This window comes from Phragmites australis, chromosome 18 (assembly GCF_958298935.1).
Source record: "Phragmites australis chromosome 18, lpPhrAust1.1, whole genome shotgun sequence".
NCBI classification, from domain to species: Eukaryota; Viridiplantae; Streptophyta; class Magnoliopsida; order Poales; family Poaceae; genus Phragmites; species Phragmites australis.
The window spans coordinates 13959746-14031834 of NC_084938.1; the positions used below are offsets into that span (position 1 = coordinate 13959746).

The window sequence follows — 72089 nt, forward strand, 5'->3', positions numbered from 1 at the left end:
TGATGGAAGGGGAGGAGATAGCGGTGACTGGGTGCTGCTCCTCGACGAAGGCCTCGGGGAGAGGGACGAGGCTGATGTCGGGGTGGAGCACAGGGTTGGTGTCAGGGAAGAGGACAGGGCCAGTGTCGGGGAGGTTGACAGGAACGACGTCGGGGAGCAGGATGACGACTATGTCGGGGATGAGGATGGGGCCGATGTTTGGGAGGAGGATGGTGGGATCAGTGTCATTGGTGCAGGCTCGTGGTCCTCCAGCAGCATGAGCAAGGACAAGACGGAGGCGGCAACATGAGAGGACAGTGTGGGAGGCAATTTGGTGGAAGGGAAAAAAATTTTTAAGTCCGGAGGGAGAACGTGGTGCATCGGTTATATAGGGGCACCCTTCACTACCGGCACACCCTGTGTGTCCGTAGTGAAGGGGGATCCACTGCTGGTCCATAAAGTTAGCCAGCAGTGAAACCCCCACCTTCACTGCGAGCACACATTTGAGCTGGCAATGAAGGTTCTTCACTACCAGCTCAAATGTGTGCTGGCTGTGAAATTAATATATATAGCTAATGAAGGAGCGCTACGAAGAAAAAAAAAATGGTTCTGAGCACAAGCCCTGGTATCAAAACTGGCATCATAATGTACTTCCACTTCATACACAACCAAGCAGAAATGTTGTAGATACATAGAGTCACAAGCCATGTTCTATGACCACAACTCATGTCACCAAATGGATTTATCCCATCCGTACTGAACCCAAATCTTATATTCCTGAGATCTTCTGCAAAGGACTCCTTGTATTTCCTATTGATGTTTCTCCACTGTGAAGAAATCAGCGAGGTGTCTCAGCATTCCATCATCTTTGCGCTCCTCGGCATGCCATTGCATCAGTTTGGCATGCCTTTTGTTCACAAATAAATGCGCCTAACGGGGGACTATAGGAAAAATACCATATCGCCTTGATGGAAGGCCTTTTGTTCTTTCCTTCACCATTGATATCATCATTGTCACGCTTGTACCATGCTGCACCACATATGAGACATGCTTCCAAGTCTGTATGCTCTCCATGATACAACATGCAATCGTTTGGACATGCATGTATTTTCTGCACCCCAATGCACACACAACCTTCTTGGCCTGGTACATGCTTTCTAGCAACACATTTCCCTTTGGAAGTAATTTCTTCAAGAACATAAACAACTCTGTGAAGCTTATATTAGACCACCCATTGCTTACCTTCAATTGTAGCAGTGAAAGCATGGTACGTAACTTTGTGTGATCCTCCTTGTAGACCAAGAACAATGGTGTTTTAGAGTCCTCTACCATAAGCTGAAACTTTTTAACTCTCTTTCATTGGTGAAGTTTCCCTCCCCATCGCGCAACATCTGCTCTAGATCATTGGTGTCGGTGTCGGCCAACATCTCCTCAAGATCATCATCGACCAACGTATCTCTGGTAGGCGGTATATTGGTGTATTCGTTAGCCGGCATTGGTGCACAAGTCTTCATCTTCTCTGCCAATGTATTGCCCTTCCTATACGATCTCAGCTTTACCGTGCTTGATCCAATGGGTATAGCTAGGCATAAAGCCCCTTGGCATCAAGTGGAAATGTATCTGCTGGGTGGTGAAAAACTTCTTCTTGTTCTCACAATCGACGTATGGACAACACATATATTGAGACTATGTATTTGACTTGTGTGCCACGGCTGCTACCAAGAAATACTCCACGCTGTTCTTGTACTCTGAGCTCACATGGCTCGTATCATACATTTATCTTCTATCCATCAACAATTATATTATTATTGTAAATCCAAATTCATAACATCTAGAAGCTTTTGCAATCACCAACAAATAAATTACTTCGCCATCTCCTAACGACAATTAACCCGGATTGGAGGAGCCGCATTTTGTATGCTTTCACGTTCGTTTTCGATGAGTGTTTGTTGGTGCCATTCCAAGAAATTTTCATTATTATTCAACCCTTACATCTAACACATTCACCCTCGGGATCAACCTCTAGACACTCCGCGACGTCATTCTCTAAATAGCGATAAAGTGCATTGCAATGACAATGAATGAAATGTCATGAGATGTAATCCAAACAACATGAAATTTGGTAGAGATGTAGTGCATGAGGTTATAAATTCAGTAGAGGAAGAATCACATGAATTGGAGTTCATTTGCCTACTTAATTAACCAAATTACATGCTTGCTATTTTTTAAATCCAAAATTAAATGAGGTAGTTAAAACAAACTCACATGAGGGAAGTACTCAACATGGAAAAAGGTATTTTTATTGTGTAAGGTATACATAGAGAAGACCTAAAAGAATTAGATTCACTCTTTATGATTTTTATTAATTTATGTAGAAATTAATCAAGTTTAAAAGGCTTAATCTAGATTAACAAAGAATTAGTGCTAAACAAGCATTTCATGCTTAAAATATATTTTTCCTGTATAGAGCATGACAAAAGAAGATTAACAAAGTTTGATTGACCAATTTTGGATATTTCAAGATTCGATTATGGATTAACAAGTTCCAACATATTTAATAAAATAGAGGTATTTTAGTGAACATTTCATGCATGCATGTAATTTTATCATGTAGTTCATGAAAAAATAGAAGTAACAAACTTTGGTTCATATTTTTCTGAGCTCTAGATATTGTTCTATAAATTGTAGATTATTTCAGTCGATTTATCAATATAACTAATATTTCTTTTGGAATTTTCTAGATTTTCCGATCGTTGTTGACCAACCTTGACTGATCGGTGGCAGCAAACAGCGGTGGAGCTTTGCCGGGAGGGGTACTAATATGCTCAATGCACTGTGGCGAACTCATTTGGGGGGTCAGCGGCGGCATGTATGGCGGCAAGCACAGCCAGCGGTGACCATGGCGGGCGATAGAGCTAGGCCAACGGCGGTGGCACACTGCAGAGGGAGAGAGTGGAAGGGAAGGGGCGCTAAGGTTCCTTGGACCGCGCTAAAGTTCACCATGCGTTCGGCTCGGGCAGAGGCAGCTCATGGCCTGAAGTTCATCGGGGAGGTGGGCGAGCTCACGGTGGCGGCTGGCCGGCTTGGGTGTGGCACCGTGAAGCTCACCAAGCAATAGAATTGGACATAGAGAGCTCAGAAGCGCCGGTGCATCGGTGAGGACGAGGAAGCTCACGGAGCAATGAAATTGTAGTAATTAATATATTTCTTAGGTTTCTCACTGATGAATGTAAATTCTTTTTCTTTTTATTGGCAACAAGATGCAAGTTATTAGTTTACACATAGAAAACTGTTGGTTATAATGCAACCGTGGATTCACACCCCTGGAAGATTACATTTTTCAACACAACTAATTGAATGTTTCAATAGCACTATAGCAGTACGCTATTTTTCCCAAAAAAAAAGAAAGAAAAAGAGAAGAATGGCATGTTTGTCTATGACGGGAAAGCACATATTTTAGTACTTATGATAATACAATGAGCTGACTTGTCTATTAATTTGGTTCCTGTTAGGATGCCCTTTTTGGTTGTTCCCTAAACATGAAGTACCTCTTTCTCATTCTTTTTCTTCACCAAGAATCATGCATTTTTCTCATTCACTTAATTGGCCATTCCTTTTTTGCTTCAGATTTGGGTTGTATTACTGGATTGGTCACACTAGAAGCAGAAGATAGCGGTGCTCTCCTTGATGCTCTCAAGAGAATTGGGTTGTCTACTGCGAGGCCAAATCTGTGAATTACTGATAACTCAGGTACTTCATTTTGTTAAATATTACTTTTCCTTCAGAATGCTTGGTTAATAAGGAAACTTTGACACACTGAAGTTAAGAATATCTGACTTTCTTAGGCACTGTTTGGTTCGCTGCCACAATTGTAGGGTGCTGTAGACTCATTTTGTTGCCCAAAGTTTGCCACAGTTGCGGTGGTTGATTTTTTTCCCACAAAAATGTGGCTAGCAACCAAACATCACAATGCATTTCCAGGTGATCTATTCATGCCCCCAGCCGCACAGGATTGCTTTACTCCAGCTTAGAGATGTTTTTCAAAGGGATAGGTTGTTCTTTGGTAACCCACACATCATCAATGGAACCGCTATCAGATTCATCAAGCATGATCAAGCCATCAATTTCAAGAACTCAATCTTTTCTAGAATTGGTTGGTTCATGATTTTGGGGTGTCCTCTGGACTACATGATTTTGGCCTACCTTGATCAGGCATGTGCCTCATTTGGGAAGCTGGTACACTGGCACTCCAGTGCAAGAAGGCCTATCTCCTGGTCAAGTGTCTCTTTGATAACATTGAGTCCGTGCCTCGTAGCCTGGTCACCAAACATGGAGTCAGAATGGGAGGCATGGGGAGATCTTGGACTTGCCTAGTTTACACTGAACAATGAGTTTGCAGACCCTCTGCTGGCAGATGAAGATGATGTTCCCCCCAACAATGGAAATCCTCATCATTTCCAGCCACCGGTCATCGTGGAAGTCCCTAAAGTGGATGGTTACCAACCTCAGCTTCCTGAACCATATCCTGACCCAGCATGGGACAATGTAGTCGTGGAGATGGAGCAGCAACAAAATGAGTGGCCGACTTGGCAACTGGGGTGGGGGGCTCCTCAACTGATTCCGCAGCACCCGCTTCATCCTCAGATTGAGATTGACTCTGATGGGAACACCAATGCATCAAGCTCTTCATCAAGTAGTGGACAGGACTGGAACCTATGTTTTCAAAATCAGCCAGTCATCACTCAACACCAGGATGATTGACAGCTGATCATATTAGACCAAATTGATGTGCAACCTAGCTGGGTTGAACCATTCTTGTTGAAAGAGCTTATTAGGCTTCTTGCTTCATCAACAGCTTGCTGGCATTAGCAACATCCAAATCTCATGTCCAAAAACTGTTCCTTACGCCTAGTGGTAGACCTCTCCCTCGAGGATGGCACAAGAAGTGTTTAGGTCAGCTTCCATGCTCCCCACAAGCTGCTCTTCACAATGTTGCTAGCTCAACCGCGTAGTTTCTTGCATTGGAGGGCCACTCTCAAGACTCCGCAGAGGCTGCTAGTTAGAAGGACAAATATGAGATCAAGGCTAGTCTACCCATTGTGCAAACCTACAAGAGAAAGAAGGTGGCCAACAACTATCTCCTTGTCAAACAGACTGCACTCAAGCCCAACTGGGTTATCGGCAAAACTCGGTTTACTTCCGCTCACTTTCTATTATCCTAGGAAAATTCGCAGAAGCAAGAGGTTGGAGGCCAAACTTCAAGGTTCCATGATCACCTCTGCTTGCACCCATAGGAAGAAGAATAGCTAGAAGATGCCCAATCCTCCCACTATTCCAACTCTTCAAGATGGTATTCTCCCCAGCCCCTCTTCTTTCATGGGGGTCCTTCTAAATTTCCATCTCTCGATGACCTTGATAGCTCTCTTGACCTTTTCCCTGAAAATCCGGTGGAGGCCATCTAGTTGAGGGCAGTGGAGAGTTGCGGCATCACTCCTGAGGAGGTGATGCCTGAAGTGTTGCTGAACTTTGCTCGGGAGGAAGGAGAACTCCAAGACAGCAGCAATCCTTCTCAGAACTAGTTTTCTATGGATAGCCTTATTCTTAGTGATCTGTGGGTCCCTTTGTTTGTAAGAACCTGAATTGTGCTGTCCTCTGTTGGTTGGCCCTGAGCTGGGGTGGCTATGACAACTTTTTTCTTTTGCTATTTTGTATCCTCCACTTCACTAGTCAGACACTTCCTTCGTTTGGCCTCTGATGTCTTGGGTATTCCGTACTCTGTTTGAGATTAAGCATGCTTTGTCTTTCTTGTTGTCCCGCTATCCCTCTTCTTTCCCTGGGATCGGCTATAATAGCAGTATGCTCTCAATATTTTCTCACATGTATGCCCTAGGTTGAAATGGTATGTCTATGCCTATGCTTATTTTCTAACAATAGGAATGGTTCGTTGTACTTTATTTTTTCAGAGGCCTTGTCTGCATTTTATTGGAGCTTTATGGGAAGAGAGCGGTGGTACGTTGGGACCATTGTTTCCCTATTCTACGAATGGGGGAGATCCTCTCCACCTCTAAGTCTAACTAATGAATAATCACAACAAAAGTTGGAAGATCCTAACCTGGAACATTAGAGGTATCAATGGGGAAGATAAATGGAGGGTTGTGAGGTCCAAGGTTGAGGAAAGTGTCTGCTTGGTATTCTGTCTCTAGGAGACAAAGAGAAATTACTTTGACAATTCTTACATCAGGAAGTTAGCCCCCAAAAGATATAACAAATTTGTGTTTGCTCCTTGTGATGGAAATTCTGGTGGCATTCTTGTGGTTTGGGTTGGAGTGCTTCTTTCTGGTCAGGTGCTTAGTGTTTCTAGCTTTGAGATTACTATTACTTTCACATCAAGGCTTGATGCATTGACCTGGAAGTTCTCGGCCATCTACAGTCCTTGTCATGGGGATCCAAAGAATAGTTTCGTTGATTGGCTCTATAGTTTGGAGCCTCATAATGAAGAAAAGTGGATGCTGTTAGGGGACCTCAACTTATACAGAAGAGCTCCGGTGACAGAAATAAGCCAGGGGGTAACTACAATGACATGATCATCTTCAATGACATTATTAGTCAGATTGGGCTACTGGAAATTCCTCTTAAAGGCAGAAATTTTACCTGGAGTAATATGGAAGAGGATTCCCTCTTGGAACAATTTGATTGGTGCTTTACTTTAGTGCATTGGACTTTAGCCTTACCTGGCACACTTCTCATTATCATATCCAAGCCAATTTCAAATCATATCCTTTGTTTTTTCCAAATAAGAACCAACATCCCCAAGGCAAAAATCTTCAAATTTTAAAATTTCTGAGTTGAGCAACCTGGGTTCTTTGAAGTGGTCCAAAACTCTTGGAATGTCAACCGAAAGGCCTCCGATCTTCCCTCCAAAATGGTTGACAAGATGAAAATCCTCATAACGAACCTAAAGAAGTGGAGTAAGTCCATCTCTTTCATAAATAGGATCCTCAAGGAAAGTAATAATTCTCTTTTGGTCTTGGACAAACTAGAAGAGATCAAGCCTCTCTTCACTGAAGAAGTTAATTCCAGGAACATCCACAAAGCTCATATTGCAAAGCTTCTCAAAGCCCAGAATACTATTGGAGAAAGAGATTCACCATAAGATGGGTTAAGTTTGGAGATTAAGACACCAATTTTTCCCACAAGGTAGCAACAGAAAGATATAGAATTAAAACTATCACAAGCCTAGAATCTTTGGATGGGCGTATAGTCACCGATCACAACCAGAAAGCTACCATTCTTTGGCAAGTTTATAGTGACAAAATAGGTGTGTAGGGGGATACTTCTATGGTTTTCGATCTGGATTCCCTGGTTTCACCCAGAACATGCTTGGATACTCTTGCGGCCCCCTTTTACATTGAGGAAATTGATGACATTTTTAGGAGAATTTCACTGGACAAAGCTCTAGGGCTTGATGGCTTCAAGGAGGAATTTTGTAGCTTGTGCAAGCAATTTGAAGAGGGTACTCTCTCTCTCAGATCACTTAACACCTCTCACATCATCTTGATCCCCAAGGTCAACAGCCCAATGATGGCCAATGAATTCACGCCCATTTTCCTTCTTAAATTCACAATTAAGCTTATCACCAAACTTCTGGATAATATATTATAGTCTAAGATACTAGACTTAGTCCATGAAAATCACTATGGCTTCATTAGGGGGAGAGCCATTCAATATTGTTTGGGATGGGCCTTTGAATAGCTTCACAAATGTCACCATTCGAGAGAAGAAACAATTATCCTCAAGCTAGACTTTGAGAAAGCTTTTCGGTGAAGTGGACCACAAGCTCATTCTTAATATGCTTAACTGCCTTGGTTTCAGTAGAAAGTGGTTTGATTGGATTGAGGAAATCCTATCTTCTGGATCTTCCTCCATTCTCCTGAATGGGGTCCCTGGCAAGAACTTCACTTGCAAAAGAGGGGTGCAGAAAGGGGATCCCCTTTCCCTCTCTTATTTGTCATTGTTGCTGACCTTCTTTAACTCCTTCTTAATGAAGCTAGAGTCAGGGACATCATGTCCTTACTTCTGAACCTACCACATACTAATAATTTGCTACTCATCTAGTATGCTGACGACACGATCATCATTATGAAAGTGAATCAGAAGAAACTTTTTTGTCTCAAAGGGCCGCTTCATCATCCTTACCAACCTATGCCATGTGTTCGATCAAGTTGCCCAAAGACTATTGAAGTCATCGACAGGGCTAGGAGGAACTGTCTATGGAGAGGCCCAAATGGATTTACTAAAGGGAAGCCCTTGGTTGCATGAAAGCAAGTTTGTATTCCCAGAAATAAAGGAGGAATGGGGGTCATCAACCTGACAATGCACAATGAAGTGCTCCTCGTGAAACATCTTCACAAGTTCTACAATAAACTGGACACACCATGGGACAACTTGGTTTGTAATACCTTATATTCAAATGGCAGGGTTCCTCACGCTACTAGGCCCAAAGGATCTTTTTGGTAGCGGGACATCCTTTCGTTTTCAGATCATTTCAAAGGTGTGGCCTCAGGTTCGCCAGGAGTAGGTTCAGCCATTCTTCTTTGGCAAGATATGTGGGATGGAAACTATCTTAAGGATCTCTTGCCCCACCTTTATTCCTTTGCCAGGGACAAAAATGTTTCCATTGCTACTTTCAGAGAACGTGACTTACCTCTCAGAAATTTTCACACTCTCCTCTCTGACATCACTTTCCAAGAGCTAGGGGTCCTGCAACATAAGATGGAAAACATCCTAAGTCAGAGCTGGCAGAAGGACCACTAGATTTATTGCTGGGGTGGTGATGGATATTCTTCAACGAAGTTCTATGCTTTGCCTTTTAAGGCCATTCTTCCTCCTTTTCCCATTGTTAAGGTCTGGAAGACCAAATGCTCCAAAAGGATCAAAGTCTTTATTTGGCTCTTGTTCAGAGACAGAGTTAACACTCACAATATCCTCAAAAGAATAGGGCTAATATTCAAGATAATGATTACAATTGTGTGTTATGTAGCCAGAACACAGAGGAAACAACCTTCCATCTCTTCTTCGCTTGCCCATTTAGTGCTGCTTGTTGGTCGAACATTGGAATTGTTTGGAATCAAGAGAAAGCCTTCTTTGACATGATGGAGGAGCTGCAAGAGTCTTCCAGCATGGCTTTTCTAGGAAGTCTTCGCGGTGGCAGCTTGGGAATTTGGAAATAAAAGAATCCGAAAATCTTCCAACATAGCAACCCAACTCTTAGAAGATTGAAGCAGTCTGCCTTCTTTGATACTGTGAGCTTGCAGCTGCACAGAATGTCAGGCCATTTCTCAATGCTTCACTCTCTTGCCTAGTGTGCTTCCTCTCATTTTTCTGTTCTTGTTTGAGGCTGCCACCTTTTGGCGTTGTACAGTTCGTTATTCAATTTTAATATATGTTCAGTAGGGGCCTCCTTACTGGAGTTATTAAAAAAAAGAGCGTAATTGGTGTGTTGCTATCTTGACAAAACAAACCTGTTGATTAAGAAATAATAGAGTGACACTAACAGCGACAATAAATACAGAAGAATCAAATGCATTGCTGTAATTCTTTATGATTGTAAGAAACCGGAGGCATTTGGATCTTCCTTAAAAGAGAAATGGGGTTGCTATCATGAGATTGTTCAATGATGAAGAAACATGAGATGATGAATAATAAATATGAAGAAAATGCATGCATTCTCCTAAGTTATTTGGATTGAAAGAAATAGTAGACATGTGGATCTGCTACAGTACATCATATTTATCATCTGTAACCAAGGCTTTGTCAGGTTTCAGAGATTAGAGATAATGGAGTGGAAGGCAGCATGATCCTGATATGATAATTTTAGCTTGTAGATCAATCAATATCTGAAAACACTGCATGCTCCAGTTTTAGATAGAATTGGCACTGATTATTTTCCATGAGTTATTTTTATGGTTCAATTTCTTCTAAGCACATAGAGTACATATATCCTGCATATGAAAGTCACCTTCTTTGTGTCAAGTTACTTTCTATATGAAATGGCATGACATCTAGTAACATGTCAGGCTGAAAGTTCAGGGAAATCCCAAATGGCTATGGATAAAATGGTGGAAGGTCGATTGAGGAAGTACTTCGAAGAAGTTGTGCTCATGGAGCAAAAACATGTTATCAATGGCAGCACAAACATGAAGGTAAAGCGATAGAATCTTTTTCTTTTTTATGATGTACTGCTCCGAATTGTTTGTCTCTAATAGCTTTATTTCTTGGTGTCATTCTTTTCATACCGTGCTGAATGATCTGTCAAAGGAGGTTGGTTCTAAAGTGACAATTGATAATTTTATCAGAATGGAAGTTGGTGAAGGAATTGAGAGGTAATATTTGTTCCATGTCATCTCTACTGATTAGTGGTTTTTGTTAGATTGATCTGTAGTTGTTGGTGGATAGGATGGTGATTTTGGTTGTTTAACCTCTCTCTGTTGTGCATATCGGCAATGTCTTTAGCAGCATATGCACTATATGAAATGTTGTTTATCATTTATGGAAAAATATATTTTATTTGAAGAATCAATTGTTTCTTATAAATTTTTCCATATGAATTTATTAAATAGCTCATTCTCAAACCTTTATTGCATTTTGTATTCTCATATAATCGACTATTTTTTTTTTTGGAAAAGGGAAGCTTTATTAACTCTCATAGTCACATCAAGATGATATAATGCAAAAGAGTTCATCCCCGGCTTCTGCATAAGAATGCACACAGCCAAACAAAAGAAACAAAGAGAATAAGAGCAAAGCTAAAACAAAAGAGAACATGTCTTCAATGAGTCGATTATGGTAGTGGAGCTTTAATGCAAAGATTAGAGCGCCACCCAAACCGGATAAAGAGCTCCCTAGCCACTAGCACCAAGTGTGCACATCCAGAGCATTCCCGGATGTGTACTGGTTATCTTCATTAGGGTCATCGAGGCTATGTCTTTTGTCAGGTTGATGGTGTGTGGTCATATCGATACTTCGTTTGTCACAACGTAGGCTTGCTTTCAAGAAGCCCCGGATGGTGATGACTTCCTTAGGCCCCGGGATCTTCACGCACCGATAAGCGTAATGTGTGGCAGCCATGAATTTGCGAGGGTAGATCTTCCCAAGATGGTATTGTATGACATCTCAAAGTCGACCATGTTGAACATAATATTTTCTATCTAGAAGTTGTCATGCTTTCCGAAGGTAACGGGGAGCGATATCTAACCATAGGGGTGGCACAAAATTTGGGTACTATACCGTGGAAAGCTTGAGTAACCCGCTTGATAACAGTCTGGGAGATCTGCCATTTGAGCATGTTAGCAAAGAGGATGTTCGAGGACCTCCCTGCATCGATAAGAACTCAGGTAACCCTGCAGTATTTATCGTATGGTCAACCACTATTGGGTAGTCCTGCAGTTATTTATTATAAGCTCGACCACTATTGGGAAACAGCCTGGCCATACAAAGTTATCAGGGCAATTTTCTTGGCCAAAGGAGACCTCAATATTTGACCACTTAACGGCGTGAAGACCCTTGGGGATGGCAACTAAGACTTCTTGGGCCACCATCTTATACTTCCTTTTGGACTCGTAGGATGCAGAACCACCGAACATGTGGTCAATCGTCTTCTCGTCTGGTTGAAAAGACATTGGATCTGTCTCGTCCTCACTGCTGATAAAGCTAGAATCCCTACTTTGGGTCGCGACCTAAGTCTTCTTTCCTTTGGCCACTTTCTTGACCTCTGCTTTGACCATCTTCTTCCAGAGGTGGCACTCATGCATCGGGCAGGTTGGTCTAGCACAGAAAGACCCTTCTATGTTAAGCAAATATATTTAATTCAAGCTTTGAGCATTCAGCTTAACACTATTTCAAAGCAAACATACTGTTGGGTGTTACTCTCACTATCAAGCCATCTTTCGCTTATCTATTGCCTGTTTTTCTTTCGATCAGGTCCATCGGGCTGTTTTGAAGGATGGATCAGATGTTGTCATGAAAATACAATACCCAAGGGTTGCAGATAGTATAGAAAGTGACATCGAGAATGTTAGGCTACTCTTAACTTACACAAATCTCATCCCTAAAGGTCTTTTTCTTGATAGAGCTGTGCAGGTAAATCTTGTTATTCATTATTTAGGTTATGGATCGTTCACTCTGTTTCTTTCTCATTGCACGTGCTTTATCCCTTCTCTGTCAAAATGATATTTTTTGTGCAAATAATGTAGATAAGCTTTCATATGGAGTTATGCACATATGAGTATGTTATGCTCTTTTCTGTTTGAGAAATGATGAACCAATGCCAATCTTTACTTAATTTACAAACGAAATAAAAAGGCAAAAATGATTTTTGGAATTTTTAAGAGTCTCATCCAGCAAGTTGCTATTTTTTTCTTACAATCTTTATTCATAGATTTCATGATCTTACAAGTTATGACACAACTACACATACCGATCACACATTGATGTTTTGTAGTCCCTTTCATAATATATGGTGTAGTTTGACTCGGTGTGGTCTCTAAAACTAAACTTTGACTATTAATTTCTGTTATATATTGTTCTTAGCAACAAAATCATAATAAGAAGGTACTTTCTCTTATAAATCCAATGATACCAATTTTGTATTACAAAATCTACATATTGTAAAGCTAATTGTCAGTCACAGATCACAAAGTTTAACTCCTGTATGCGTGCCCTTATAAATACATGGGGGACTATATCATAACTTCTATTTGAGTCAAATGCAGTTGTCAGTTGTAGCACTGATGCAGATCTATACAGAACATAAGTTCTTCAATATTCCTGTTATACAGGTGGCAAAGCAGGAGCTGGCAAGGGAATGTGACTATGTGTTAGAAGCAAGTAACCAGAAGCGTTAAAAAGAATTGCTATGTGACACTGATGGATTTTATGTCCCTAAGGTCATTGATGAATTGTCTAGTAAGAAAGTGCTGACATCAGAGTTTGTTCGAGGTATTTGTAGTTCTCTTTGTGCAATGATCACTACCAGAAACGATGTGTATGCCGAGTGCCTACGTGTATGCCGAGTGCATTATATTGGGCACTTGGCAAACAACCACCTACGCCGAGTGCCCGACTAAAGCACTCGGCAAACAACTAAGAACTCGGTAAATACCTCAACAAACACTCGGCAAACAACAGCACTCGGCAAAATAGAAAAAAAACACTCGGCGAATTCGGGCACTCGGCAAACAACGCGCCACGTGTCCCTCCGTTTGGCGGCTGACGGCGAGTCGCCTCTTTGCCGAGTGTCGTCTACATAAAGATTTTTTTGAAGCACTCGGCAAAAGATTTTTTTGAAGCACTCGGCTGATGGATTTTATGAAGCACTCGGCAAAAGATTTTTTTTCTTTGTTTTCTTTTTGGTTTCCTTTTGTTCTCTTTTCTTTCTCGTAATAACAACCAACCAAAGGCTGCCACACATCGATTCCGGTACTACTACAATATGGTTTAAGGATGATATTGTTATGAACTTGGAGTTAGAATTCAGTCGTGCTTCAAGATTGAGATGCAGCAGATGTGGACTCCTGGGAGCGGCCCTTGGAATCAGTTGTGCTCTGAAGGAGAATGACAATTCTTCTTCCTTGCCTTAAAAAAGTAATTTCTCTGCTATATACTATCATTCCAGCTGTCATCCAGACAAAGAAGTTATTTTCAATGCTTGCCAAGTGGAAGAAGCAAAAGCATATCAGCTTGACACACCAAGCTGCCCTTCTGATCTATGGGTTTTGCTTGGTTCATCGTTAAGTGCATCAGAGGAGGTAGCTGGTAGCATAGTGAGAAGTGGTGGAACAAAAAAGCGACTTCATTTGGCGATTCTTGGATGGATAACATGTTTGCTATGCTCCATCAAAATCTAAATTTATGGACAACTCTTTTTCATAAGAAATTATTTGATGGATATAAGTCAAATTTGATCTGCAAGTACATAAAATAACGAACAAAAATGGGTAGAAAAATATGAGACTTGCCATAGTGTCATGATATGATACGTAGAGGCTGAGATAAAAAAATTGAGAAGGTTTCACAAAAGTTGTCACGTACGATGCTTAGAAACCGAAGCATCTCCGAGGAAGAATTGTGGTTTCGAGAGGGAACGGATCAGGTTTGAACCCGAAGTGACGTTTAAATCGTCGTTTGACCTTGAAACTTTTTGTACACTCAACATACAACATAGCATATTCGATGTTAAAATTTGGCATTTTTCTGGGTCCGTTTGCTATTTTTAATTCATTAAGTGTATTTCTAGGCTTTTAATGGATATAAGTCAAATTTGATCTGCAAGTACATGAAATAATGAAAAAAAATGGGTAGAAAAATCATATTCATGTTGTTGAGTCTATTTTTAGGCCTTACCCAAGAAATGAAAAGAAATTTGAAACATCTGGGCGGCAACATGTAGCTTATTGGTTTTTTAATTCTAAAAAAAGCAAACGAAGTCAGAAAAATATGAGACTTGCCATAGTGTCATGATATGATACGTAGAGGCTGAGATAAAAAATTGAGAAGGTTTCGCAAAAGTTGTCACGTACGATGCTTAGAAACCGAAGTATCTCCGAGGAAGAATCGTGGTTTCGAGAGGGAACGGATCAGGTTTGAACCCAAAGTGACATTTGAATCGTCGTTTGACCTTGAAACTTTTTCTACACTCAACATACAATATAGCATATTCGATGTTAAAATTTGGCATTTTTCTGGGTCCGTTTGCTATTTCTAATTCATTAAGTGAATATGTAGTAAAAAAAAATTTCAGGTGTTTGCCGAGTGTCTTTCTTTTATACTCGGCAAACCAGTTGTTTGCCGAGTGTCTTGCATTCACACTCGGCAAACAAGTTGTTCGCCGAGTGTTCTAGATTTGACACTCGGCAAAGTAGACACTCGGCAATGCAGCGAATATAGGGTTTCCCCACCCCTCGCACGGGGACAGATCGAAAACTGTCCCGCGCGCGACTCCCCTCCTGCCGCCGCCGCCTCGGCCCGCCCCGCCCCCAATTCGCCGCCGCCTCGGCCCGCCGCCGCCGCCAGCGCCCCCGCGCCCCTGCGGGCCGCCGCCGCCTCGGCCCGCGCCCCTACGCCGCCAGCGCCGTGCCCCCCCTCCGCCGCCGCGCCCCTCCGCCGCCAGCGCCCTTGCGCCCCTCCGCCGCCAGCGCCGTGCCCCCCCTCCGCCGCCGCGCCCCTCCGCCGCCAGCGCCCTCGCGCCCCTCCGCCGGCAGCGCCCCCGCCGCCCCTCCGCCGCCGCCTCGGCCCTCCACCGCCGCCGCGCGCTGCCCGACGCCGCCTCCCCCGCGCCGGCCAGTGCCACCCCGCGCCGCCCCCCCCCCCCTCCGACGCCCGGGTATAAGTTACCGCCACACGCCATGCGCCGTTGAAACCATGTGCTCCTCCCTCCTCCAGCCAACCCCTCCTCCGGAGAGTATTGCCATGAGGACTTCATATGTGACTCATGTAATTGTGAGCATGTGTTGCTGGTAGCACATGAAGTAGAGCATATGGGGTCCTCGTGGCAATACTATCCGGGGAATGGGTTGTGAAAGTTGATTCATATTTCAGTCTGGGTTGTCCTCTAATTAGTCTTTAGATGGTTGTATCATCCATATTTGTCATGCCTGTGTTGTTATGTTGGTATGCCTGTGTTGTTATGCCAGTTTTGCTATTTATTACAAAGGAGGTGCCGCCAAAATTTTGAATTTTGGCTAATTTAGGCTTTAGGATGTGCATGTCGCGCAACCTATGCGTCTCCCGTTTGAAAGAGTTATGGTTATAAATATGCAAGTCTTTGCATATCTATAACCGTAACTGTTTCGAATTGTCCATATTTTTTGGACAGCCCGAGGATGTGTAGATTGGGTTTGTTTCAATGCTCTACTCCGATCCGAGACAGAGTTTCGGCAGCGTCTCCCCGTTGTTCTCCGGATACACATTCTCTTGGCTTTGTTGCCGAGACGTGTATTTGGAGAACACCAGGGAGGTGCTGCCGAAATTCTGTCTCGGATCGGAGTAGAGCATGGAAACGGCCCAATCTACACATCGTCGGGTGGGATTAGGACCTATCTTTACCTATTAGATAGTTTGATGCATGCCGATTCCCTCTTATGGTAAAACACAAATATTTGATGGAAATAATTAATTGTATAGGTAGATGAAATTGATTTTTATATTACTTGCTCAATAAAAAATATTATATGTGTATGTTTCCCAATATGTTAGAAGATGGATGATCGTGAGTGGATGTACACTGGCCGCTCTAGTCAGAGTTTTTTGACCGATGAATGGATCCAGAAGACCGATGCATTCTTGGAATTAGCATTTGCTAGGCCTAAGGGACCTCGTGGAACTTGGTGCCCCTGCAGTATTTGTGCAAACGCGCGTCAACAAACAAAGGAGGTCATGGGTCAACACCTTTGTAAGAATGGGTTTATGCCACACTATACCCGGTGGACCTACCATGGTGAGTCCGAACGTGCCAGAGAGGAGGTCGTGCGTCAACGCACCAACGACTATGATGTCGGGGTCGGAGACATGCTAGATGACTTTCATGACGCACATTTTAATGAAGCACGTATGGAGGAAGTGCCGGAGTCAACCGCAAAGGCCTTTTATGATATGTTGTCTACGGCGCAGCAACCCCTTCACGGGCATTCCAAGGTTTCTCAACTGGATGCCATCGGACGCCTAATGGCTATCAAGTCCCAGTTTAGCTGCAGCCGAGAAACCTTCGATGCAATGCTGACAGTTGTTGGTAGCCTTCTCCCGGAAGGTCACATTCTGCCAAAGAGCATGTACGAGTCGAAGAAAGTCCTCCGTGCACTTAAGATGCCATATGAGCAGATACATGCTTGTCCAAAGGGATGCATCTTATTTAGGAAAGAACACGCGGACGCAAAGTACTGTGTGAAGTGCAATTCCTCTAGGTATCTTGAGGTAGACTCTGGTGATGGTCAGAAGAGGCAGCTCGCAATCCCCGTGAAGATCCTTTGGTATCTTCCATTCGTACCGAGAATCCAACGGCTGTATATGACTGTGGAATCTGCTAAACAGATGACATGGCACAAAGATGGGCGTCGATACAATCCTGACAAGCTGGTACATCCATCGGATGGTGAAGCATGGAAGAGGTTTGATCTGATTCATCGTGAAAAAGCTCTAGAGGCTCGTAATGTACGAATTGCGCTCGCAACTGATGGGTTCAATCCATATGGTATGACTTGTGCCTCATACAGCTGTTGGCCCATGTTTGTTATTCCCCTCAATCTCCCCCCCGGCATCATCTTTCAACGACAGAACATATTCTTGTCGCTGATAATTTCGGGGCCTGAATACCCGGGGAAGAATATGAGTGTGTACATGGAGCCGCTGATGGATGATTTGGTCCGTGCTTGGGAGGATGGGGTCTGGACATACGACCGAGCTACAAAGACAAACTTCAAAATGCATGTTTGGTACCAGTACTCCCTGCATGACCTACCGGCGTATGGGATATTCTGTGGCTGGTGTGTGCATGGGAAGTTCCCATGCCCAGTATGCAGGGCGGCTCTGATGTTCATTTGGTTGACAAAGGGTGGCAAATATTCTTCCTTCGACAAGCATCGACAATTCCTTCCTCTTGACCATCCATTCAGACAAGACGTGCAGAACTTTACGAAAGATGTAGTTGTCGAAGGCTCAACACCACCTAAGATGACCGGTGCTACGGTTCGTGCTCAGTTAGACGCTCTCGAGGCCAATGCCCAAGGAGATGGATTTCTGGGATATGGTGAGCAACACGCCTGGACTCACAAGCCATGCTTGTGGAATCTCTCCTACTTTGATGATCTTCTTCTTCCACATAACATTGATGTAATGCACATTGAAAAGAATGTCGCTGAGGCCATTTTTGGCACAATCATGGATATTCCTGAGAAGATGAAGGATAACGTTAAGGCTAGAGTCGATCAAACGAGATTATGCAATAGACCAAAGCTAGACATGGCTCCTCCAAGAGGCGGGAAATCGTGGACGAAGCCAAAGGCCAATTTCGTTCTTACAAGGGCCCAAAGGAGGGAAGTACTTGAGTGGTTCCAAACCTTGATGTTACCTGATGGGTATGCAGCGAATTTGAAGAGGGGAGTGAATTTAGCTACTTTGCGAATCAACGGGCTCAAGAGTCATGACTATCACTTATGGCTTGAGCGGCTACTGCCAGTGATGATTCGAGGCTATGTCCCCGAGGATGTTTGGCTAGTGCTTGCGGAGTTGAGCAATTTCTTCCAGCAGCTTTGTGCTAAAGAGCTATCTCATACCGTGGTAGCAGACATGGAAAGACTGGCGCCTGTGTTGCTCTGCAAGTTGGAGAAGATCTTTCCACCCGGCTTCTTTAATCCGATGCAACATATGATTTTGCACCTCCCGTATGAGGCACGAATGGGGGGCCCGTGCAGGGCCGTTGGTGCTACTCAATTGAGAGATTCTAAAAGATTCTTTGAAATAAATGTAAAAATAAATGCAAAATTGAAGCATCCATAGCCGAGGCATACATCCTGGAGGAGGTGTCAAACTTCACAACAAAATACTATGCTGACAATCTTCCTAGTGTGCATAATCCACCCCCTCGTTACAATGCTAGAAACCCCGAAGATGAATCAAAGCTTAGCATCTTTAGAGGGCAACTTGGCAGTGCAAGTGGTGCGACTAACAAGACCTTGCAACATGAAGAGTGGCGCACTATTATGTTGTATGTCTTGACCAACCTATCCGAAGTGGAGCCATACATGCAGTAAGTGCTCAATACATTATTTCTCAACTAGTCACAAGTTTGTGTGCAACTCCGCTTCTTCTCATTGCTATAGGGAATTCAATGAGCAATTCTGGCATGAATCAAGGGAACCTACCCTCGAGGAAGATTCGGCCCTTCTTAGAGATGGTGTGGGAAATGACATGCCCGATTTCATTTCTTGGTTCAAACAGAAAGTACTTTCTAACTTGACTATTACACCAACTTGATTTCATTTCTAACTTGATTTCATTTCTTACATGCGACTAATACACCAAGCTATCTCGCTTAAACTTGTAGGAAACAACCGACGAGTCTATGAGTGCCGACTTGAGACAAGTTGCTGATGGTTGTGCCTATAGGGTCAGGTCATTTAAGGCTTACGACGTGAATGGATATCGCTTCCACACAGCAAGCCACGAGCAGAGTCGGCCCAATCGTAGAACAACAAATACCGGAGTTTTTACTCCAGGCTTAGATGGGGCTGAGTACTATGGAAGAATTGAAGAAATATACGAACTAAATTTTGATGGGAGCAAACCTTTGAATCCCGTCATATTCAAATGCCATTGGTTCGATCCAGAAGTAGTGAGACGGACCCCTAATCTTGGGCTAGTCAAAATTCGACAATCAACCGTCTTACCAGGAGACGATGTCTATATTGTGGCTCAACAGGCCACGTAAGTTTATTATCTCTCGTACCCGTGCAAAACCGTTGAGCGTCTTAAGGGTTGGGATGTTGTGTACAAGGTACCGCCACATGGTAAACTACCAGTCCCAAACAATGAAGATTACAACATAGACCCCAACACATATGATGGAGAATTCTTTCAAGAAGATGGGCTCGCAGGGAATTTTGAGATCGACTTGACGGAAGCTCAGGGCATGGAAGTAGACAATGAAACTGGTGCTGACAAGGACGAAGAAGACGAGGTTGAGAATGCGAGGGACTTGGAATTACTTGAGCGGTTACATTTAGGCAATGACAGTGATGACGACATTCCTCCTCCTGAGCATCAGGATGATTATTTCAACACGCGTGATAGTGATGATGAGACTTATGATCCAGCTGATCCTGATGATGATGATTATTTCTAATAATTGTATGTTTATTTCTAATAACTGTATGATTTATTCTTTCTCATAGCATGTTTTTTTTAGTATGCTTCATTTATTTACATCAAGTTGTAACATCCGTACTAATTGGTTTACTCGTTCTCATAGCATGGTGGGCGGTATGAGGAAGTTAACGTCGCTATATAAAAAGGCAACGGGGAAAGCCACGGATGCAGGTGACGGGTCCGGAAAGAGACCCCGGAGAAGACCTCCAGGAAGGCCGAGAGGCGGAGGCAGGGGTGGAGGAGGTGCTTCTATACCTGCTGTTGAGGAGGAGACTGAGTCGCCTCTAGGTGTGGCTGAGTCTGAGTCTGACTCGCCTATACCTACGGCTGCGACTCAGTCTGGGGATGAGGAGGAGCAGGTTGACCAGGGGGTAGCTCTAGCTCTACTTCTTCTCGTGTGTGGCTGCGTGGTCCTTCTAGCCTCCCGAGGCGACCGGTGCCAATGGCTAGACGCCCACTCATTCGACCAGATGGAGAGAAGTAAATGGCTCTCTCTACTCTCACTATTTTTTTTGCCTTTGTATCTTCAATATTTCAACACATACTAATAAATTGCCTTTACACTTGTGCAGGAACTGGCTGAGGGTTGGAGAGGGTGACCACTCACGCCATGTAAACGGCATCCTTGGACTTTTGATCAAGGAGAAGTTCCCTGGCATGGTTACTTTGGGCGGAGTAACCGAGCCGGCATACACATGGGCCCACTATGCAGCCGCGCCGGACGCTCATGACCGGGAGGGAAGGGTGTTTCCCAATAGAGCCGAGCGGGTGAAGGCCGAGCTGTGGGTAAGTTTCGTTCGCACTACATTAGTCAATACTAATCGCATGGAAATTATTTAACTAATGACTGGATCCGTCGCGTCTCTATGCAGGATTTTTTTAGATGCGAGCCAGGCTTGGAGGCTAGGGCACCTGCTATCGTCGAGAAAGCTGCCAAGAAGCTTGTTAAGGATATGCACTATGAGGCGCGTGTCCAGGCCGTGATCAAATTTCACGCGGAACACCTTGGACGAAGGTGACAAAAAAAGACGCTAGGACCATATCTCTGACCTGGCAGCAGTACCTGCAGGTAAAGTACATTAAAGCTTATTATTCCTTAGATTACTAACACTTAATTTCTTCTTCTTATATATCATGTACTTGATTATTTAGGTGCCTCTGGGGTGGTGCGCCGGAGACCTTCCGTGCTAGACGGTGATCGTGGACAAGTGGTGCGCTCCCGAGTGGGAGGAGAGTCACAATGCTTGCCGGGAAAGGCGATTGTTGATGCCTGGCATGCCACACCATCAAGGCAACCTCAGCCTGACTGGTTTCGCGGCTAGATGGGTATGCAATAGCATCTGTTGTTCCCAAGCTCAGTTCTCCTTAATTTCTGTGCGGGCGTCCCCTTTATGAATGTTATTGCTTTTCTGTTGCAGTCGGCAAAAAATGATGGTCCGCCTCTCTCCCATTTCAAGGCTTATGCTTTGGCCCATAAGTCAAAGGCGATGCACGGGGTTGCTTATGACCCGAATGACCCGGCCTCAGCGTACACCAACGAGAACGTCAAGGCTCGCCTGGATGGATACACATCGATGGCAAAGGAGGTCCACGGCCTAGACTTTGATCCGAGCGAGCATGATCTTGATGGGGAAGTGGTTATGAGGGCGGGAGGAGGCAAGAAAAATGGCCGGTTCTGGATTGGCGACGGCACACTCGATACGGTCACCACTCCCTCTCTCTCTCAGCTTAAAGCTCAAAGCACGAGCTCAGGTCCGGGTATACGCCCTCGCCCAGAGCCTACACGGATTGCGATGAACGAAATCCAGGTTAGCCTGTTTCATTCATCCTCCACAATCTTTACATGCTTTGCATTGGAACGATGATGAGATTGCGATGACATACTGTAGGCCCAGCTGGATGAAGAAAGGAGGCTCCAGCACGAATTAGAGAGATCATTCGAGGAGAGGATGGCGGCAGAACGATCCCAGTGGTATGCGATGATGACGCCCCTTTATGCTGCAATGGGTCAAACTCCGCCACCGATGCCAACCCCTTCTCGTCCACTTGCTCCACAGGCTCCACACACTCCTGTGAGTTAGTTTATAACCTTGTAATCACCATTATTGCCATTCCTACAACCATAGAGTGTTGTGCTAACTATCTCCTCCTTTGTGCAGTATCCATCAGAGGGATCAAATACGCCTGGAGCTGGAGGTTCGCACTTTGGTACTCCACCTCACTTTGGTTTGTTCTTCTCACTTTGAAAACTTACTTTTGTAACCCCATATCCATACTTAGCATTTCTGTTTACTTTCAAATGCATACTTCTTACTTAGTGTTTATGCTCCTTGATTGATGCAGGTTAAGGTGGTAATCAAGTGTGGAGTCCGTTACGGCCTGCAACATTTTCTTTTTGTTTGGACTATGTTTTGCTATCTTGTCACGACAGTTTGTGATGTTTGTGTCACTTGCGATGTTTATGCGACGGTTTATGTGATGTTTGTGTAATATGCGATGTTTATGTGAAGGTGGTAATCTGTGAAATATGTATAAATTGTTTTGAATTGCAGCGACAGTTTTGAATCTGGTATGGATCAATTGTTGATCTGGTAAATAACAGTTTGCCGAGTGTTACACTCGGCAAACAAGGCTATGCCGAGTGTTACACTCGGCAAACCGGACACGTGTCGCAAGGCTTTTCAATCTGGCATTTTGGATGCCAGTTTGCCTAGTGTGCTCCAATACACTTGGCAAAGAGTGGCACGTGTCGCCAAACTGTGCTATTTGGGCGCTATTCTGTGCTCACTTTGCCGAGTACCCTCCAATACACTCGGCAAACATGCCGTGATTTACCGAGTGTATTCCACGGACACTCGGCAAAGTGTCCTCGTGTTTGCCGAGTGTATCCCTGAGACACTCGGCAAAGAGGCCGTTAACGCCTTGGCACCGTTAGGTCGCTTTTTTTTTGCCTAGTGTCGTATTTGGCTCTCGGCAAATATGTTTGCCGAGTGCGCGATATAAAACACTCGGCAAACAGTGGTTTGCCGGCACTGTGTATGCCGACAGTGGTATGCCGAGTGTTACACTCGGCAAACACGTTGCCGAGTGTTTTTAGGCCTTTGCCGTGTGTCTCGAAATCCGGTAGTGGATTTTTCAGTGTTTCAAGTTATTAATGATAACACTATTTTGAGAAATGGATATTTCAGTTCCATGTAATCGCAGAAATTGACATGGGATTCCTCTACTTATATGAATTCCATTTCTATCTTACGTTACTATGTAAATTTTAAGCATGAAATGTAGTTGACACACTGATAATTTAAAGTTACCTTAAATCCCATATCATTAAATAACCGTGCAAAAAAGAAGAAGGGACATCGGCGAAAATAATTGTTGTGGCATCTATCATAAAGCTTGAATCCTTTATTCCATATGGATTTCAATAGATAGTTTGTAATGCATAATACCTTTAACAGATATTTTGGATAAAAGGAATGTGTTCCTTGTTCACTAGTTTGTTGCTGTGAACGATGTGATTGGTGTTATACTTCAATAGATTTTTATGTTGATAAAAATGGAAACACTACGTTTCAGCTATGTGGCATTGAGTTCAGTAACCATTGAGGGATAAAACTAGCTTGTTTATGCAGATTAATTGCGACCTTCATTTTCATTGGAAAACTTTACTAAGTACTGCAGCTGCAAGTTCTCATTCACATTTTTCTGAATGGACTGAAATTTAATCCATATACTTTAGTATGGAAATGATTCTTATGTTCAATGGATCTGTAAGAAAGCTACTCCCTCCGGTCAAAAATACATTACGTTTTTGACTTTTCACGGTCTTTGAAATGCAACTTTGACCATTATTTTTTATTAGAATATAGTTATAACATCTAATAAAAATATAATATTATGAAAGTATTTTTTAAGACAAATCTATACGCGTGATTTTTATGTTTCCAAACTAATTATTTTGGAAGCTATTGGCGGTCAAAGTTTTAAAAGTTTGACTAGATCGTGGTCAAAATAACAAGTATTTATGACAAGAGGGAGTATTGAGTAACTATGGCCTGATAAATATATTCTTGATATTAGCATAGAACTATGTAACCATATCATATCTTCCGCTGCTTCTTTTTTTTTTCATGACATTGAGAACCATTATTGTTTGAGGTTCTAACATCTGCATCTACTTGTTGGTTCTGTACAGGAGGAGTTCCTATTGATAAGGTTGCACTGTTAAGCCAGGAAACCCGCAACTATGTTGGCTGTAAATTGCTTGAGCTTACAATAAAAGAGTTGTTTGTCTTCCGATTTATGCAGGCATGTGTTGCTTCCCAAACCTTCTGCTAAATTCCTAAATAATAAATATGCCAGAGCTTGTATAATCTGCATCCACGCTAAAAGTCCGTCAATTGAACATGTGTGGTGTACATGGTGAATGAACCTCCACAATGTAAACTGCTCTTTTTTTGTGGATACTAATTCTTATCCTTTATCACTCTTTTGACGCAGACTGATCCAAATTGGAGTAATTTCCTCTATCATGATGCTAGGAGGCAATTTAATCTGATTGACTTTGGGGCAGCCCGTGATTTTCCAAAGCGTTTTGTAGACGATTACCTACACATGGTGAGTAATGACAGTTAATGCACACTCTCATTACAGAGTTTAATATCAGAATTTTGCTATATTTACTATTTTTTAGATGATTTTTATCTTATTTATTGCATTGCCGCACAGGTACTTGCCTGTGCAAATAGAGATCGGTCTGGTGTGTTAGATATGTCCCGCAGACTTGGATTCCTTACAGGCGAGGAATCAGAAGTCATGCAGGATGCTCACGTCCAAGCGGCCTTCATTGTTGGAGTGCCATTCTCAAAACCAGGCGGCCACGATTTCCATGCAAACAATATCACACATAGTGTTTCAAAATCTCGGGGCTACCATGTTGAAGCACAGGCTGACCCCACCACAAGATGAAGTTTACAGCCTCCACAGAAAGTTGTCAGGTGCATTCCTGGCTTGCATTAAGATTGGGGCAGTTGTCCCTTGCAGAGAAATGTTGTTTGAGATTTATGAGCAATACAATTTCTGTGATGACTGTTCAGAAGTATTGTCCAGTGCCAGATAATAGCAAGAAAGCAGTACTCCTTTTTACCTTTCCTCTGGGAATTCCTCAAATAGTTACAGGTTGGTTTCAACTCAGTTTTTCGAGAGCTTGACGACACCTTTCATTCAAATTTTGTACCGGAAAATGTGAAAAATCGTATTCTTGGTGTGGAAAGTGGTTGGATTCTGTTTGGATGAGCTCTGCAGATATTTCTCCAATGTACTCAGTTAGCTTTCAGCGTTTCACTAGAGACCATTTTAGTTGAAAGAATAAAGACATCAGAACGATATTTCTGTTTGTTAGCTCATCACTGATAAACCTTTGGTGTGTACCGCTCACATGATTTAAGTTGTAACTGCGTATTCCATTTGCATTACCTGAGCAATGAGATTATGGTTGATGATGTATTATTCTAAGCCAACGAAATTGGTTGGTTGTCATTACCTGGTAAAAAGTAGAACATACATAGAACTGATGTCAGTTTTGCACATATTGGTGCATGTCTACCTTGAAAGCTGCATCTCCAAGACTCTAATAATTGGCCATATGCTTTTCTTCAAGAAACAATACAAATGGCCACACCGCATTGTTTTCGTTCTGTACGTATGGAAGAACTGTATCTTGAGGTTAGTATATAAGCTCAATCAGGGTCTTACCAGCTCTGCTGTCATCCGCTAATCATGTTTATATATAAATATCATGGAATGAATGAAGACAAAAATTGTGGCGGTAATTTTGTGGTGAGAATTCCGCGTTTTGGCCGTGGAGACTAGGGCTCGAATCCCAGAAGCCACAAATTGTTCTTTTTGTCTTCTGTTTTCCTTTTTCTTTCAAAGGAAATACCAATCCACTTTTACCATTTCATCAGCTCCTAGCGTCGACGAGTTTGCGGCAATTGATGCTTCACCAACTTTTATTTTGCAAGTTAATTACTCCAATCGATCATAAATACATGACATTTTGAATAAAGTACGTTCGAATTTTTAAAACTTCAACCATCGATAACTTTTAAAATATTTAGTTTCAAAATATGGAAATTATATGTGTGGACTAATCTTCAAGAATATGTTATAATATTATAAACTTATTAGATTAAATAAATATATTATAGTTGAAAATAATAGTCAAATATACGCATAGAAGATTGCACTATTTCCAAAACGTCAAGTATTTTTGATGGAGGGAGTATGTTATTTATTTTTCATGACTATTGGATTGACATGATACTTGTGTTATTGTGTATATAATTCAGATTTTTGCAACTAGTGGTTCTGAAATGTGAATTAAGAAAATACCATCCTAAAGATGCATGAGCCGAATACCATGATGTGTGAGAATGACAGGTTGGCTCTAGGCCCACTTGTCAGTGACACTGATGGTATATTCAACTCCGTAACCTTTGCGATGGTGCTCACTTTTAAGCCACACATCCTGATCGAATAAAACAATTCCTTAGTTAATTCAAATAAATGTCCTCCAAAAATTAATCCAACTAAGGAGGGCGTGATTGATTAGAGATGAAAATGATTCGTGAAGTAATATTCTCCTTAATCAGTTTCACTAGTTTCAATATTTTATCTTTTGCTTCGAAAAATAAAGTGATTAATAAAATCTCTGGCTTCACGAACTTAGTTGTGGCAACCTCTAACCTTCGAAAAGTAAACTATCAGACTCCTGAATCCATGCCGTTTCAGGAACTATAGCTCATTTTTAGGCAAAATATAATTTTGCACCATGTGCCTCATCAACTTGTTATATCTATCCTATACTTGGGGTAGAGAGACCGATTATACAACTAACATATTCGGGTTGCCTTAAGTAATATAGGATCTGTTTGTCAGAGCTCTCAAAGCGGCTTTCTGGCTGGAATTAGGAGAGCTCTACTAAATAACAGTTTTCAGTTTTTAGCTTTCTGAGTAAAATCCGTGAGAGTGATTCTCTGAAATAAACTAGAAACTAGAGAGTTAAAAAAAACAGCTTCTCCTGATTCACTTTCTGCATAGAATCACTTCCTCTATATGGTTTATTCTAGAGAATCACTTTCATTCTCAAAATTATTTTCTCCAGAAAATCACTCTCCGAAAAAAATTTGAATCAGAGAGAACTCTACCAAATAGATCCTTAGATAGAAGCAATATTAATTATTAATAAGAGCATGCTGGTACGTAGTGCAGCATGCATGCATGCACTTAACGACGAAGGCTATATGCTGGTGAGTCGGAAGTCGAAATCGACCAGCGCCCACGCACGGATAGCCGTCTATACACGACGACCGATATGAATACTTTCGCTTGTCTCCTCCAAGAGAAACTCTCTCTTGGAGTTGTGTTGTGCTTGCGCTCTCTCTCAGCTGTGCTTTCTTCTATCAGTTGGAGACTTGCAGGCATGTTCAATTTCGTCAGCAAAAATCTAAAAATAGATAACAGATATTATCATATTTGTCAAAATAGATAATATATTGATGTATTTGCAAATCTAGCACATGTATTTGACACTCAAATACCAAAAAATCGATTCTAGTACCTGAGGCACTGAAAACTTCTATATTCGGAGGTGCCGAATACAACACTGTTCATCGTATTCGGCACCTCAGGTGCCGAAAACTCTCCGTATTTAACCTCAGGTGCCAAATACAGGCCATCTACTCATGTCACATCGGATCGATGCTTTCGGTGTGAAGGTCACGTCGTTTCGCTTTTGTCGCTTTTCTGAACCCACGTGCTGCCGTGTTTCACTATAAAATGTGAGCGAGCTAGTTTTGTAGCATAATTTATTTTTACCAGGGCATGAGTGAATAAATAAAAAATGAAACTGGATGATTGAGTGTGTAAATTTATTTCAAGTAATTTTATCGATATTATTCATTTAATGTATTTGTGTAGGTAACTTTTTAGGGAAGTAACGTCGGGAGGATATAAAATCTAATTTAATTTATCGAATAATAATAGTTGTGAAGTATAATTATCATATAACCCGATATATATGTTACGTACATTGATAAACATTACATGCGATATGAGGTTTTTCGTCGCTGCGCGAATGGACCCTAACCATAAAGAGATGACAACAACAAACGTTGGACATGTACAGTATGCCTAAAGACTAACTTAATAGTGTGCCACTACTAAACCAAACATGTCTTAGGGAATGAAAATAGACCGGATTATAATAGATGGTCTCTACTGAGTGCACCTAGGATATTTGCCCTTTCGTAGGGCATCGGGACCCCTTTGCTTTAGCGCGACGGGCCCTCTCCCGTTTCCTTTCCCTCTCTACTTCGCGTGCCTCAGCCATGACGCGCTCCTTGACTGTCTTCCTCATACTCTCCTCCTCCTGACGCTTGAGCTGTAGTTCCTCCTACTATTGCTCATACACTCGGCGTTCGTACACTTCCCTCCTTCACCGCATGCTTATGTCAACCCACCACTTCTGGTGCGTATCTTGCTTCATATCCAACCATTCCATGAAGTCATAGATAGGTGGAGGAGACTGAACAAATGAAATAAGAGGGTAGATTAGTAAGACAGTGCATGAAATCATACGGAGAGTGCCACATTAGTGATATATGTCGCTATACCGTGGGTACTCGTACTGTCTATGTCGAGGCTTGTCGTACTGGTAGTTAGCACACATGAAGAAACGTAGGCCATAGGTGTAGGAGATGTCCTGGCACTCGCGAAGCCTACAAGGGTCGCCATAGAAGCACATCGGCAGTTCGACCCCCTAGGGATGAAAATACTTCAATGTTTCTTGGGTGGGCTTGGTGGAGTTGAGGAAGATGTTGCAGTTAAGAGAGCTGAGAAAGGAGTGGTCTATCTATGGATGAGGGTGGGGTTATTTATGGTGGCTGCTGGCTTGTGCATGGACTGAGTGCATGAGCTTGGTTGGGGGCTGGAGTATAGGATTATCTGTGATAGCTAGAAAAGTTGTGGCATTGATGCTTGGCAGAGATTCCCTATGAAAACTATTGTTTAGTGTAGTCATTTCATTCTGCAAAAGTTCATCAATGAGTTATTATTGCCTCTACATGAGGTATAGAATCCTATGAAAACATTCCATGTAAAAGCTGTTGATTTTGAGTGGGTGTATAAGTAATATTTATCCCTTTGATCTTAATCTAAAGTCGAAGCTTGTTTTAAGCATTCATCCTAAAGCAAGCACAGCCCGAGGTTCAACGGTTCATACAATCACATTATTGATTTCAGAGTTGCAATTAATGTTAGTCCCTGAGGTGCTGGTGATACATTAGCATGTCTAAAGCCTGGCTTGGCGTTGGGGCGAAGGTGCGTGAGGTAGAGATGTTGGGCACAGGGGCTGCCATGACATTGGCGATTGTGACTGTTGATGGCTGAAGATGATATCCTGTCTGGGCCACAGAATGAAATTGCCAACAACCACATCGAGAATCTCGATACCCTCAGATGTGCTGATGTCTAGCTTGTATTTCATGAAAAGTGGATGTATTGAGTCCATTTGTACTTTGGTGTAACCGACCGGAATGTCTTTATTGTGAAACATATGGCCTGGAATGTCCTTGCCTGTGGCTGTGTCGATAGTGTAGTCTCCCTTGCTGACTAGAACATGTAGCATGCAAGGGGTAGCCTCTTTGATATCATCCACATGATATTTCTGGTTGTCAGCTTACGTGGATCTGACGCTGCTCTGAAAGCCTGGGCTGGTTGGTTGCTCTATTATCATTAATGTCGCTCTTTCTTTCTCCTTTTCATTTCACATTTTTATGAACTAGACCTTAACCTATTCTTGTATCTCTTTCGCTAGGGTCTTCTTATATCTATTCTGGGTCTTGTACTGGCCCACGGTGTCATGGAACCCATACTTCTAGCCCACTTTTGATTCGATGTCCCAAGTGCAACTCAGGTGTTCCTAGTTCCCCAGGTCTATGGTAAGCAGGTCATTCTCCCTGTCGGGCTCTAAAAACCTTTCGTTAGAAATCTCTTGAATGGTCTGGTTCACTTCCATGGTCTCGGCGCTTTTAAAGGCTAAGTCCCCAGACTTGGTTCGTTCTGACCGAGCGTAGACCCAATTCTTGCTTTACTCATCAAAATTTTCCGATGGGTTCGGTTTCCCAGCCCGGGTAGCCTCTCCTTCTTACCTCCTCCATTTAGAAATTTTAGGGGCATACCCAGATAAACCCAGGTGATGGTGGTATTTGTTTTTCTTCGCAAGGTGCTTGAACGACTCACCCAGTTTGATGACGTGGATCGGCTCATCTTTTTAGCTCGGCTCAGATTTATTTTTTTGTCACGACTGGGGCCATGCTTGGGTGGATAAGGGCGGTGGCGATGGTTTGGGTGGTTCTGAACAAAAACAGATCGAGAGAGAGAGAGGGAGACATAGGCTAGGGAAGGCGCTGGCATCAGTGTTGGAGGGTGGCGGTGGGCTCTGGCGATTAGCAAAATGGGGTGGCGGCATGGATCTGAACCGGGTGGTGGCAATTTGCGAAGGACGAGGTCCAGGTATGAGGTGTTCTCTTGGGTTGGGGTTCTCGGGTGAGGAAGAAAGGAAAAATGGATCTGTACTGACAGTGATGGGCTTTGCGACGGCGAGCTCATCAGGGTTGGTGGCAGGTGGTGTTTAGTTGAGGTGGGAAGAGGTAGTGATACTCTTAAAGATATCCAAATGGGTTGTGCCTACTAGGTCGACCTGAAGCACGACACTGTAGGCATGACCCAAGCACGGCCTGGCCTAAGACTAGATGGGCCAGGCTAGCACGACATGAGGTCCCGGGCCGTGCCAGGGGCAAGCGTGCAGCACGACGAGCCGACATAGGCACAGTCCAGCCCGGGTAGGCATGAGCACGGCCCAAACCAGCCCGGGCACACCGCGACCCAGGAGGCACGACCGGCTTGGCACGGCACGGCACGCGGTGGCCCAAGCGGCATGGCCAGCCCGATCGGCCTGGCTTGGCACGGTCCGGCCCAGGCGGCACGACTAGCATAGGCGGCACAGCCTAGCGGGCACGCCTGGGCCAGCTGTAGCCATTGTGCATGGGCCCGACACGTGGAGGCACGCGGGGGCACGGACGGCATGCGGGTGTAACAAATTAAATGGGCCTGAAACGGCCCGTTTTACATGTTAACCCGGTATTTTTGAATTTTATGGTCGTTTTGTGACCATTTGAGCTAAAAAAATTCAAAAAAATTGCAAAAATCACTATTTTTCACCTATAAATAGAGGATCACCCTGCCCTTCCATTGCACACCAGCAACACCATTTTCTCTCTTGTTTTGTCCTCTCATTCTTGTCTCAAAGTTCTTGAGAATTAGCGATAATTTGGCAAAATTAGTTTGAACTATTGCCAAAAATCCGAGCAATTCCAAAACCGTCATTCTGTTGTCTTGACGTTGATGAAATCTTGGTGATTTTTTTGCATCGTTGTTCATTCGTGTTTTGTTATTAATGTTATTAATTGATTATTTCTAACTTTGAATATTTGCATTTTTCAGTGCCATTTCAAATTGAACATGGATGCCGATGATCATGATTATAATATATCCATCGATCATGATTTTTTTCTCCAAGGTCTCATAGGGAATTACGACCCCTTTGATACCAGTACTGCAGGTGATGATGGACCCGTCGGTGAACCTCCGGTTGGTTCACATGCAGGTGATGCAGCAGCACCTCCATCGTCAGGCTCTACAAATGCATACATATCAGCAAGCACCGGCTCTAAAAGATGAAGAGCTGGTACTTCCGAAGTTTGGTAAGACTTTGAAAGGTTCTACAGAGAGGAAGATGGGGTAAGTGTCAGGTATGCTAGGTGTTATATTTGCAAACATGAATTATCTATAAAGCTCTCTGGTGGAATGAGACATTTGAAAAGGCACACCACAACTTGCAAGTGAAAGAGTGGAGCAGCTATGAAGCAGACAATACTAAAGTAAACCCCCGACGGCTCTGTTCGTCATTGGGAGGATGACTCTGCCAATGCGCGAAAAGAGTTATACCGCTTCATTGCAAGAGCGGATCTACCACTCGACATCGGTGAGTCTCCTGCATTTTAAGATTACATTAAGCAAGCTCATAACCCTAAGTTCACGCATGTTTCTAGACAGACAACTAGTAGGGATATGGTAAAATACTACAATGCGTGTCGTAGCAAGCTTAAAAAATATTGCAAACATGTACATTTTCAGTTGCTTTGACCTCGGACATATGGGCAGGTAGGGCTAGAGAGGATTATCTTAGTGGTGTTGCTCATTTTGTTAATAATGATTGGGAATTATAAAAGAGAATAATAGGTTTCAAGCTTATTGATAACACGTATACCAGTGAAAATATTGATGAAAAATATCTCAAGTAGTTGAAGACTTTGGTCTGACAAATAAAATATTTTGTATCAATTCAGATAATGTCGGTGCAAACTCTAGAGCCATGGATATTCTTACTCCATTGTTTATGCTGAATCTTTCTTGTTACATCAAAGATGTGCTTGTCATATTATCAATCTTATAGTAAAATCTGGTTTGAAGAGGTTGTCGTAATACCTAGACGATTTTTATACTGCAATATCTTTTGTAAACTCCTCTAACCAACGAATTGCAGCATATAAGTAATATTGTGTTGCAATAGGTGTGCGTCCACGTAAGTTTGCTCTGGACATGCCGGTAAGATAGAACTCTACTTTCTTGATGCTAAAAAATATTGTACCATATAAGAGCATATTTGGTGTGTTTATTCATACACACTATCATTAGCATAGGGGTCAAACTTTACTCACGGTAGCGCATTGGTATGTTGCTGAAAGGATATTAGAGTTTTTTTGAAAATTTTATGATTCAACTGTAAGTTTATCAAGAGTTTATTATCCAACATCTTGTTTAGCAGTGCATAATATTGTTGAAATTGCTACTCATTTAAACATGTATGAAAATGATAATCTTCTAAGAGATTGTGTAGTTCCTATGAAATCTAAATTTTTAAAATATTGGAAAGAAATTCCTTTATTGTATGCATTTGCCTTTATTTTAGATCCTAGAGCTAAAATCGCAGGATTTTTTTAGAGTTCTCACAATTCTAGGTGATGCTCTTGGCTATGATTATTCTACTTATTATACTAATGTTCGTTTTAAGTTATTCGATATTTATAGTAAGTATGAAACAAAGTATGTCGGAGTTCACTTGTAACGACCTCCATTAGCACCCACAACCAGTAAGAAGACGACAACATGGGGAAAAATATTTGGTGGAGGTTCTTCATCAAGAAGTTCAGAATCTTCGTCACGATCGTCTACGACTACAAGTGCTGGAATTCCAACATCGGATGGGAGCTAACTACCTTCATCGACAGCGACGCTATCAGCCATGAACAAGAAAATTTCAACATACTGCAATGCTGGCATAAGCACAAGACGAATTATCTAGTGCTTTCACTGTTAGTACGATATTTATTAATGGTTCTAGTATCTACAATTTCTTTTGAGGATTCCTTCAGTCTTATTGGAAGGATAATCGAAGAGAGAAGAACAAATCTCCCAAGTGAGATAGTGGAAATACTTACCATAGTCAAAGACTGGGAACAAGCTGAAGCGCAAATGCAACACACTGCAGAGAACACTAAGCTTGAAGCTTCATTCAAAAATTTGTATCTGTTGAGAACGTGTAATTTCCAATTTTTTAGCTAGGTTGTACTCTTTTTTCCTTTGCTAGAAAGGTTTTTAATGAGGCAACATATCAATAAAGCTCATTTTTAGAATTAATTATGTCTTCCTATTATTTCTGAATTTTTTATGATTTTTCTTTATTTTTATTTTTTTCCTATTTTTGAAGTATTGCTGAGCTGGTGTAGCCCAACCATGCCGTTCGGGCCACCCGTGCCTTCGTCAGGCCGCTCGTGCCTTTGGGCCCGTTGGGCCGCCCATGCCACCTGGCCACAATCATGCCCGAGCCAGCCCGGCACAACACAATGACCGACAGGCCATGCCGTGGGCCAAGGGGAGGCACGTGGGCTAGCACGGCACAGCCCGTTACAGTAGTCGGGCCGTTTGAGCCGCGTCGTAGCCGGGCTGTGCTGAGCCAGACCCGTGCCGGGCCGGCCCGAATAGCCCAATTGGCCTGGCTGCTCTGGGTGTGCCGGGCCGGCCCAAACGACCCAATTGGCCATCTCTGGCTGCTCTGGGTGTGGAGAGGAACGAGGAGCTTGGCCCCTTTTTGTAGGCGGATGGGGGCGAGCGAGAGGCGGCGGCCACTGTGGCCGGGATGGCCACAATGCAGGGGCGGTGGCCACTGTGCTGAGATTCACGACGGTGGCACCATGCATGAGCGAAGCAGCAGGGCGTGATTCACGGGTTGATGGCGCAAGGCACGAGGCGACGCATGAAGCGCAAGGGGATAGCGCGGGGCGCGAGGAGGGTGGTGCACACGAGCGGAGGCATTGACGGAGATGGGTGGTACAACGTTGTGCCATGCCCATCGACGACGGAATCATGTCGGAGAGAGTGAAGGTGAAAGAGAAAAAAAGAGGCCGGGAAAATAAGGGATTTATTTTTATTTTTATTTGTTTGATTTTATTTCATTGAATTTCTTTTCTCCGTTCTTGGATTTCATGGGTGTGAAATTAAGTTCGTCGTGGATGTTGGAGCTGGTATGTATATATGTTGCTGGTGCTTCTTCTGCTTCCTTTCTATTTGGGTTGTGGCAAATTCGACTGTGGCGCTGTTGGAAACACCGGCGCGGCTTCAAAGTTGAAGCATCAAGGCAAAATTGTCAAAATATCATTAGTGAAATTCTAGTTTGCCAAAATGCTATTGAGCTATGTTAATAACAAATAGGGTCTGGTCTCATATGTCATTGACATATTTAGTGGTATTTTGGAAAAGTTCAATTTCACTAATAGTATGGTGACAATGCATGGTAGAGGTTTCCGCTTTTTGACTGAATTTGGATTTATGCTTGTTGAAAATCATGCGGATCCAGGACAGTTGAAAGTTGTTTCATGCTAATTCAAAGTTGCTCAAAGCTTGAAGTCTTCCATTGGAATTTGAAATCAAAGTTCAACTGATAGCTATGGGTCCAATCTTTCTGTTTCCGTGAAGCATGGGAGTAGTTGCCCTGTTTTTAGCATCGGCAAAATTACAAAGAGTGCTACATCATCAACTCGTTACTTGTTATATATTGGATCGCTCGGAGCTATGCATCGAGAGGCCAATGTTAGAAAATGCCGGCTAGCTAGTAGGGTGCCAGGAAGGTTTTGCCCACAAATTATCATGTGACTCGTATACCTTGGCCGTAATGATCCTAATTAAAGGGCACGATCATCTTGAAAAGTATTCGTAGGAACAAATCTAATGGATGTTCCCCTGTGCCCCTATATTCTATTCTATGCCTCATTGTGCCCTTTCTTCTATTCTAGTTGCATATTCCACGATGAGAGATCAGACCTTTAGAAAGAGACAAAATAACATCTTTTCCAAATCAAAACATATTAACTTTTTCGTACAAAAGTTCCGAGCCTTTCCCAAAACTCAAACAAATTTTAAGCCAGTTTGATAAAATTTCTGCTAGAAAATCCAAGTTTACATAGGATTTCCTACATAAATCACTATAAGCGCGGGTTCAAAACTGTCGTTAGTACCATTTTTAAACTGGCACTATGCAATCTACAGTAATAATAAGGAACTATCACTGCCGGTTGCTAGGGACAATGATAGATAATAAGTTATTATTGTCGGTTTTAGCCACCAACCGACAATGATATCTCCACTATTACTGTCGACTTTAGACATGAATCGGCAGCAATAGCTTATTTTCACTAACTGTTCATGACCTTAACTGGTACCGATAGTGGTGATATCACTGTTGGTTCATGGATCAAACCGGTAATAATAATTTCACACAAAAAATTCTCATTCACATAAGATTTCATCGTTTATTTATATAAAAATTAAAAATTATACATTAATATGTAAAATTATATACCTTAGCATCATTTAGTAGGACTACGTGTTCGTCGTCGCGGAATGCGTGCGGGTAGGTGAAAGTAGCTCTCTCTAATGGCTAATCCTATGTATGACAGAGAAAATTTCATGGAGGCAGGGGAGGAAGATGGCTCTAATAATCCTAGGATAAGCACCCTAGAAAAACCTATTGCACCTTCCACTACCCTTGCTCTAGTGAAATCTACCCTGCTATGATCTCTTAAAGTTTGGTGGCTATTCCTAGCAGAAGAAATTTCACCAAGGCAGAGGGAGAAGGAAGGTGGCACCAAACCTAATGCTCCTTCCTCTCTCCCTGCAAGGTGAAGTCTGCCCTGATATGATCTCAACGGTGATCGACAAATCAACTACATAACATCAGTAACCAAACCCTGTATCAGATAAAAACAACTTAAAATACAACACCTCGTTGGCAATTATCATCATTGGCAACTGTTACCCTCGTTAGCTCATGTAAAAAGGGACTCAGCTCAGGGGCACAAGTCATAAAATCATCAACATGTAGATTGTCATAATTACACATCTTCTTGTTTCACACCTCATAGAATATGAGAGAGATTGAATAAGAAGATAAGTAAATGTGATAGTCAAGTTGCTGACCCTCAACCATATAAGTACATAATCATCACAAGCCCATACAAGCTATTGTGCACTTTAGTCGTAAAAAAATGAAGAGCAAGCTATTGCTCTAAGGAATAACAACAACAATAATTCATATTTGCCAAGGTTATACATAACTAAAATTTAACTAAATTTGTATAAAAGCAAATAATCCATTAAATTTTAAAATACACTTAAAAATTAATCTATAATTGAACTAAAATTATCTAAAATTCCTTGAGGGGAAAGAGAGAAGGAGGAGGTGGATGGCGGTGAGAACTGTAGCTCAGCATAGCCACGATGGCGAGTAGCGTCGGCAGGCGTTGTTGTCTCGGAGCTTGAGGGCAGTGGGCGCTGTTGGGCTATAGCACGCGTGGGCCAGCAGGCGGGGGGAGGGGGCGTAGGGTGCTGGCTAGGTGTGACGCCAGGGTGCGGCGCGGCGGCGGTGGAGGTAGGATGTGGGAGAAAGATGAGAGAAACAAGGTAGGAGAGAGATTTATTAATACAGCGAAAACATGTGGGCTGTCAGAATTGTGATCCTAGAGGCCAGCCTTTTCAATTCAAAATTTTAAAGCACACATTGTAACGTGACGGTATTTTTTCGCTTTTGCCATCATTTGTCTTTTCACCTCTATCTAAGTGTTACAAGTAATCATTCACACTAACTATTCTCACTTTTATTCGCAAAACATTAACACCTGCCATGTTATAACATCATGGCCATTTCTTTTATCATTCTCCTGATGTTATAATCTTTGTAGTCGCCTGCCAAAATACACCTTAGGAAGTTGCCCAGTATTTCTGCTCGCACGTAGGAATTGAAGTTGCCCAGTAGTACGGCCAATGGAAAGGTATATAGCATAAATGTGCTGGATGTGGCTATAGATGGACTTAGGCCACTCCGAATGCACGATGTTTATAGGTATTTCTTAGAGGAGAGAGAATGCAAGAAATACTAGCTAAGAAACAATTCTTCTAATACATAATGTTTATAGTTTGTATTTAGAGAACTTTCTATGACCAATAGATAAATACAAAAACATATACCGAAGACACTACCTATCTCATATTTGGTTGTTTCTAGTCCCTTCGATTTCGAGACTAGCTTGTATTTTACGAAGACACTAGGTCATTCTCTTTTCTTGTTTAATTGTTAGGCCATCTCCAAGAGAGGCCGTATCGGCGAGCCGTATCCTTGTTGGCGTTGATTTTGCCGATCCGTTCGCCCGTTTCCTTGGCCAACAGAACCGATTTCTAGTGCTACAGTGTTGCGGTCACAATACTGTAGCAGCTGGGAATCGGCAAATTTGCCGCCAATTTAGAGGACCCGTATCATTGTGCATATAGTATGCGTGTGGATCCGAAGGGAGGAGGAGAGTAATAGAAGGTAGGAAATAGGGTATCTGCTGGAGATGAAAAAAATAGAAGATGTTATAATAGTGTTAGGGGATGCTGTAATAATGTTATAGAGAATGTATTTTTAAAATATCTGCTGAAGATAGTCTTACTCGTCTCAGTTTTTATCCTATGTAGATGTGCATTTAATGTCTAAGACGTGAGCTATAGTGAAGCATTGGGAGTCGCCGTAGTATGTTAGGTGGACAAAGGGTCACTTGAGTTCTAGATCAATTGTCACGCGGTAACTTATGGACCTCCCAACATGCATGGGTCGCCGGATCGGGTCAGGTACGTCGGAGTTAGCAGCTTTAATTTCGTATGTTTCAGGCAATTCGTCCTTAATTGTGTCATTGTTGTGGTCCTTCTATCTTGACGAGCCTGCCCAGTATGCCATGCAATTTGCCGCGTGGATCTAGTGACTTGAGACCAGCGTTTGCTCGCTCATAAATAGTAGTACTGCTGTTCGCCACCAGTGCACTATTGCTCAAATCCACGAGCGCTACACTAATAATCTAACTTCATTCTACCTCATTAATCTCCAGTTCGTTTCACCTCTGGGCCCCTGCTGGCAGCTAGCAGGCTAGAGATCGATTGTGTGCTTGTCTGCTTAATTGACCCAGGCCGGAAGCGATTAGTACAAGGTGAGATGGATGTCAGTTACGGCAAGATAGCTAGCGAGCTAAGAATGAATCCTCACTCAGATTAACTCCCTACTACGCGTCATATTAAACTGATCCTAACTATTCTACATGCATGCATGGGTCTGTTTTTTCAGCGAGGATATATAGATCGAGCTAACGGGAGCGTCGTTTGCTTTTAATTTCCTGATGGCGGAAATGGTGGGATCAGCCGTTGTCCAGGAGTCTGTGAGCGGATCAGCGGAGTCATCACCTACCTGTCCACCAACCACGAGGAGAAGGCCTCCAGAGCGCACAACGTCGAGAGGTTGGAGATGGCGCACACTGAATTGGAGCTCGCGCTTGAGAGATCAGCGAAGCTGCCCATCATGGACGCCTCGTTGCTCCGTCAAAGGAAGATGTACAAGCGCGCCTATGAGGAGTGTGGCGATGCGCTGCGCAGATGCAAGCAGCAACGGGTCCTGGAAGACGACAACGAAGGAGCAGCGACGACGTTCATTGAGCAAGGGGTAACGACACGCTCCTCATCTATCCCTAGGCGGATTGCTCATGCCGTGAAATCGTCCATCTCGTCTTTCCTTGGCCTGGGCAAGGATGATTTGAGCCGCTCCGAGGTTCGAAGATTCGAGTGGTTTGCAGACAAGGCCGGCAAGTTCATGAGGGATGTGGAGACTGGCTGTTCCCTTGCTCACTACAGGTTTTTCAGCCCTCTCACCAGGCACCTTCTCCAAGGGAATACTATCGATTATGAAATGGTGCGAGGAAGCCAAAACCTTCATCTTCGTGTAGAGCCCATGTTTTCCGAAGGGCGTGGCGTGGAGGCACGGATACGCTTTAGTAACAAGGATAGGCCATCCTCGTCGTCATTGCAAGGTTTTACCCTACGGCTGATCCTACGACTCTCGGAGAGCACGGACATAATTGGGATTACTATCAAAAGCTTGCAGTCGTCACTCAGGCGTCATTTCAAGTCTTTGGCTGGAGTTGCGATGGGTGAACTTGCTCAGCTACCTACTCAAGACGTTCTCTCCTCGGTCGTTACGCCTCCACAGTTTTTCCTTGCTCCGGCGTTCCGTGCTAGCCAAGCATTTTTAGGTACAACTTTCCGCCCTGATCCAGTATGCTGCAGAGAAAATGGGCCTCATGCTAACGGCATCATATCGTCCGAATTATTACACGAATTTCCAGAACAGGTTGTTGGCGTGCATTTCACAAGCTGTATTCCGGCGTCCGAGTACAATCTCTACTTGTCGAGCTCAAGTGACGAGGCCACCAGTGGAAGCATTATGAGAGATTGGCCACCTCTGGAGCTTGCGATCGCCATCGCGCCTCATTCCTCGCGCCAAAAGGAAACCCTGGGAACTTATGAGATACTTGGAGGAAACGTGACACATATACATGGTAACCTGCACCAAATGGAGGAGATGGTAGCATGGAAAGCTATGGATTGTTTCATCCATCAGCCCGAGCTGACGGATTACTTCATGTATTGTGTGCGAGCGCATGGTAGTGCACACTTCCATGTCAGGAAGTACGTACGAAACTAGGTTTAGGTTTGCGCGTTTATATGTATGACATGTTTAGGTTTCTCAGAGGAGAAAGGCATATACGACAATGGAAAACATGAGTTTTCGCTTTTCAGAGATACACATACCAATTTGATGGGTTCAATGAAAGATGATTTTATTTTGCAATAAACTTTGAAGATGAAGGGATTTCTAGAAAAATGGTGCCAATAGATATACAATTTTGTCTCCTGCGGGAGTATTGGAATTAAAATCAATGATGATATATGTCCATATTTCCAGACTAATTAAGGCTTACGACATAGTTATCCCCTATCCTTTTCAATATAGTGGTGGATATGCTTACTATTTTGATGGCCAGAGCCAAAAAAGATGGTCAATGCAAATTTCAAGGGTTATACACTACTACAGAAATAGGTTTATATACCGGCCTATCACTACCGGTTCCTTACGAGCTGGCAGTGATAGAGTATCACTGCCGGTTTGTATCAAGGACTGACACTAAAAAGTCATTCGAAAAGAACCGACAATGTAACTTGATTATCATTGCCGGCTCTACCATGAACCAGCAGTGATACTATCACTGCCGATCGGCAGTGATAGTCGTCAAGCATCACTGCCGATTGGTGGCTAGAGCTGGCAGTGATAGTTTCACTGCTGGTTTATGAGTAAAGTCGGTAGTGATAGTGGATGATAGCTTATTTTAAAAAATTCATAATTTTTTCATACAAAATTGGATGAGAACAAACTTTTTCATTTGATGTCATTTAGATATCCAAATAATCATTTGAAGTTTCAAACATAAGATGTCAAAAGGATTGCATATGCTAATGGTATCACTAGTACTTCTATGGTGGGATGGTAAGGACATATCGTGCGAGCTGAGAGGTTTCGGGTTCGAGTACCACGAACCGCACACGCGCGTATTTCACGTGAAAAATCGCGTGACTTGTGACTTGCGATGGCGCGGGCTTTGGGGTTTCTCGGGTGCAATTTTTTTTCAATTTTTCCGGCCCCAAAAACATTGATTTGGCGCCCAACTATCATTGTCACTCCCCGGACCGGCAGTGATAGTCGGGGATTATCACTGCCCATTGTCCACTGCCGGCTCTAAACCGGCAGTGAAACCCTTTCTAGAAAAATGGTGCCAATAGATACACAATTTTCTCTAATGCGGGAGTGTTGGAACTAAAATCAATGATGATATATGTCCATATTTCCAGACTAATTAAGGCTTACGACATAGTAATCCCCTATCCTTTTCAATATAGTGGTGGATATGCAAATTTTTTTTTCAATTTTTCCGGCCCCAAAAACATCGATTTGGCACCCAACTATCACTGCCGGTCCCTGGGCCGACAGTTATAGTCAGGGACTATCACTGCCCATTGCCCACTGCTGGCTCTAAACCGGCAGTGAAACCCTTTCTAGAAAAATGGTGCCAATAGATACACAATTTTCTCTCCTGCGGGAGTGTTGGAACTAAAATCAATGATGATATATGTCCATATTTCCAAACTAATTAAGGCTTACGACATAGTAATCCCCTATCGTTTTCAATATAGTGGTGGATATGCTTACTATTTTGATTGCCAGAGCCAAAAAAGATGGTCAATGCAAATTTCAAGGGTTATACCACATTTAGTTGATGAGGGTTTGTCTATATAGTACAATATGCAGGTGGTATCATCATCTTCATGAACCATGATCTAGAGCAAGCAAGAAATATGAAGCTCCTGCTAGGTGTCTTTGAATAGCTAGCTCTCTATACTCAAGACAAACTTATATGAGAGTGAGATCTTTTGTTTTGGAGAGACAAAGGAGTTTGAGGACCAATATTATGCAATTATTTGGATGTAAAAGTGGTTCTTTCCCCTTCATATATCTTGGAATTCCCATACACCATCGTAAACTCTGTAATAATGATTGGAGAAATGTAGTAGAACGATTTGAGAAAAGAATGAGTTGTTGGAAGGGTAGACATATGTTAGCTAGGGGCAGACTAATATTGATAAACTCTGTTCTCCGTAGTCTTCCAATGTTTATGATGTCATTCTTTGAAATACCAAGAGGAGTCCTAAAAAGATTGGATCAGATTAGATCCAGGTTTTTTGGGTAGAATGACGGCCATAAACGAAAATATAGGCTTGTAAGGTGGAAAATGGAGTAGATAGTCGTATCAAACCAGGTCGAGTGACTTTGATGCCTAGCCTATTTTTGCACCTTTCGTAGAACTAGATCCCCAGCAGTAAGTCTTATGGGCTGGTTTTTTTTACTATGATATCTACGCAACGATTGTTGATACTTAGCTGTTTGAATGGACTCTCAATCATAGTACTCCTCGAGTAGATTGATATCGTCCTACTACTATAAAAACTATTTCCAGAAGCGGCTCGAAACCCATTTTTACAGGCATTTAGCGCACCCTCCTGTATCGAAGACATGTAGAAATGGACGATTTCCACAGGCGCAAAAGAGACCACATGTGGAAATTTCCTTAAGAGAACCGCCTGTGGAATATTTCCACAGGCTGTTCTCCTAAGTAATCGCCTGTGGAAATGATTTCCACAGTTGGTCTCTATTGCATCCGCATTTAGATAGGTAGATTTTCACACGCGGGTGACATAAGGACCCGCATGTGGTATGTATTTAATTCAAAAATTAATATTAAGAATATTTTATTCCCTCCATATTTTAACACATGTTCAAGACAGATTTCAACAGTATTTGAATCAACACAAGTCTAATATTTAACATCACAAAGTAATTTACATCACAACCCAGATATTCAACACAAGTATTATTTCATCTCCTACTCACAAAGCCTTGGATGGCTAGCCAATTCACCTCCAAGGTCAAAGAACATGCCACTCTTGTGAATGAATTCGTGCATGATGAACAGGCACATGTCACGTTGGATATTTTGGATATCTTCGTCTTTGAGTGAGGTGTGGGTACATTCGATCATCCACTACCAAGGCAAAGCCTAAAGCCGAATGAGTCACCAAGCCACCAAGGCAAGATCTCACCACTAGCCTCTCTTCTGTTCACTTGACGCTATGATCACTTTGGAGCTTGAGCCACAAAGGAAACGGTCTCCGCATCCCTACACAATCGTCTTACCATCGCTCCACACTAAGTCAGAGGGTCAACAAGCTTGCCGGCGAGTCACCAAGACTCCAAGGTGTCGACATACCTCTTGGCACAAGCTAGGATCACTCTTTGATCCCTTCTTCAAGTTGCAGCACCTAGCTACAACTCACTCTAGGTCTATAAGCACTAAACACTCTTTAATCTTGTGCTTAATCGCCTTTGATGATCACTTTAAGCACTTTGGTGGCTAGGATGTCTTCTCAAGTGTGTATAAGCTTCCTCTAGACTCCAGCAGCATGCCACACCTTCAAATGACTAAGTGAAGGGGTATTTATAGCCTCAAGCTTGCACACTAGCAGTTAACCCAACGGCTCAGAAAAGCTGTTAACACCAGATGATCCGGTGATAACAGAAGTACTAACACCGGATCTTTCAGTGAGTACATCCTTAGAAACTAGCGGTTGGAATCCACTCAAATCTATTGTGAACACCGGACTATCTAGTGTACCTTCAAATCCAACACTGGACCTTCCGGTGAGTTATCTTTAGCCATCCGAGCCTTTACAGCCTCTCTGTGTAAAATATTCTGGTGCATTCATCCAGTGTTCATTCCATTCACACTGGATCATCTAGTGAGTTGAACCTTCTTTTCTTTTCCCTAGAAATGCTCTGATGCAACTATCTCTGTGATCACCGGACTATCTGGTGAGTTGATCTTCATTATTCAACTGGCTGCAACCTTCTCTGTAGGAAATACTCTAGTGCAATACTCCGATGAGTACAACTCGTGCACCGAAACATCCGATGAGGTCATCTTCCTTTGCCTACGTATGGAATGCTCTAGTGCTTCTGCCCATTTGAACACTGGGTCATCCGGTGAGGCAAAACTGCCTCTGGACAAAATGCTCTTGTGTGTTGAATTCCTCTGCACCGGACCTTCTGGTGAGAACAAATTCCCTAAGACTTTTTCAATTCAATCAAACTTTATCGCGGCTTCGGTGGCTTCTTGATGTATTGCGTCCATAAGACCTACTAACACATATTCTTGACAAATATGTTAGTCCCAATGACTATGTTATCATTAATCACTAAAATCACAATAATGACATAGATCCATTTTCACTACAGTAGGGAGCCATGATGTAGTCCTTGTCTTGCATTTCTAGCATAGCCCTTCCTATGTATGTTGACATATCAAGCCTGTGTGATTTACTCATTTCTTTTATGACCCTTTCTTTCTCCTTGTTACTCTTCCCCTTAATCTCGGGGGCATCAGTCCTCAACTTCACGACCATGTTGGGCTGAGAAATTCATTGCAGTTTAATGAATTCAACCAGTAACTTCAACTTTTCCGCATCGTTAAATTATGGTTGTTAGTCTGGAGGAGGTCACACCAAGGCTTACCCGCCACGTTCACCAGAGTATGGTGTAGAGTTCTTGTCCCGAGAAGAACTGGGATGCTTGTTGGGACGAGTGTCAGACATATCTACAAAAACTTACTTAGAATTATTTTTCTTGCCCTTGCCTCTCTTGATGTTCTTCTTGTGCTTGGCCTTGACCCTATCATCCTCGAGCCCGATTTGAGGGTTTTTGATGCCCTCAGTCTTCTTCTTGATGAAGAGGACCACATCTTTAGCCTTTGCGGACTCATCAATGATCTTCATGACTCCTTGACTATCTCAAGCTCTTGGATGGTGATGTCTTCAACACATCTTCAGCTCTTGACCCCATGAGTGAATGCTTGTATCACATCATAGTCGTTGATCTTGGGGATGTTGTTCCGGATATTGCTGAAGCAGCGTACAAACTTGAGCAAGGTCTCGTTCCCCATCTACTTGCAATGGTAGAGATTGTTTTTCATGTTGAGGAAAACGTATGTACCCTGGAAGTTGGCTCAAAATACATTGCTAAGTTTCTCCCATGAGTAGATTGTTCCTGGTGATAGGTTGGTCAACCATGTCCTGACTGCCCCTTCAAGGATGGTAGAGATGTAATTTGCAATTATCTTCTCATCCCTAGCAGCTGCTGGATGGATGCGGTATTGACGATGAATAATGGTTAGTTACCATATTCGGGTTCCCTAGGGTGTTCCGTAATCTTCGGAGCATATATTTATCTGTAAGAGGGGGATACCTAGAAGAAAGGGAACTACTCACAGGCGTTCCGTACCCGAGAAGGTCTATCTCCAAGAATGGGAAGAAAGAGTCCAGGGGACATACGACACTCCTGATATATATACATAACCAAGGGGCCCAGCAGAGGAGGAGAACTCATCTCAATCAATACGAGTTGCACATGCCCATACAAGCTAACAGAAGCTAAGGAAGAAGTCACCGACTAGGTTTATATCCATATAGGCTAGCTACACCCCCTTATAACAGGCTCAAATCGGTACAAGGTAAACAAGACATAGGGTTATTATCATCAGGGAGGCTTGAACCTATATAAAAACCCTTGTATATTTCCCTTGTGATTCGTCTACTCAAACCATCCCCCTATTTTTTAGCAAGTTCATTAGATCGTTGATTTACCAATCATAGATAGCTAGCGCCATTTGTGTGGACCATGACAAAAGGCATTGAAGAGTATACATATAACATGCCATCAACATTGCCTAAAGCTTCGCCAAAACCTGGTTTTTCAAATGAGGGGTTCTACAACAACTTTGCCTCCCTTTTCGACAAGCCGGTAATCGATTGGATAGATTTTGGTGATGATTTAAGTGATGGTGTAAGTCGATTTATGGATCAATGTGCCAAATATTATGATATTGAGTTTGAACCACTCGGTTGCCAAGACAACTGTGGATGTCTGATTCACAGTAAGTTGGGATCAGTCCTGCATCTTTTGACAACATGGATTATCAATATTCCAATCTAGAGCAATCTGACAAAGCATCCATGATGGATCTAGACACCTCCTCTAGCGGAGGTTACCCTCGAGAATTTTTTGCCATGAGAAATGGGGGTGATGATTTGGCTCATCATGACGATGACCCTGCAAATGCTCGAGGTGATCTGGCCCCGATGGTAGGCAATGGTTAGCCTCACGTGGACATAACACCTTCGGCCCTTATTAGGGCCTTGGTCATACAATCTCTAGATCATAAATAGGGGACTAGCCGTTTTAAGTCCACGATAGCAAAGAGGATCCTCCTTCTACAAAAGGTCCTCCTGCGACCTCCAACGCAGATCTAGCTACCCAGCCGGTAATGATTATGTAAACTCGATGGTCAACTTGAACTAAGAGATCATTCTCTAGGCCAAGAACTCTCATATGACCCTGGCTGGAAATAGTGATAATAGGGGCAGACCAAGCAAACCTCCATCACGAGATGTATCTGATCCAGAGAGATGTAACCCTAGGAACAAGGTTTCTCGAGATGGCAATCGGGCAAACAATTGTCGTTATACCTCACCAACCAAAGATCATCCAATCAATGACTTATGTCAGTTCATCGACAACTAGTGAAGACGCTCGAGGGCTTCTGAAGAAGCTGCTTCCAATCCCCCCCCCCATTGATCTAATTGGAAAACCTCCGGACATCAATCAAATCAAGACAAATGTTGTGGAAAATACTCCCAGGGGCTCTGGAACCAAGCAAGGTGCCATCAATGGATGCCTGGCCTTCTCTCTAGATCTATGAAACGTACATTGCCTAGCAAAGTTTCACCCCAGGGCGATCAAGAAATACAATGGAAGCATAATTCCAGTTGAGTTTCTCCAAATTTATACCACAACCATCCAAGCAGACAGTGGGAACGAGAAGGTAATGGCAAATTACCTCCACATGGCCCTTGAAGGTGTAGCTAGGACTTGGTTGACCAATCTATAACCAGGAGCAATCTACTCATGGGAGCAGCTCTCTAACAAATTCTGAGCTAACTTCCAGGGTACGTACGTTCGGCCCAGTACAAAAAATGATCTCTACCGCTATGAGAAAATGACGAACGAGACCTTGTACGAGTTCGTCTGATGCTTTAGCAACACCCAGAATACTATCCCCAAGATTAGTGACCATGATGTTATTGAGGCATTCACTCAAGGGGTTAAGAGCCGGTGTTGCATCAAAGATGTCACCCATAAGGGGCCCGAGACGATTAAGGACCTCATGCAGATGGTCGATAAGTCTGCCAAGGCCAAGGATGCACTCCTTTACATCAAGGAAAAGACTCAGGGCATTGAGCATACTCAACCCGAGCTTGGCGATGACAAGGTCCAGAACAAGTGCAAGAAGAATACAAATGGAGGTTAGGGCAAGAAAGTTAAATCTGATGAAGTTTTTACAGATTTACCCAATGTTCATCTTGACCAGTGCTCCAATCCTTCTTGGAGCAGAAGCATTACACCAGGTTCTAGCGAACATGACGAGAAGCCTTGGTATGACTTCCACCAAATCAGCAACCACAAAATCTATGAATGCCATCTCTGGAAAAAGTTGGTCAAGGCGAAAGTCGTAAAAGCGGCCAAGGGAAAGAAGGTCTAGGTCATGGCCCAAAGCAGGGATTCCGATTGGAATGGTAGCAGGGATGACACGGACACGATGTCTATCCAACCAGGCAAGAGGATGATTGACCAAATGTTTGGTGGTTCCGCATCCTACGAGTCCAAGAGGTAGTACAAGATAGTGGCCTGAGAAGTCCTAGCTGCTATTCCAAAGGGTCGTCAAGCTGTGAAGTGGTTTAACACAGAAATCTCCTTCAGCCAAAAAGACTGCCCTGATAATTTTGTACAGCTGGGCCGCTTTTTGCTAATGGTTGAGCATACAATAAACAATTGCAGGGTAACCCGATTCCTTATTGATGGTGGAAGTTCCTTAAACATCCTATTCACTAATGCGCTCGGAGGGATGCAGATCTCATGGTCTGCAATCAAATCGGCTACTTAAGCCTTCCACAGTATAGTACCTGGATTTCAACCACTCCCATTGACCAGATATCACTACATGTAACCTTCGAGAAGCCTCACAATTTCTGAACATAAAAAATCATGTTTGATGTGGTCAATTTCAACACAGCATACAATGCCATCTTAGTAAGACCTACTCTTGCCAAACTCATAGTAGCCATGCACTATGCTTACTAGTGCATGAAGATCCTAGGACCAGAGGGAATAATAACTGTCCAGGGTTGTCCTAAAGCAAGTCTCCATTGTGATAAGCAAAGTCTCTACATGACAGTTTCAACACCAACCAAAAGAAGCTTCAATCATAACCACGATCACAGTGCCTCGAGACACACACCCAAAAGACTCAGTGACTTAGCTTCACGACTCATATGTAGCTAACAAAATAGCTTCTACGCTACCCCCGACATAATAAGGGTCACTAATTATCATCTTAATTTAGTCTGTGTTATTTAGGTTTAAGATAATGAGTATACATAGCTCGAGGGTCGTCAAGAGTTTCTGTAAGTTTTGATAGTAAGTCTTAAGAGTACTTTTTCGTAATAATAAAGATCATATTGCCTAGAGGCTGATCAACTTTCTTTTTTTGCCTTATATTTCCGTGCATCCTCATGCCCGACAAATGGCGTATGTCGCTTCTCGAGTCCTTCATCCTAAATGCACACCCGGGGCAGCGAAAAGCTTGACTCATAGAGGCAATATGAGATCATTTTGCATCAAAGGTGTTTTTATTATTTTAATTGACCACCCAGAATCTCTATTTCTGAGTAGACAGTTGGGGACTTAATAAGTACTATGTACTAGAAACTGAAAATAACATATTATGTACCTTCTAAAAATAGATTCCAACAAAAGGAGAAGGACCATTGCATTGCAAACTTAGGGTTGCAAAAAGGCTCCTTATCACGTTCCACGAGTGACTGGGGGCTACTACGCCTTCCACTCAGGCGGACCTAAGGCTGGTCAGAATCGGCGCTCCAACTAGTGATCAATGCATCCCAAACTAATTGAAGGAAAAACTCATTAAGGAAATCACAATATGGCTATCAAAAGAATCCAGCAGAAAGTACCCCCAGTAAACGTAAAAAGCGTTCAATGTTCCCAACCAAATTGACAAAAATTACCAAGTGTTTTTATAGATACAAGCAAGAGAAAGGAAGAAAGGCTATGGTGCGATCCGCCCAAGAAGTCCATCCCATCCACTAAGGATTTGGCGGCCCCCGCCACCACTTTGACCTTCTATGCCGAGTCCTCCTCCAATTCCTCCCCGAAGAACTCCTAAGAATGTCAGGTTAATCTCTAGGTAGCGGGTCTTTAGGATAGCCAAGGTAAATGTAACACCCTGATTTTCAGATTTCTCAAATTTCTAAATTTTTTCAAGATTATTGAATAGCTTCACCAGTAGAATAGGTTTAAAACCTATTTTCTTAATCAATCAATCAATATGGGTTATTATTTTGTGTGCATTGCATGCTGAGTTTTGTTAGGAGCCAGGTAAATGCATTAGAGTTCTTTTTCTTTTCTTTCTCTTTGGTGTTTTGAGTGAAAAAGATTTTAAAAAGATTTTTACAAAACTCAGTAGTTAATAAGTTAAGGATCTTAATGGTTGGAATTCAAAATCTTATAATTCATCATCTATTCAATCTTTGATCATACCTAATCCTTCTCTAGTTCAATTCAAATTCTTTTTTAAAGCCAATCACTCCTCTTTCTCAAATTCTACCCAAGTCCAAAATCAAATTCCTTATCTACTCCTATTCTTGTTCAACCTCAATTTTTCGTTTCTCTTAAATTCACTCCAAGCTCAATTCAAATTCAAAACATATTCAAATTTCTCTGCAAAGTTTATTTTCTAAACCCTAGACATACCTATAGTGTATTTGGGCTCTATCTTGCTCAAGTCCAAACCCTTAGCCAAGTCCTCTAGATGACCCAACAAAGGATCCACGAAATCTGCAAATTTTCGCGGAGTCCTAGACAGCCTCATCTTCTCATGACGTTTTGGAGTTCAATACGACCTTAAATGCAAATCTTGAAAAATACCAAAGTTGTAGGTCTCGTCGAGAGCTTTGATTTGAACATATGAAAGTTCTATTTTGGATAATGGAGCTAGGAGTTATGGCCCCCGAAATCAGTGCTGCGCAGAGAAGTCCGAGTTCAAACAGTTTATCTTGTGATGCATTTTTGAAACCCTCATCTTCTCATGACGTTTTGGAGTTCAATACGACCTTAAATGCAAATCTTGAAAAATACCAAAGTTGTAGGTCTCGTCGAGAGCTTTGATTTGAACATATGAAAGTTCTATTTTGGATAATGGAGCTAAGAGTTATGGCCCCCGAAATCAGTGCTGCGCAGAGAAGTCCGAGTTCAAACAGTTTATCTTGTGATGCATTTTTGAAAATCAAGGTGACGTTTTTAGAAGTTCCAATGACTACCAAAGTTGTAGATCTTTTCGAGTAATACAATTTAGAATCAAGAAACGTCCAATTTGGAGTCCAGACAATGGATATATCATCCTCAGAATATAAAGCTGCGACAAAAGAAATCGTAACCGACTCGAACTCGAATCCGATTCGTGTTCGGTTTGGACTCCACCTCAACCAGCCGCCCCTAGCCCTATATATATGAGTTGCACGCCCTCTCCTACCCCTATTCCACACCCCCAAGCCCTAGAAGTCGCTGCTGCCCTATCCGTGTGTCACCGGAGCGCCGCCGTTCGCCGGAGCCGCTGCCATCGCCACCCGTGATGCGCTACGTCGTGTTCTCCACGAATCCTCCTCCTTCCACCATCAAAGCAAGGTGAGGACCCCTTGTTCCCCTCCCTTACTACTATTTTAGCATCATACTAAGTCTCTAGCCAAGCCCTAGCCCCGGCCAAAGTCCGATCTATGCCGCCATGGTCGTCACCGTCGCGGACAGCCGCGCTGTAGCCGATTGACATCGATGTTCCTGACCAATCAGAGGTCAAATCACCAAGCCCTTTCACCGTTCCATGTCCCATGATGTTCCGCACGCCCTCACCAACCAGGTCGGCCAGTAGATTAGCCAAACTATCAAAATCAAGGTCGACATACCCGCTATCCGGTTTCTGGACACGTTCTACGCGTGCACCGGATTTTGCATTCACGTTCTTCGTCAATCCGAAAGCCGTATGGATGCACCAACCACGTCATGGTGTATCCCATCAAGTCTTCTACGTGACCCTAGGAGGCCATCCCCGTTTGTGCAATGACACAACCAAGACGCTATTGCCAACCACAGCATGTCGCAGTCATCACCCGTTTCATCTATGCTGGTCATTCTTCCTCTCAGTGGATGATCTACCAAAACTCATACCATAGCATTGTGTTCCCGGGTTATATGAACATCCTTGTTCAAACGGTTCCTCAAAATTCATAGCCAATCTCTGGGAACACGAACGTCTTCGTTCCTGCATTTGTTCGCGGTCACCACCAAACCTAGAAGCAGTCATCACTATTTTGCCGCTACCTCGGATGACCCCTTCCAAAACCAACCATACCGCTGAGTTAGTCTTTCCGCGTTCTACGCTATGCTTCCCTCGTTTCACTGAAACAGCACTGAAGCCGACATTGATGTTTGTGGCCACATGCTCGATCGCTATCTCTGACGAAACTCGAACCACCACCGCTACATAGAGTGACCAGTAGTATCCTTAACTTAGAAGCGCAACCTTCAGCCTTTTTGATCCATCATAGGTGATCGATACTAGACCTCAGCGCATCCCTTCTTTAATCCAAGACGGTACCTGCATAGCATACCAAGTCAGCGCCACATTATTCTCCTTAGCCTAGCCAGTGAAGTCTAGTCTACCCTATACTTCTTGAATCTTGCATAAGGATGTAGTCAAGCCTGACACAGTGATTGCGCAATAATGCCTTTCCCATAGGAAGATAGTTCCGAAAAATCAGCATTTCCTTTTCAGTGTAATCCATCTCTCGAAAGTTGTTCTCTTTTCATCTTAACTCCGATTTAGACGATTCTTGTGTCTAAACATTTCTGAAGTCATTCCTATCCAACTATAGTGTTTTTAAAGTGTTTTAATGATGTTTGGTATGTTGTTCTTAGTGTTTCCTTTGTGTTTTTTGTTGGTAGTTTTCGCGATAAGTCGATAACGTTCCGGAGCAGTTCGAGGGACTTCAAGACCAAGATTTCGATAACACTGAGCAGCATTAGGAAAAAGGCAAGTGTCCTTGATCATATTGAACCTATGTTTTTAAATGTTTTGTTTTACAAAATTGCATGCAATATCTGTCAATATGATGGGTAGTCACCTATGTTAGGATTTTCCCTAGATTTTTCCTTATCATCCCTTGGAACCTAGATGGTTTATGGTTAGGTGTCTTTTATGGGTAGATTGCTTAGCCATGCTTTTGGGATGTTAAGAAGTGTCGAGATCTTGACTAATGAACATATACAACATTGATGGTTAATTTGTTAATGGTCTAGCAACATGAAACCTTAGGCCTTGAGCAAAGTAGTTTTGATGGTTGTCATGGTTATGATGTTGGTTTAGTGTTTGCTCAAGTAACCTAAGTAAGGACCGGTTCGTGGAGCGACAACCCAAGAAGTAACGTACCAACCATGAGGATGATATGGGTAAGACGTGACATACTGATTAGAGTCTATCCAGTGTGTGTTGGGTCAGCACAAAAGGGGGCTTCTGGGTAGGAGCTTAGCTTACGTAAAGCCTGGCGGTGAAACCTAGTGGGCAGACATATACTGGATTAGTCTTTGGTTAGTGGAAAGTGTTATATAGTGATTCTTGGCGGCACACCACTGGCGTGTGTTAAGTGTTTCGCGAACACGGCAACATGGAATTCACTGACTCGTGGGGAAAGCTGGACAACCTCTGCAGAGTGTAAAACTGTTATAACAGCCGTGCTCACAGATATGAGATACTTGGATCTTCACATGATTAGATGGCTGTGGTTATGGTTCTGGTACAAGGAGTACTAGATGGTTGTGGTTATGATTCTGGTACAGGGAGTACTAGATGGTTTTGGTTATAGTACAGGGAGTACTAGACGGTTATGGTATGCAAGGTGGGGAGCCTTGTATGCTGCGTGCTGGACTGTATGGGTTACATTCACTTAATAATTACTTAATGCTTTTGAGTCCAAATATATTTTAATTACTCGCATTTATGCAAAAAATACCATTTTTTAGCATATTCTTGATATAAGCCTACATATCATTATCTTTCCCACACTTGCTATTTTTCCTACACCATGCAACATGTGTGTTGCTGCTCAGTGAGTGAAGATATTGAAGACTATCAAGACGAGGTTGTGACGTTCTAGGCGTGTGTCTCCCGGTCGGTTGCCTGCGGTGTTGTTGGGTATCAGTGCTTCTGTTCCGCTACAGATATCTTCATAGAAGACAATATATGTCAATTGCTGTAAGAGTTTAACGTTTATTCTATAGAAGTATTGCTTTTGTTACTTCACCCGTGACGTCCTTATGGGTGTTGAACATCCTGGACACACATAAGCCACATCTGGTTTTGGCCGTTAAAACCGGGTGTGACAGTAAAGGCCACTGATTGCTCTTCACTTTGTCGGGACTAACTCGAGACGTGCTCGGCCACCTTCCCATTAAGTCCCCCAAATGCATCAGTGAGTCTGGTTGCTCAGGAGGCTAGACTGGTAGGGTCATCACCGCCACCAGCATCCGCCTAGATACCGACCCCAACAAGCACCTCCTGAAAGACGTTCAAGGCTATAGTGAGTTGTTGGCAGGTGGATGACATATTTGCTTCCTCGTGAGTGTGGGCTTCACGGGCACCGGAGAGCTCTATGGATAGCATGATAGTGTGGAACCATGGCAAGATGACTAATTGGGAATCCCGAGAAGCATACCTTTGGTCCGGTTTCGAGCTCGGCAATCGCCTTCTCTCTCTCCCTAGTGATTGCCTTTTCCTTCTCAACAGTTGCCTAGGGAAGTTGCGAGCACATTGCAGCAGCATCCTCTTCAAGTGTGGCCACTCAGGCGTTAGCTTCCCGAGCCTCATCTTAGAGTCTCTTTAGCCGCACCGCGTATACCTACAAGATTTTAGGTTGGTGCCTATCATTTCATTAACTAAAATGGTTATTTTTGTTGGAAGGGCTCTTACCATATAAAAAGACAAGAAGAGGTATGTTTGGATCACGACCGGGAGATCCTATGACTATCTCCCTCCAAGTCAAATCCCAGACAACCCATGCACCAGGTTTGCAGGAAAGGCCTTGGGAATCAGAAGATCATCTTTTTGAACTTCACCGACTAATGCTGGGGGCTTGGTAAACCTCCCCGCATCCCCTCCGAAGGAGGCCACAACCAGGGCATGTGAAGGCTGGGATTTGGGAACCGCTGGTGGTGCTCCTGAAATCCTGTAGATAAGGAAACTCGGGCACTGAACTCCTATTAACATAAGGAATGGAACTACGGTACCTGCACATACATGGACCATTTCTTGAGAAGGGATGGCTTTGTCGAGACTAAGACAGATTCTGGGCTTTTAAGGGTCTTCTCGGAGGTGCTTGCAACTGGTTCCTGAACCCGTGGGAAAGAGGGACGATGGCCTTCCCATGCTCCTAGATAGAAGGATAAAACATGCCCAAAGTCAAGAATGAGTTGGCTGCAAAAACCTTGAGTAAAAGCTCAACCTAACAAAGCCCACCAGTGACTCGGCTCCTGCATTGTCATCCCCCTCTGGTTTAGTTCCGCGGTAGGGGATGGGGCTTGTAATGATGCTCCGTCATCTCTAGTCCCACTTGGGCCCATCCTGCCTGTTATAAAAACATCATCCGAGTCCGTAGCATGGGCCCCTGCATTCTCGGCCTCCAGATCAGGCCCTCCGTGTTTGAGAAGATGTCTAGCCCGCGATGGCTATTACCCCAAGTACAACTACCTAAAGCAAGAATTGAGAAGGTCTGAGGCACTTACCGATAAGATTCTGGCCTGATATCCTTGCGGCTAGAAGAAGCGGTGGCTTCAAAAATCACCTTAACTGTAACACCTTCGTTTCAGCATTTTGAAAATAGTCAAAATTCACTCCTGTTTAAAAAAATTCTAATTATTAAACAAACATAAAATCAAAAAAATCTATATTTGATGTATATATACACGTGTGTATACATTCAAATATATTATCCTAGCTAAGTATTCCAGATAGCACCAAATTAATTTCTAATTTAATTCTGCAATAATTTGAATCATATGCATTTTGGTATAATTGCTTTTATGGTTCCTTGAGGGGAGATTTGAATTTGAACCTCTCTCAAAGTCAAATCTAATTCTTAGATTCTTTCCATTTGAAATTCAATCGAATTCAAATCTTTTGAATTCAAACCTATCAAATTCCGAGGCTTCATGTTCAAATCTTTTTCCTAATTCAAATACTCCTATTTGAATTAATGTGAAACTCCATTTCAAATCAAACTTAAAATATTCTTTTTGAAACAATCTTAAATCCTAACCAAAACTTGATTCATTCAAGTCGTCGTTGATTTCGTATTCGAATGGAATTCAAATAATTCAAATTGTAGTCAAAAGATTTCCAGTTCACTTGCCTTGTGATTCAATTCAAATCAATTCGAATCAAGTTCTAAGTTCAAATCTCATATTTGAATCCTCATTCCAAAGTCATGAAAATTCTCAATTCAAATCCTATTTGAATTACCACCCAATCAATTCCAATTCAAGTTATTTAATTTGAAATCCCGTTTCAAATTTGAATACTTTTATTTTGAATCATCAAACATCCCAATTTGAATTCAATTCATTCACTTGAGTTATCATGAATCCTTTTCCAATTTAAAGTCAATTTGAATTACCGTAACTCATTTTAGATTCAAATTAATCAATTTGAATTATTACAAATCCGTTCAATTCAATTGGATTTAACATCCAATTTTTATCTCTCAACATTTCCTCTCTCTTTCTCTCAGATCTTTCTTCTCTCTCACTTATCTTTTCACCGAGCACAGAAGTCACAATTACTGTTCATCCACTTAGAGAACTGCCAGCCGCTGCCACTCTCCTTTCCGTTCACACCATGTCCCCCCCCCTCCCACTCTCTGATCTTTTCCCCGAGCAGTAGCATCGGTCATCACCTTGCTCTGATCTTCTCAAGTAAACAGCAAAGGCAAAATTGCTTTCTCTTCCTCCACCTACAAAGGAGCTCCTCTGCTCCTGCTCTCCTCTCTCGCTCTCACACTCAAGCAAGAGCCACCTTCTTATCCTTTCTTCCTTCACCAGCATGCAACTCCTCCCCACACCACACAAGCATACACAACAACGCATTGCCCTCTCTTCTTTCCACAGCCATGTGCGCAGTAGCCACACCACACTTCCTCCTATGTGCTCCACCACGCCAGTTTGTGATGCCACTGACATGCACTCAGGACAGCCATTCGAGCCATGCAGGCGCTGTACGTGTGTCGTCATGCTACGGCTCATGCCCGCACATGCTCCACCACACCATCGCCTAGATTAGTCAGCACCATCCGAGCGCATGCGTGCCACCATTCATCGCAACTGCGAGGCCGTCGACACCAGCACATGCGCCACCCCAACCCATGGCACTGTTTTTGCCAATTTGCCAAGCCGGCCTCCCTCCGCTCTTTTCCCACGCGTCGTTCCCACGAGCAGTAGCCGCTGCAGTGCACATAGTCACCACCACCGCGCCTTACCCTCCCGCATTGTCACGCCACTTCGCTATGACGCTAGACCATCATCATATGCGCCATCGCCCACGCCATCCATTCTCGATGAGCACTATCTCCGCCCTCCTCTCCTCCTATGCATCGCCCGCATGCGCATCATTCTCCCTACTACTATGCCGCGCGTCCCGAGTGTCGTCCACCCATGCCACCACACTCGGCGAAGACCGTCGACAGTGCCTCCTCGCCCCGACCTACCTTCCTCCTCTGCGTGGCCATGAAGCCACTGCTGAGATCCCTTCTCTCTGCTATTGCACCCTCCCGTCACTGACCCGCGCCGTGTGCGTAGCCATGCTGTCCTGCACGCACCACATCGAGCTATCGCCTATTGGGGGAAATAGACCAGCCTGTGGACAATGGTTAAGAATCGCTACCAATGGTCCCTCCAGAGCCTTCGGTCTCTGAACTCTCAGTCGGAGGCTTGGCCTTAAGAGGCTATGGACCCCTGTGGGCCCACCCCTCCGATGCCTATGTGGCTTTCTCGAAGCTCGAAGATGCAGTAGGTCTCCATGAAGATAATATCAGGGAAGAAAGGACACGCCCTGCAACCGACCTGATACGAAGTGACGGGCAATTAATTCTGGTGTAAGTGGTGCTTATCCTAACGCTAGTGCAATGGAGGTCATCTTGACACCCTTGACAGTGTGGCACCTGTCCGTAATCGGCGACCAGCTCACCCCACAGGGTTGCTTGTACCGCAATAGTTTCTATAGTAGATATTTATCTTCTATGTAGGGTTAAAAGTAGTTATCCAGGATAAGCCCGGGTAATTCGGCCAGGTCCTAGATAGTTGTACATGGAGATAACTTTTACACCAAGTTACATACAACCCTATAAATAGGGGTCCATGGTCATCTCTGGGGAGGAGAGACAAATACACACAAACACAAAGACACATAGTGACATTCTCCCTAGACCAATCTTTTCTACTATCAATACATCATCGGTGTCTCTTCCTCTCAACTTCGTCTCCAAGCTTGAGCCCTCCTTAGAACAAACTCTCACCGCACTTGTTAGCGCAAGACGATCTCTTGCTCCAACAGTGTGCCGTCCGTGGGGATTTCGAACACATAAGTGCTAAGAGAGGTTAAGACACCACCAGAAAAAACCACCAAAGTGCTAGCTCTAGCAGCCATATACACTGTTGCAACCATGTAACCACATGCATCGCTGCCATAAAAAGGCACACCGTGTGCACTCACCAGCCCCACAGTTGTGTGGGATGATGTTCCTCCAGCCTCCACCAACTCAGAACCCTGGGTCGGTATAGAGGCTCAAGAAGGTGCAGAGGCCTTTCAGCATCTGCATGGTGAAGACCTCACCATGCCAGGAGAGGTCGTGGCTGAGTCCGTAGCCAAGCAGGGCGCCTTCCAGTGGTTCTGGGCGGTCGAACCCAGGGGTATTCCCACTGGGGAGGCCCCAGGTGAGCCAACATCTTTGGAGGGCCTGTTCGCCCAGCGTCCTCCTCGGGCCCCTCCAGCGAAAGAGGGTTTTGAGGAGGCGCAGGGCTCCAGAGTGTGCAGACCCCACCAGCTCCCTGACCCAGCCCTCATGACGCCAACCGTGTGCAGGGAACTCCAAGTCCACCCCATCCAGGGAGGCATAGTCAGAGTCACTCTGGCTCTGAGAGCCGGTTCACCAGACGGACTCTTCGGTCTCCCCAAGGGGAAAGAGGCCCCGAGGAAACCACGGGCTCCGGGGCACACGGTCCTCAGCAACGACCTCCATGACAACTGCAAACTCTGGTACCCCCAGAGGCATACAGGTGCCTCCTGTACGGGCCAGGGCACGGCCACAATACCGACAAGTGTTGAACCCTCAGGATCTTCTGGGAGGAATACCTCGGACGACAAGCAGGATAACTGGCCACAGAGGGAGCCAGCAAAGGATAGCACCAAGGTCGTAAGCCTGAGGCAATCTCCCAAGAAAATCTATGGCCCTCTGACCTCGCTCCGTCGCCACCAACTCCACCACCGATGGTACAATATCCTAGAGACAAAGACTAAGTCAGAGAACGCTGTCTCAATGGCTAAGTGCCAAGGGGGTCGCAGAGCGCCTCTCCCAACCTAGCATTCAGCTTCACCTCCAACACGCCATCGCTAGGCTCCGGACAGATTGCCTCTAGAGCCGAGTAGCAGCTAAGGGCTGAGGGGTCGCAAAGTGCCTCTCTCGACCTAGCCTTCGGCTTCACCTCCGACACACCATCGTTAGGCTCCGAACGGATTACCTCCGGAGCTGGGCAGCAGCTAAGGACCGAGGGGGTCGGGGACCACCTCTCCTAGCCTAACCATAGGCTTCGGGGCCTCCAAACCTCACGATAGAGGCCTTATTCTAGCAAAGGTACACCCATGATCACCAGTCAATAGTTTGTCTAGTTGATCTACATTTCATACAGTAAGACCAACACGTCTGCAGGCACAGCATGTCTACCTGGAAGGCAAGACTGTCTAGCTGCCCTGGAAGGTATTACATAGTCTCGGCAGTGTAGTTTCCACGTATCAAGGGATTTCCTTGATAGACAGTATTGCACCGCACTCAAAGGACATCTTCAGGAGGCGTGACAAGCCCACGTACCACGGGTGCAACATGCCTAAGTCACCTGGAAGGCAAGACTGCCTAGGTTTCCTCAAAGATGTTGCATAGTCTCGGTAGATAGTGAGGCCCACACACCTACAGGCGCAACATGCCTAGGTCACCCAAAAGGCAGATTATGTCAAGGTGTCCCGGAAGGCATCGCATAGCCTCGGTAGTGTCGAAGCCTCAGGAATATCATCGCAGGATATCCTCATTGCACGACATGCCTACACACCACGGGCAAAGCATGCCTAGGTTCTCTGGAAGGCATATTATGCCTAGGCTTCCTGAAAGGTATTGCATAGTCTCAATAGTGTGTAGATGCCGAATACCAAGGGTTGTCCTTGGTAATGTAGTTGTGGTGCCCCCAAAGGATTTATTCAGGACGTGTGACACACCCACGCACCTGTAAGCATTGCTTTCCTAAACCAAAGGTCAACTGGAAGGCATCAAGCCTAGTTTTCCCGGAGGGTATAGCAGTACCCTGGTAGGCAGTGGAGCCCACATAACTACAGGCGCAGCATGCCTAAGTCACCTAGAAGGAAGATTATGCCGAGGTGTCCTGGAAGGCATTGGATAGCCTCAGTAGTGTGGATGCCGCATATCAAGTGATGTACTTGATAATGAGGATGTCGTGCACTTGGGGAACCACTTCGAGATGCATGACATGCTTATAGACCGCGAGTGTAGCATGCCTAGGTCACCTGGAAGGCAGATTATGCCTAGGTTTCCTGGAAGGTATTGCATAGCTTCGATCGTATAAATTCCACACATCGAGGCACACCCTCTGCAGGGGAGTATCACCTGGAAGGCAAGACTGCCTAGGTTTCCTGGAAGGTATTGCGTAGCTTTGATAGTGTGTAGGGCCTTCAGCATTAATACATGCTGAAGGGGGTGCAAAACCTCCGCAAGATAGAGAGTCTTCCAAAACCTCCGCTAAAACAAAGATGTCTTTAAAACTCTGCAAGACAAAGAGTCTTCCAAAACCCCAGCAAAAACGGAGAGTCTTCCAAAAACTCCCGCAAAGCGGGAACGTCTTCCAAAAACCTCCGCAAAAAAGGAAATGTCTTGAAAACCTCCGCCAAAACGGTGAATTTTCCAAACCCTCTCTAAACGAAGATGTCTTAAAAAACCTCCATAAAACGAAAATGCCTCCCAAAACCTCCATAAAATTGAGAGTCTTCCAAAATCTCCCTAAATGGAGATGTCTTGAAAAGCCTCCATAAAATGGAAATGCTTCCCAAAACCTACGTAAAACGGAGAGTCTTCCAAAACCTCCCTAAAATGGAGATGTCTTGAAAAACCTCCATAAAATGGAAATGTCTCCCAAAACCTCCCTAAAACGGGGATGTCTTCCAAAACCTCCACAAAGCGGAGATCTTTAAAAAACAGCCATGAGGCAAAAACATCTTGAAAACCTCCGCGCAAGGGGATGTTCTAAAAAACTTCGTCTACAGAGATGCTCTAAACACCTATCTGATAAATCATCCAGCATCTCGACAGTGACATCTATGTGCCGGAGGGGTGTGAAACCCATTAGCATCTGAAAGGCATAGCCCACAGGCCAGAGGGGTATAAACCCTCCCCGCAGGGAGAGGTATGGCCTATGTAACTCAAACACGTATGCTAAAAGTTAAAGTAATTACCCTACAGTCTCCTGTAGAATTAGTTTCATCTTTTAATTAAAGTTGAGTTTAGAAAATTCAGTAACCATGTTTAGGTTATAATCATAGAATAGTTTCTATGTTAATCTAGCATAAGTATATGTTTAATCATCATGTTAATTAAAGAATAGTTTTTAGAATAAAGTAAAAAAAATTAATCTTTTAATTAAATGTTTAGAAATAGATTGTTATTTAATGCTATAGCCTAAAGATTTAATCTTAGTTTTGTTGATGTAATAGGTTAACCAATGTAGCTGATAAATAAATAAATACATGTAATATAATAATTTAATATTGGTAATTAATTAATTATCCTCTTTTAGTAATTAATTAATTAGATTAATGTAGTAATTTAACCTAGTTAAATTAATTACATGCATTCTTTTACCATAGCAATAGTGTATAGTTTAATTAGAGTGGTAATTAAGAAACAGTAGGTAATTAGGAATAATTACCAGATAACCTTTATTTAGTGTTGTAGATTAGAATAATTAATCTAATAGTTAAGCGCATATAATCACCTAGAGTTATATTTACGTATATATCTATACATGCTCACACACATATAGATGTAAATATCACACATACGTTTATGTCTATACACGTGCACTCACCTACAAGCAGAAACCCTAACTGTCATCTTCCGGCAGTTAAGCTATTAAATGCTCACCTAGTCGTAAATAATTTGTCTAGGCTTTCTCTAGTTAATTAAACAACTGGGTTAACAACTTGACCTAACTTAACTAGATAACCCCACTAGACTTCATATGTTAGCTTCGCTTAGCTAAGAGCTGCCGATCGTTCTTCCACTAGGTTAGCTTTCGTCATTTTCCCAGTCGTTCTTTTTTCACTTTGGTGTTCCTTGGTTTTGTTCTGATGTTCCTTTGCTTAGTTATTGTGCACTTTTTTGTCATTAATCTGCATAGGTTCAAAGCTGAGAATCTAAGCTAGAACGCGAGGAAGGAACTGAAGTTGGACCAGTGGATGAAGAACCCAGGAGACTCAAATGACAAGACCAATCAAGATTTGCCCTTCATGAAGGCAAGTCCTATCTCCTTGATCCTATTGAACCCATGTTTTAAATAATCTAATTGATCAACTTAAAACATGACTTATTATCGCATGTGCTATGTATTGTGTTATTTAAGCTACTTGCAGTAGCTAAATCCTATCAAACAATTGACATGCCTCAAATATCATCATCTAGAATACATATCACCCTTGGATTATCTATTGTAATCTATATTAACGATGGATGACCACTACGTGAAAAAAGGCTATAGGTGACAGGTGATAACCGTCATGGATGACGGGTCCTGCACATGTCACCCTGAACATGTCACTGATGACTAGTCATATGTGACTTGTAAGGACCCATCACCAATGAGATCATAGGTGACAAGTCATAATCGTGATCCATGATTGACATGCGTCTCCCATATGTTGGGGAGAAAGACATAAGTGACGGGTTAATCGGTTACCCATCACTTATATTAAGACACAAGTGATGGGTAATCTCTTCACCCGTCACTTATGTCAAGGCATAAGTGACAGCTTAATGTGTGTTAGTCTACGGCTATCTTTCGCGTTGTAGTCAGGATTAGCTCAAAGGTACTTATGGAAAGCCCTGCATAAAGAGGGTCGATTAGGGAACATTTGAGTGTTAGAAAAGTTAAATATGTAAACTAAGCCAAAAAAAAGTTACACGTCGAGAAATCCTTTTATAGCATTATAATCTCGCTCTTTAGGTTTGCCTTTTGGTCCTACTAGTCTTGATAAGACGAGGTACCACACCAAATTCCACTTGAAGTAAATGATTGTAATACCCCGGAATAATTGTTGTCTTTGGTTTTTATTCCCTTCAAGTCGCAGCGAAAGGAAGAAATCACAAAGAAAGAAAAGAATAAAAAAATCAGTTTGGGGGTTGTCTAGGCCGCCCATGGGCTGGCCCTAAAGCCCATTCACCCCTCCCATGTACCTCATGAAACCCTAGGCAGCCCCTCCTCCCCAAACAGCCCCCTTCCCACCCTCTCTTCACCCTTGGCCACCCCCCTTACTGCAGGATGCTTGCTGGGCATCCCCCTCTCTCCACCTTGCTGCTGCAAAGAAACGAGAAAGAAGAAACAAGAAAGAAAGGCAAGGGAAGAAGAAGGAAGAAGAAAGGGGAAAGAAAGAGAGGGATTTGACCCCGTGCTGCCCTAAGTTTTGGAGGAGATCAAGGTGAGATGGAATCCATATTTTCCCCTACAAATAGATGATTTGTAAAGGTTTTTATACTTGGGTAATAGAGGATTTGAGGGGAGAAATCTCGTTGGATTATGATCCTCCGGTTTCAGAATTCTAGTTTTCTGCAGCTCTGTTCGGATCTCTATTAGGGCATGTTCGAGGCCGAAATAAATTATCCAACTCTAAGATTTTTAGTAGGTTTCTTGCTGATCTATCCACTATCAAAAATTCAGAATTTTTGGCCAATTAGTTTAGTAGGTATTAAATTTGAATTCTGCTATTAGATTCTGGCGAGATTCTGGATAGTTGTAGATCTATTCAGTTTTTGGGAATCTTAGATGCCTTAACAGTTTTTTAAAATAATTAGGAAGTTGTAGAGGATTCATTAAGCTTTCCAATGGTGTGTAGTATGAAATTTTTCATTGGATATAGCTCTAGATATGCTGTTCTGAATTTTCTGCAATCGATCATTGATAGATTTCAGTATCGAATGTTTAGATCTTGATTAAACCATGATAATGATGTTTTTTGTAGATCAAAGTTTAAGCTTATGTTGTGATACACATGTCTACAAAGCTTTAGATTTTTGGATCTTTTTTATGGTAGATATAAAACTGTGAAGCTTGCTGCCTGAAATTTTAGACAGATTTTGAAGTCTGTTTTTAGTTACAGTTTAGGCCACCTTAATGGCAGTATAAAAATATGGTATTTCCATGAAAGTTGTAGGTATTGTTCTATATTTTTCAAAAATGTATTTGTTTACTATCATTTCTGCTGTAAATAAAAAGATACAAAAAAGTGAAACAGCATTGGTGCAGTTAAACAAATGTGATGAGTGTCGGTTTGTTCGTTGGATGGGTTGTGGGGTGTAGGACCATGTTCCTTGCTATTTGTATTTCATGTGGTATGTTGTGGTGCTGATATATGGGCGCTTGAGCAGGTGGTGTTACATTGATGCGTGTATGTCTTGTCTTCATCGTCAGTAAAGGCATGTGAGTGTGGCAGTTGTTGCCACAATTTTAACTTGTTATTTTTGCTACCTCCACTCATAATAATGCAGCACACATGATTATACTTATTAATTTGGAAGATTATACCTACTTGCTCTAGAACTATGAGTTTGGCTTAATCTTTTGGTTATAGTTTATGGAGTCGTATGCAATAGTGATAATGCCTCGTCGATTTAGTTATTTCTAGCATAACCTCACCTTATGTCTAATGTTTGGTTTACTTGAGGATAATGATATTGGTTTTGTAGAAGCTTATAGTAGAGGATATGTTTGACTTGTAAATGTGCATTTAATTCTTTTGGAGAGTTGTTTCATATGTCTATAACTAGTTGGAATATAACCCTTTTAAAACACTCTGCATGTTAAATGATAAGCTAGTAGAAGTATAGTTGTTATCTTTTTGTGCCCTACATATAATTAAACTTGTAATATGTGGTTATGAAATGAGGTTGGCCTTGTTCTTTCGAAGTAAGTTTATTGTTGCTGTATGTTTATGTTCATGGCATCTGCACTTTAACATGAAGAAGGAATGGTGGATATATGTGGATGAAGGTGGCTTATATGAATTATCTAGAAAATGCTTTTATGTTGATGTATGTTCACGGTTGTAAACTATGATGTTTATATTTTGGCATTTGAAGTATATCACGTGCATTGCATTTCATATGCATTAGAAGTAATATCGTAAAGATCACGACTGTACCGGTACGCATCGTACGTTGCCCGAGGAGGGGTGCGATGTAAAAGAAGGCATGCCATTGCATTCATATGTATTGCTGTATGGAATGGATTGTTGTATATGTTGAAGTTGCATTGGAGGTCATTATGAGAAGCGACGCTTCTCCATGGATATATTCATTATGGAATGACATAGATTTATGAAGGTATTGAAGTCCTACGTGGACTTGCATTGTATAGTATCCATATGCATCATATTATGTTACAGTAATCTTCCATATACAATTTGGTTGTGATAAATGGTATGTAGACGTATGAGTGGGTTATTCTTAAAGCTGTCATTTATTATTAATATGACTTAAACTCTATTTATGATGTCTTGGATGATAATTTTTCCTTACAAGTCCTATTTAATTCTTAGAAGTTGAAGTCAATTATTGATGTTGAGATCATGTCATGTGAGATAGATAATTTTTTATATCTTGCTTATGTTATAGTTATGTTTACTATGAACATGTATTTATCGATCTTCTTTTAGAACTATTTAACTTGCTTTAAAATGAACATGATGAATAATGAATATCTTTTTATACCTATTTAAGTTTTAAATTGATACTTTAAATATTGTGGTTTAAATAGCTTGTTAAAGTAGTTCGCTTGCTAAGATTACCCAATATCACTCTTGCATTTTTCCTCCCTAGGTTGTATTCTTGAAGCTAGCTTAGCAGCACGTCTTACATGTTCATGACATCACATACACCATTCAAAGTAATTTTGCAATAATAATGTAATAGATGCTGGTGTCGTTGCTTGACTATATTAAAAATACCTTAGAGTTGTCAAACGCTTGTTCTTCTCTTTTACTAGAATATTGTTAGATGTTAGTGTGGTGCTATTTCATAATATATACCTCTATCTGTTGTTGCTTTCGCTTTGCCTCTCATTTCAAGAGAGGTGCTGCCAAAAAAAAAATTTATATAGTTCGGCATGCTTGAAGTGTAGTTAAGTAGCATTCCAGGCTTCTGTGAGACCCTGGGGTGTTACAATAACCAGTAAGACCCAATGGCCACCAGTGTTGTGCGAGCCCAATAGGTAGTCCATTTTAGAACATTGTTGCAATACCGTAGCCACATAGTCCACATTATAGTCGCTATGAAGTTGGATGACCGATATTGTAATGGCCTCAGAGTCAAGAAATCCAATGGGCTCCTTGTTCTTCTTTGTTTCTTTGATCAAGTGCATATAGATAATAATATAGTTAGATTCAAAACTTAGTGATACTAATTAATGAATACCTAGTTTCAAATGATTTACAATGTGAAGATCCGTAATAATGATACATCCATAACATCAAGGTTGAAGAGGTCATATAAGTCATTGAAACCCACAAGGAAGTAGATGTCTTCAGTTAAGAAGTGTCATCATTTGTACTGTACGACTATGGATTGAGCCTTGGTGTCTCTAGAAGTCTGCATGTGGTAATTATGCAAGTTAACACATGCTTGTCTCGCCCTTTTTAGGTCATCTACATTCATCAAGGGCTTCCCATATTGGAATTTTGTGTTGGCACTAGTCCACACTGCTCCAATGTTCGTGGACTTCTTCATCGGTACAATGACTTTTGACCTCTTTTGTAAGTTCTTCTTAGTGCCTTTCTTCTCGGCTCCTTTTTCCTTCTTCTTTGGGCTCTTTGGGTGAGATAGAATTAGAGCTAGAAACGAGGCCATTGGATGCGGAGGAGAAGGTAGTGAAGCCAGCTTCTCTGGAGGAGGAGAAGGCAGTGAAGCAGCCTTGTCTAGAAGTGAGAGGCACGGTAGTGGTGCACTTGAAGCTCGACCAGACTGGGATGCACTGGAGACCATGATTTCGCCCCTCTTCCACTGGATCCTTTAATGAAGAGCTTCACCTAGAGTTGCGACTTCATCATTGGGGCGCAACTCCAACACGTGATCGGTGTCATTGCTATGTACCAAGTCCATCGTAACCACAGCATAGCTAGTATGTATCGGGATCGTATGTAAGGTATGGACATCTGGAAGCACCTGGCCCCTTTCAACCTCAATGTAATACCTGCCAGGCCTGATTACAAGGTTGTAGGGCATGGGTCCTTCTAGCAGGTCAATCGTATCCCGCTCAATCACGACGGCTACTGGTTGATTGACCTTCTTAGAGGCGCAGCTACTCTTTCGTGCAGTTGTGGGGCTAGCTTCCTCTGGGATGGAAATCTCTATACCCTACGCTGCAAGCATTTGCATGATGTTTGCATAAACTTTCCGAATGATGTCCTGTGTCAATGCATCCACGTCCACTGCACTCAACCTCTTCCTCTTATTGTACATTCTGAGGTCTTCAGGAAAACCGTATTTCTAGTCCTGCAAACTGGATACACCTAATACTTGACATGGGTGCTCTGGGTTTCCCAACACCGTTGAGAGAACATCATGTTCCCTAACCTCGGTGAAAGAACATTGGCTAGCTTTGGCTGCCTTTTCTTTTACTTCGTCTGCAATTGACTCGGTTTTGTTGTTTCTGAATGTGATTTCTCTACCTTCGGACAACTCACCCCTTACACACAAATATGATTGTGATCGTCCCAGGAATTGCAACCAAGGATTCTTGTGGCTTTTTTCGCTAGTTTTTCATCCTCTGCCTACCATTTCGCCCTTTTCCCCACATACCCGGTTGCACCGGTCTTGTGGTTGTGCTTGTTCCTAACCCGAAACTGCTTCTTCTCCTCACTCTGAGTTCTTCATCTGCACAAAAGCATCCCAATTTTCTCTTTCAAGTGCTTGTAGCTCTCGAAGGGCGTCACCCCTTTAGCCAAGTACTGATTAACAAGCTTGCTCTTAAAGCTTTGATGAAGTGTCACGATCGCTTTTATTGCTGTATTGACTGCGGCGATCGTTTACTCACTCATGTTTTCAGGGTACTCTAGATACTCCTTGACGATATTATCGAACAAGTCCCTCTTCGCTTCATCACCGAGGTCAATGATCTTAGTCGTAATTGGCACCCTCTCCCGAGCAATAAGCCCTATGACCCTCTGGAATCTATTCAAGGCATTTTCATCCATAGACAGCTCGTCAACATCAATTCCCGTGATGGTAACCTTATCCATCGGCCACTCTGTTTGTGTCCTTGCCTTTCGAGCTCGTGCACCACTATCGGCTGTTTGGCTTCGAGAGCGCACATCCTCCATCTAGAGAGAAAACAAGAGTAGTTGATATAAACAAAAAATAGTCCTTCATTCAAAAAGTATAAAATACATTGACTCATATCAATACCTCTTCGGTGGGATTGTATTTAGAGCTAGTTGCCCGATGTCGGCTCTCCCGCTTGCACGGAATAGGGCTCGGGCTATGATACGAGCGTTGGCTTTCACTGCTACCAGATGAGGACAATGGGTGCGGGCTCAGGCTCCTATCTACCCCATCCTGTGTCGGGGCGGCCTCTAGTGTGAGGATCCTCTATACTTGTGATTTCTTAGGGGTGACAGTCCTCTTCTACCCCATGGTTTCTTAGAGAAAAGAAACGGAATCAAAGTTAAGAACAGGGTAGATTCAAAGGATTTTCTTTTGATCAAGTGTAATATAATCATGGTGATTAAATCCAATTGTCAAACTATCATGTAGATTATGGTGCATGGTATGTTTATCAAAGACAGAAAATGGTATATCGAAGATGATTTCATTACTAAACTAACATTACCTTTTATATGGAATATTACTACACTTAATATTACAAATTTGATATTACAAATTTGAAACCTAGCTAAAATTAATATTAGCATGAGCAAGTATTTCCAGAAAATTCCATTTAATACAAAAATAATCAAACAATCCAGTGCACACAACATTGACATATACAAAAAGAAAACAAGTATATTACATAATATAGCTAGTATGTCAATGTTGCAATGAATTGAATCAACAGATACAAATGATAAAACTAAAATAACTAGCATATCACTCAATTGTTTGTCCCAAGTGTCATGCATAACCCATTTTTAGCTAAGGAGATTTCACCGAATTCAAGCACAGGAAGAATTGCTAAGTCAGGCCGTCGTGCTCCTAAGAAAGATTAAAGTGTAATTTGTAAGGAACAGGTGGCAGCCAAAAGTGTGGATTCTCTTCCACATACAGGGAATATTGTATCTGCGACTGGAATTTTTCAACCTAAGAGTTATAATGGGGTGCAAACATGAGGTATGTTGTCTCCTTTCGACAAAGAGCCGTCATGCAAGCAAGAGATAAAAGGCAAAGACAAGAGCCGATTAAGCCACTTGATGCTGATATATAACAAGGTGCAAACATTTCTTCCTAGGTTTCATATCTTAGGTATTGTTACAAATAGATGAGAAAGAAGTTGTGCCTCACATGTGCACTACTTGTAGAACAATCATTCCAAAGTTTTTGTTTTTCTTTTTGCACAGTTTAGGACACAGTGACAAAGTACACTACTAAAAAATTATTTTTAGAGGTGGGTGGTAACTCGTTTTCACAGACGTTTAGCGTACCTACCTGCGATCGAAGTACTATAGAAATGAACGATTTTCACAGGTGCAAAAGTGACCGCCTATGAAAATCTATTATCATAGGTAGTTCACTTAAGAAACTGCCTGTGAAAATAGGTTTCCACAGGCGGTTCCTTAAGCGGACCGCCTGCGATAATCGGTCCTCGAATCGATATTTTTTTACCCAATTTTTTTTACCGACCAGGAACCCTACGGGATCGCGACGTCACAAGTCACAAGTCACGCGTTTTTTCGCGCTACACGGTTTTTGGCACTCGAACTCGAAACCTGCTAGGTCGCGTGAACCCTCCCCACCATCACACCAGAGAACGACTACTGAACATATGAGCATATGTAATTCTTTTGATATCAGCAATCTGAAAATTTAAACGATTATTTGGGCATGTAAATGACTTCAAATGAAAAACTTTTCCACTACAAAGTTGTAGATCTCGTCGAGGGCTACAATTTTCATATAAAGTTTGTCCTCATCCGATTTTGTATGGAAAAGTTATGAATTTTTGAAGATAATCTGTCACCCATTTTTACAGGCGGTTCCTTATGTGAACCGCCTGTAAAAATATGAATATTTCTACAGACGGTTCCTTACGTGAATCGCATGTGAAAATGGATGACAGTTTATCTTTAAAAATTTATAATTTTTTCATATGAAATCGGATGAGGACAAACTTTATATGAAAATTGTAGCCCTCGACGAGATCTACAACTTTGTAGTTGAAATATTTTTTATTTGAAGTCATTTAGATGCCAAATAATCGTTTAAAACTTGAAATGATTATTTGGACATTTAAATGACTTCAAATAAAAAAAATATCAACTTTAAAGTTGTAGATCTCATCGAGAGCTACAATTTTTATATAGAATTTTTCCTCATCCAACTTCATATGAAAAAATTATAATTTTTTTTAATGATGGTCATTTCCAGAGGCGGTTCACATAAAGAACCGCTTGTGAAAATATATTTCCACAGTCGTTCTGTAACCGCAGGAGACCCTCACCAACTATTCAGACGGTTTTTCAAATAAACCGTATGTAGAAAGTTACCCTAGGTATCTCGAAAAATAGTTTTTTAAGTAGTAGTAGACAAGCGAGTTCGGTACTATACTGTTACAGAAGACTAGCTTTGCTTCTTAATTGGTTTTAACGTAATAGTTAATTAGCACTCACTCCTAGCAAAATTTCCTGTTTTTATCTCTTGATGCATTTTCTCCAGGTACATAAAACAAGACTCACTCCCAGTAAAATTTCCAGGTTGTTATGTAATGGAACTATTGAAAGTTCAATGTATTTACTTCCCATGATTATCTTCTTATGCATAATTAATAATGATTAGGTGGTACATTCTGTTGTACCAATAGTTAGCTGTGTAACCAACTAGATTTGCTAGATTACACAATAGCATTCCATTTTGAGGAAAGTTATCATATACTTTTTTGCTATCTAGGTTTCTCAAGATGCAAGTTTTCAAAAAACACCTGAGCCTCACGAAATACGAAAGGAAGCTTCTCCTGAGGATGTCTACACAGCTCTCATAAAGATACCTAACTTGGCCCGTGAAGATTTTTTTTAGAGCCTCTAATATTCTTAGATGCGATAATTTTGAGTTCAGATCACTTCTGGCACTTCCAATGTAATTGAGAAAGGATTGGCTATTGATGGAAATCTCGAGAAGTGAAGTTTGTACCTACTGTTATACTAATGATCTTCATATTCATGAGACTTGTTTTACGTTGTTGGTACTGTTCATAAACTTGGATGCTGGAACACTACTGTAGAAACCTCTTCACTGCCGGCTCCAAAACCTCTTTTACTGCTGGTTTTGGAACCGATAGTGGGCAACTGGCAGTGATAGTCGAGGCTATCACTACCGGCTCGGTGGACTGACAGTAAAAGGGGTTATCACTGCCGATTGAAGGATTTAGCCAGCAGTGATATCCAAGGCATTACTGCCGGCTGAAGCCTTCGGCCGGCAGTATTTTCCCTCTCCTCCCCCTAGTCCTCCCCCTCTCTATCCTCTCTGTACTTCCTCTATCCTCGATATCTCCATCTCTCTCTCAATACATACATATAATGATACATATATTTAGTGTAAATAAATAATAAAAGCACATTCATTAATACATAGTAATGAACACAAATTACAAGTTAGGCATCGACAAACACACACATATAAATAATAGTTCTCACAGGTCACCCTTGAAAAGTCAGTTGAGTTAAGCCAGTCCAGTATCCCTCTACCTCTCCCGTGATGAGGACCGTGTCTCTGCACTAACGACTGATGGCATGTGTATGTCCAAGGACGACGGGGGGCTGATGGTGGTGGAGCGCAGGACCCGTCCACGCCTGATCGACCGTAGTGTCACCTATGCTTCAGGCTCATTGCCATGTCAAAGATATCAAAGTCTGATGCCTGAACACCTCTACGGTTTGAGCCTTTGGCCTCCTTTGCAGCACAATGACGGGCCACCTTCTCGTCCTCCTCCTCCTGAGCATGCTTATAGGATGCTACTTCTTGCTCCTCCGCAGTGCACAGCTGATGGGCTAATCTCTCATCCTCCTCCTGGGCACACT

At 42.7% G+C, this 72089-nt stretch overlaps 2 pseudogenes; both read left to right on the forward strand.

Moving 5' to 3' along the window:
• Positions 1-10079: 10079 nt before the first annotated feature.
• On the forward strand, positions 10080-25322 carry LOC133898553 (protein ABC transporter 1, mitochondrial-like; annotated as a pseudogene).
• A 13404-nt stretch (positions 25323-38726) lies between these two features.
• LOC133899278 (uncharacterized) lies at positions 38727-40192 on the forward strand (annotated as a pseudogene).
• The last annotated feature ends 31897 nt before the right edge of the window (positions 40193-72089 follow it).